General features: G+C 37.1%; 1 protein-coding gene across 7 annotated transcripts; it reads left to right on the plus strand.

Annotated features, from left to right (window-relative positions):
* The first annotated feature begins 219 nt into the window (after positions 1 to 219).
* On the plus strand, positions 220 to 28,792 carry SOCS6 (suppressor of cytokine signaling 6). 7 transcript variants are annotated; one of them, XM_021530870.3, is made up of 4 exons: positions 220 to 414; positions 2,472 to 2,548; positions 21,683 to 21,798; positions 22,775 to 28,792. In XM_021530870.3, exon 4 carries the CDS (start codon positions 22,900 to 22,902, stop codon positions 24,502 to 24,504), a length of 1,605 nt encoding a protein of 534 aa, XP_021386545.2. In that variant the 5' UTR covers positions 220 to 414; positions 2,472 to 2,548; positions 21,683 to 21,798; positions 22,775 to 22,899; the 3' UTR covers positions 24,505 to 28,792. The 7 variants fall into 7 exon arrangements, with proteins under 7 accessions (XP_021386545.2, XP_021386544.2, XP_021386548.2 ...); XM_021530869.3 differs by lacking the exon at positions 2,472 to 2,548; XM_021530872.3 differs by lacking the exons at positions 220 to 414; positions 2,472 to 2,548 and adding an exon at positions 483 to 544.
* The last annotated feature ends 43,297 nt before the right edge of the window (positions 28,793 to 72,089 follow it).

Here is a 72,089-nt window from a genome sequence, read left to right on the forward strand (position 1 = left end):
GCGGCTCCCGGCTGCCCCCCGCGGGTTTCCCGCGGCCGCTAAGCGGGAACGAGCCCGGGCGAGGCGCCCAGACCCGAGCAAGGGAAGGGCCGCCGAGGGCTGGTGGAGCCGGCCGGGCGGCAGGGGCGGCCGGGCAGGCGAGGACGGAGCGGGGATGCCTGCGGCCCTCCCGCCGCCGCCGGGCCGTGCGCGGGCGCCGCAGCCGTAGCCGTGCCTGCGGCAGGCGGCGGCCATCGCGGGCTCGCCGCCCCCGTGCGCCCCTCCGAGGACGGAGGGGTGGGGGCAGAGGAGGCGGAGGAAGCGGCGGCGGCGCCAGGAACAGGGAGGCGGCGGCACGGCGAGGGAGGGAGCCGGAGCCGGGCCGGGCCCCGCGAAAGCAACAGCAGAGCCAGCTCCTCCTTCTCCTCCCCCTCGGTGAGTGCCGCTCCGCCACCCCCGGAGGTTGCTCCCCGCCGAGCCCGGGAGCCGGCGCAGGCCGGGCCGCGCCGCCGAGGTGCCCGGGGCGAGGCCCGCGCCGGGAGCGGGACACCGCGGCCTCCGCCGGGTGAGCGTCCCCGGGGCAGCGGGCGCTCCGCGGCCCGGCGCCCCCTCCCCGCGCCGCGGGGCGCGGAGGGCCGGCGCGGTGGAGGGGGAGCCGTGGATTGGGCCGGCGCGGTTCGTCACTTGCCCGCCGCCCTCTTCCCGGGCCGCGGCCCCGGCCTCGGCTCCCTTTGTTTGCTGGGCTCCCCGAGCCCGCGGCGGTGCCAGGCCCTGCGGAGCCACCGGGGCCGCGGCGCGGCCTGCGAGGCGGCCGGGCGGGCGGGAGGGAAGCAGCGCCGGGCCCGGGCCGGCGAGGCGCTGCCCGGCCCCCGCCGTGACAGGAGGGGTCCCGGCCAGCCTCTCGTCCCCGCCAGTCGCCGCAGCGGGGCCCGCCGGGCTCCCGTGCTCCTGCCCTGGGCCGCTGCCCGAATGCACCCCGCGCCTCCTGGTGCCATTGTGGGGGACGGCGGAATTGGGCTGATTTTCCTTCAGCCCGCCGTGAAATCCGCCTTCACTTGAGGCTGGTGTGTCCCCGTCTCCGGCAGGGCGGGTGCCCGGAGGTGGCGATTTGGGCAGCCGGTGTCGGGATTTGTGCGGTGGAGGAGCCCCGGGTTGTTGCGAGGTGAGGGTGCGCCGAGAGCTCCCGAAGGGGCGAGCGAGAGAGGCTCCTTTTTATGACAGACAGCGCTTAAGAACTTGCCTTCAACAAAAGCATTACCAGATCCGCAAAGTTTATTCGCTTTCATTGTTCTTACTCTCTTTCTGTCATGATGCCACTTCTCTTAGAAAACAACTAGTCCATGCCAGCCCGTTTGCTTATGAAAAAAGCCTTTGCAAAACAACGGGGTTTTGAGAAATGCAGAGGATGATGCTTCTGTGATGTGAGGGTACTTTGGCTACGTCTTTCTGTCCTCTTTATTTTTGTCTCCCTATGTTTTCAAAATCATCTTGGTTTGGAACGCAATGTTTTTTTTTCGTGTGGAGTAGGGCACTGCATTACAGTAGTTGCTCATAGAATATGCTTTAGACAGGGAAACTGACTTCCCCTTAAAAAATTCTTGTACCCTTTCACTGTGAGGTCTTAACCACTCTTTCCTACAGGCCAGGAATGTTTATGCCGTGTCTATCCTCTCAATACACCTGTAGTTAAAAAATGCCTGCTGCAGGCCTCCTGTCTTGGAGTGCTGCTGTCTGCACAAGTACTCCAGGAATAATGCATCTGCATTTCTTCTATGGGTGGAATAAAGTAGAACTGGTTCTGTTTCTAGTTTCTGTTTGTGCTAATAGACACATCTTTGGATTGTAGAAAATAGGGAAGCTTTGGTGCGATTATGAAACAAATTACTTAGCTTGGCTGGAAGACCCTAAACAGCTAGAGAATGTGTAGGTATTTTTTGAGTCTTCTGCAATAAGATAGTAGTCATAATGCACAGTTTTATGTGTAACTTAAGAAAGACAATTTCAGCTTTTGCAAAATGCAGTTTTTTGATGTGTTAAACCCCCATCAAGTACTGTTTTCACTTCCTATTTGATATTTCTTGGGTTTCTGGCATTACACTGTGTTTGGAACTGAGCTTTTACTTGAAACCAGGTTCACTTCTTGTATGCTTAATTAGGGATGTATTCCCTATATCCCAAGTTTTGAGATTTAAATAAATTTTTTAAAAGATAAAATTAAATTAAATAAGTGATAACAGTGTATTGTTATACAGACATACCCATATTAGCTAACTTCTTGGATTAGCTGCAAGGGTATGGAGTATTTAGCAAGAAGCTCTGTGTTGTTTCCAGGGGCTTCATGAGCATCACTTTAATGCACTGCATGTATTGCAGCATCCAAGTGTTTGCATAGATTCAGGAGACTTGGTAGCTTCATAAAAACTTGACGTACTGAAATCTAAAAAACATTTGTGTATTAATTTATAATATGCTGTTAACTTCTTTGATCCTAGATTGTGAAGTTGGTCAGTAACCCTGGGTTACTCTTGGAGAGGGATGGTTTGAAGAAATGGTAACTGGTTCTTATTCTGTGAGTAGATTATGATTTCTGACTCTCCTTGGCATAGTGAATTGGTGGAATGGGAGAGTGTAATCTTAACTAGAAGTTGTTCATACAAAGCAAGTTAATTATTTCTGCTCTTTCTTATGATTTTTTTTATAGTCTTAGAGTAATTTGAACATGAACACTTGCAGGACTTCATTTGGTAGGGCTGCCATGAGTACACTATATACTTGCTATGCTATTGTTGGCAGAAGTGGGGCCATAGTCCAGGGTAATCCCTAGCTCGAGTGCCTTTTTTTCCTCTTTCTTTATGGCTCTCTTGGGCCTACGCAGCACTAGTTTGATAGTGTTTGGGTAGTACAATGCAATAACATAAAATAGATAGGAAGGAGACTGTTCTCAGCTGGTGTGTGCCTCAGTGTTTTGTTGATGGGGCTTTAATGTGTGTTAGCAACAAATTAAAAGAGGGTAGCTCAAGCAGTTCTGATGCTCCAAGGAAGAAAATAAGATGCCAATAGCATAAAAGGGAATATAATGCAGATGCTAAAATGTCTTGAGTATAAATTGGATAGGATGAAAAACAGAATAGAGATATCCTATGCCATGTAGCTGTATATTTTGTACTGTAAAGTATTAAACTGAGAGCAAATACAGAACTTTGAGTTTACCCTTTTTTTATGTTTTTTATTTTTCAGAAGAGAAATAATTACATCTGTAATGTTCCTTGTCCTTATGTTTATTCCAAAATTTGTTTGCATTCTGTTTTGTTGCATGTTTATTTTTCTGGAAGTAAATATGAGTTTTCAGAAGACAAAGGTCCCAAGTTCTTGCCGCTTCTGTCCTCCCAATAAATTTGTAGTGTCCTCCCAATAAATTTGTAGAGAAGGAAATATCCTTTAAGAAAAATGTTCTTAAATATAATTCTTGACAATTTCAGATGTCACGTTACATACAACAGTATGTTTTTGTAGAAAAGAAGATTATTGTTTTTGTAATGGGATATTTATTGTCCAGGATTAAAAAGCAGCTTCATACCACTCAAATATATTTTTGATACAGCAGAATATAAAGATTCATGGTACAAAGTACATTCCTTCTTTTATTATTGTTTTACATTTTCCTCTTGAAATAATTGATTTCTGAATTAAAACACTGTACTGTGCAAGTTGAATAAATTTCTGTGTTAAAAATAGTTACATTACTTTTGAAAGAAACATTTAGAAACTCATAGCTTTGGGGGTTTTTGTTGCAAAAAGTTTTTTCCCCATAGCTGCATTGAAAAAGCTATTGAAACAAAAACCTGTCACCTACTTCAGCCTCTCCTGGTAAATAAAACCAAACTGAAAGCAAACTGGCCTATAATTATTGTCCTGGTTTGAAAATGGAAAGCTGATTGTATGTAAAGTGTTGACTGATACATCAAGGTTAGGCAAAAGGGTACACAAACTTTGCTGGAGTCTATACTGAATTTGAATAGGTAGCATGAAGCAAAATCTGGCTTAGTCTACTTACTGTGAGAATTACATTTTTCAGATCAAAGCATTAGAAATTTAGCTCTTCGAGTCCTTAAGCTCACTTCAGTATACGTTGCTCTAGATATAGTTACTCTGGATACGCACAGTGGTAGTTTTTGTGGTCTTTTTTTGTCATGTACAGGCATGCAAACAATAAGTGTCTGGAACTCCAGATAATTTCAGAAGGTTTTGAGGTATATGGCTTTGCAAATCTAGCTGCTCTTCATTAGTCTGTAATGTGGATTTGAGAACCTATCTTTACATATTTTTAATTTTTAAAATGTTAATTAAACTGTTATCTCTCTTGAATTTTTTTTTCCTGGAAAATATTAAAATACTTTGGAAACTCTTGGTCCTTTTCTGTCTCCTTAACCATTCACATAACACTTTGGACTCTGAGGAACTCAGTTGCCTCATTTATGACAAGGATGTAAACCACATGTTACCTAAAAAATTCTTTCTTGGTTGCTGCATCACCAAGAAAACTATGCAAGTTAAACATAAATGTTTGTTTAGCATGGATGTCAATAAAGTGGCTGACTTGTTCTGCCCCTGACTTTAAACTCCATTGAAAGAATATGAAAAATATCTTTCTTGCATGTAAAGCCAAACATAGAATGTTGCATATAGACATTTCTGTCCAGGTGCTGCTCTCCTAACATTGCTTCCTTTTGTATATATGTAGGGCACATAGCCTCTTATTCTCTGTCTTCCAGGAAACAGTCTTTTTGTAATCTGCCAAGTGCAATAGGTTTGCAATTTAAAAAAATCTTAGGTTTGTAAAGTGTGTGAGTTTTTTTTTGTAAGCACCAAATAATCTTGCTGTAAACTGCTGTAAAATAATTTTGGATGAGAGCCATTTTCTCTGTCAGTGAAGGTATAGATAGTAGATATTAGTAATTTTTTTGAGACTTTAAGTGTTCCAAAGTTAAAAATTTAAACCATGAAAATGAACCTGTGCATATTGTTAAATAAATCACACAGGTATATGGTATTGTTCTTTGCTTCTTAGTGCGCTGTATAATCAGCAGCTGCACTTGTGTCATTTAACTTGGATGTACATGATACTGACCTGTAAGAGCAGTTGTGTTAGGTTTTGATGGTCTTGAGTTCATGCGGTGAATACAGCTAACAGATAAAATGACTAATTTTAGCATTTGAGATTACCAAAGTTATTAAATCTGCATTTTTCCTCAAGGATATTGTGTATTGCTTAAAACAGTACATAGAGTGCTGCTTTTGAAAACATTGTTGGAAATGAGATTCCAGTCAGACATGGTTTTACAATGTGTGATCTCTTGTTTTTTCTTGAGTAGTTTTATTCTTAATTAATCTTGACATTTTCTGGTAAATGTGCTAAAACAGTGGCTTGTAGGAGTCTTGAGTAGGTGATTGTTTTTCCTTCTCCAAAGCAGTCTGCATTCCTCAAATAGGTTGAGAACATAGGCTACTCCAAATGTTTCTGAAGCATGTTTGGTCCCATGATATCTCCAATACGGTGGTCAATCTTGCCTTCTTTTTTTGTTCTTTCTGATTTAAGGAGTTTTGTCTCTCGTGGCTTTACCTCAGTTAAGTGCTTCAGGACTGGGCAGTTACAAGCTGTAATTTTGACTGGTTTTGACATCAGTAATGGGTTTTAATACCCTTGGAATCCCTTTGGGTTAGTAATCACGTATCAGATTAAGAGTTCTAATAATATAGAGAAACAGAGACAAGTGTCAGCAGGGCAAAGGTTTTTGATTACAGAAGGTGTGCCTTCTAGGATGAGCTGTGTGGAAACTGTACTCTAAAAACAGGGTAGGCAGCTTTTCAGATGGATGCTTTTCAGTTCCCACCAGGAGCTGGTGGGAACTGAGTAAGTAAGGAATTCTTGCTGGATTCACTAACAGAAGCTGTTTGTGCAGGGATACTGGTTTGGGTGAAACATGTGCTGGAGTTTTCCAAGCTGGAATTTTGGTCAGCCTGAGGAGACTGACTCTAGAATAGTTGGTTTGTGCATTCAGAGGTAGGAGTCACTAAGTTATGTGTAAGAGCTTAAGTCTCAGTCTGTTTAAGGTAAGTGCCTGGTGGCTTTTTTTCATTCCTTCCCCTCCCTGTTCTCTCTTCAGCAGAAAAGAGGCAAAACCAGTGCTGATCAATGCATGCTGAAATATTGATTTTTGTTCCTCTTTTTGGCTTTTGAAAGGAAAAGAGTTGCTGGTTAGTAGGAAGTAATGCTGAGAAGTAATAAAATACTAGCCATTAGCCTTTGGCATTATTTTGTGCAAAAAATCCAGTTATTAGGGAAGATAGTTGCTGTTAATATTCTGTGGTCCCTTACTGCAGGGATAAAAAGCTCTGTTCCCCCAACAGCACTTATCTGAGCTGTTGTCTAATCAGTGATGATCAGAAGAAAACAGTGAAGTTGTTATATCAGTACTGACTCATATGTCCTGTGTATTACAAAAATAAGTGCTTTTGGAATCTACATTTTTAAATGTTGTTTTAAATGTTGTTTGACAGGGGGGAAAAATGAACTTAAGTTCTATGTATCAGCATTGAAAAGTATGTATCCCCTTGATTGTTTTTTTCTTAAATTGGGCTAATAATTTTTTTTCCTTCATTTTATTTATAGCATGTCTTTAAATTTAGTGTCAGAATGGGAGAAAAGAAAGTCAGTGTGCATGTACATGACTTATTCGTGGTTGGACTTTGAAGCTTAGCTAGCTTCTGCAGCCAGGCTTTGATACTCCTGGCTCTGCAGAAATTTGACCTTGCTCTGGAGATAGCTATCTTAAGGGCTTTGAGTTTGTGTAAATCTGATAGAGCACATTACTTCACACAGACAGTGAAAATTTTATCTTTGATCATGTCTGTGTATAACAATTTATATCCTGATGTAAAGTTGCTCAGTGTTAGGCCCAATTTTTTCATGTGCAATCTGAATACAGTGTACAGTGAGGACTCCCATTGAGTTAAGTGTCTGCTCACAGTTAATTAATCTTTGTTGGGTTAGGACAGAGTAGTAGCAAAATCAGATCGTTTAGGACTAAATGTAAGATTATTTTCTGCTACTGGCAACATTGTTTTAAAAAAAACCCATGACAACCCCAAACCAACCATTTTCCATGTGCATAAGGACAAAACAGTGTGTCTAAAAACCACCATTAATATATTTACCATCAGATTCGTTGGTTGGGGTAGTGAGCCATTTCTGTCTGCAGGTGATGAGAATGCAGGTGTAGGAGAAAAAAAGAATTTCCTGATCTTAATCATGAATAATTAAGAGTCTCTCTTGTTTTGACCCAAAATGAGAAAATTTGCATGTAGAATAAGTTTTGTCAGAACTGGTCTAGTCCTGCAAAAAAGGTTTTGCACTGACAAGTCAGAACTTTATGAAAAAGACAGCTAAACGGCTTTGCCTCTGCAGTCAGAATTCTTCCTATTCTGGTCAGTGTGCAAGTTATGCAGTGTTATGGTATGTACCTTCTTAAAAGCACCCTTGGACTTAAAAGGGTGAATTTAGAAATTTATTTAATGTTTCACCTTCTTTTTTAGGGGAAACAAAGTGTTAAAGTAATTTTGTAAGATTAGCTGTAGTTTATACTCTCTTGTCAGGTGTGTTTACCCAGTGTATTTGACAGTACTTTAAGCACAGCCATGTCTCCTTTTTCCCATGTGTGGATAGACATAAAGAAGATAACTCATTTACTCTGTTCTTATTGGGCCTCCTGCCAGGGAAATTGGGAAGGGAAATATTTTAAATAAGCTGTGTTTTGCATTCTCATTTTCTGAAATGCAGAGCTTGGATTACTCTGCAGTGGGTCCTGAGGCCTCGGAAGAGCAGCCAGGCCAAACACATGGGGGATCAGTGGCACATGGTGCATGACTGATACAGATTCTGTTCCTGGAGTGTATTTCAGGAGAGACTGCTGAACTAGAGGTAGTCAGGATGACTGCCCCTTGGGCACCACCTGACTCAAGTTCCCCCCAGTTTTTAAACAAGGAGAAGGAAGTTCTATTCCTGCCCCTTCACCCCCTGCCTTCTGGTTTGTTGTGTTGTGCTGGCTTGTCTGTAAAATAAACCTTACTTTCTGTTTCGCTGATTGGATCTCTTTTCCTGGCCCTGAAAGATGGAAAGGCTGATACTGTTTGACAATCTCAGTCGAATTGTATCTCATTAAATAGTATGTGTGTTCCAGAATAGAATTGAGGTGCAACTATGTAAGAGTAGGTTCTTATGCTTGATGTACTGAATACTCCTTTGCCTTTAAAATGGATTCCCAAGTGTGTGTAAATGGATTGTTGTCACTGTTATTTATTTAGGACCAAAAATAATAGGTGGATATTTGGCCTGTCATCTATAAGAAGGACAAAATTTGCAGTGAAATATGAAATTAAATACAAAGGTATGTAGCTAAAAATTTCCTTGTCATTTGCATGTATAGGTTTCACAGACTGCAAGCAGTACAGCATTTCCCAGTAAAAATGTAAAAATATAGGCTATAACAGCTTGCTAGGTAAAGCCCTCGTTCAGAATGTAAGATAGCCACAGTAATTTTCCACTTCTGTACTTTCTGTATGAGGACTACCCTAAACACCAGCCTTTTGTCTGCTCTGTAGTGTGAAAAGATTTCTATTCCTTCTTCTAAAGCCATTCTGAAGAAGATGAACAGAGCTGAAAATGATCTAGATAGTGTGCTTTTTCTCATCCTGGTAGAGTAAGCAACTGATCTGGAGAGAAAACTTTAATCTGACTTTGTCTCCCAATTAATCCTGCATCTGAAACTGTTACTGAACAGTAAGGATATATTAAGTGAGAATCTCCTTTCATGGTGTCTAGGACCACTGCCTAAGTAATTGGTCTTTGTAGTTTGATTTCCATTTGTGCAAGTTCTTTATGTGATCCAAAGGGATTCTATGATCATGCTTCTGCTTCTCATGATGCCCATAAAAAGAAGTGGTTGCCACTGAATTTTATGTGGCATGATTGTGTGTGATGATAGACAGTATTAAACATGTAGATAAATATGTTAATCACATGGTAGCCACTGATACTATTCTTTTAACACTAAGTACTTGTACTTTTATATACAAAAAATAAGACTAAAGGCTACTGTGAGGAGCTTTTAGTTAAAAGAAAAAAAAATCTCTGAAATTCTGATACTTCCTCAGTTAAGCTGCTCCCCGTATGTGAAGGATTTTCAAGAACAACAAAGATCCACATGTCTGTGAAAGTTTTAAGGAACCTGATTGTTGTAGTATGCCTGAAATACTTGGCAGGTCCTGTAGATTTTTAGAGGGACTGCTTATGCTTAGATACTGAAAGAAAATAATCCTAACTTGGACAAAAGCCAGATTTCTTTATTTTAGGTAAGAGTAGTTGCAGTTCTGACCTTTACAGTTTGTCAAAATGTACTTTGCTTTCAATTGTATTTTTGGAAAGCAGGCCATCAACCTCAGTCAGATCTGTTGTTACAAGCAGAATGGGCTGGGGGTTGTGAGAATGCTTTGTGCCATGCTAGTGACACCGGTTTAGCCAAGTCAGTGCTTGTATCATGCAAAACTTAAACTCTGGCCTTTGGCCTTTTTGTTAGTCTGAATTCACTTTCTTTGAGGGTTGTACTTCAAGCACTTTAATTAATGGTTTAGAACTAACCTTGAAAGGTGTTTGGGATTTGGGTTTTGCTGTGTTTTTTTTTCTTTTTCTTTTTTTTTTTTTTTTTTTTTTTAGGGAAGAGGGTATTTGTTGTATTTTTTTTTTTTGTTACCATTCTCCATAACTTTGGTGGTTTGCTTTTATTTTTTTCTGCATCTTTTTAACATCTTTAGCTACATACCACTGATTGATCCTCTGCTCCTCATCCTGCTTCCTGATAAATCTTGATACTGTAACATGGGCTATTCATTTGCTTACTGCTTTGATAAATAAAACAACTGGGCTGAAAGGACTTTGTAAAATATCTGCTGAATTGTGAAGTTTTAAAGGAAGTTGGGAAGTTGAATCATGACTAGAGGACAGCAATAGAAAGTTTACTGAAAGATTTGGTATATCTCAAGTGAATGATAAAACCCAAGCTTGTGTGTTTGACTTACTCCTCCATTGTCACCAAACTCCTGAAATGGGCCACAAGCTTTAAGTGCTCTCTTGGAGCACACAATTTGCTGTTGCAGTTAACTCGTGGCACTGCAGTTGTTTGCTTTTGCTGCCATCTTAGGTGAGGGAGATTTCAGATTCAGGTAGGGTAGGTGTTTCTTCAAAACCCCAGCAGCTCTCACCCCTTTCCCCCATAACTCCACATTAAGTGAATTCAAAATTTAGGTTTCAGAATTAAATTACCTCAGTTTTGCCTGATGGTGCATATTGCTCAGCGTATGAATCCATCTAAAAAAAAAGTGTAAATTAAGCTCTCTATGTTCTGACTCATGAAGTGTTGAATAGAGCATTGAGTGCCTGTGCACTAACATTTAAATACTGGACATAGACACAGCAAAAATGTCCTTAATGAAGCCAATTATTCTGTCTGGAATTTTGAGTTTAATTCGTGTCCTGTAAGTAAATTATAGGACTATACATTTTAAAGGATGTCAGAGGGCAGCATTAATGTAAACATTTTTGTCCCACGTGTTAAAGAAAAAAAAAGAATTTGTTAGGAAACTCTTCTGGCTTTTCTCAACTTCTGGGTTCTTGGACTTAGAACCTTAATGAAATTGTCGACTCTGTTTCTTATATAAATGGTTCAGATAAAGGATATAAAATTACTTTTCTCACTATGCTATTCAAGAGGGAAAACACAGAGGATTTTACTTGCTGAGAGAAGATGACTATGATTATTTTGGTGATAATGTTTTAAATTTTCAAGAAAGTAAAATTGTCAGTGGAACTTAGAGATCATTTTTTAAAAGGTTTAATATTTTGTAATACTGGTTTCTTAATGTAGTGATATAAAAAGCATCTCCTAAGCCTTTAGCTTTTTAATAGTTGATCAGAATTGAAAAACAGGTCACAGTAACAAAACACTTTTACTTCTAGTGAACGTGGGTAGTGTCTTTAAGGTCAGAGGTAAACATTTTTATGTTACAATGAAACAGTTTTTGTGAACATCATCTCTCTGAGAAATTGAGTTCTTTCAAGTCACTTTTCTCCTTGGTTTTCAAAATACTTTTGAGTTCCAGAGAAAGCTTTTATTGTATTTAGAAATGCCCTTGGATTTTTGTATATGTAAGAATATATGAATTTTTGCTATGAGGCTGCTACACTGCCTATCTGCTTATTTGATAAAACTTGGTTGGGCAGCCCTCGAGGGGCTGCAGGGCATACACAGAAGCCTTGCATGGTTGAGTTTTCTTTCAATGGGAAGTAATGCTAAAACAAACAATAGTCTCTGAATGTGAGTTTAACTCTTGAACTTTTTTATATTTCTTGAACTTTTGATAAGTTACTAAGGAACTTGGCTTATAGAAATACTCTATTATAATAGAAATACTTATATATATAGAAATAGAATAATAATAGAAATACTCTATAATAATAATAATAATAGAAATACTACTAATAATTATTTAATTAATCAATAATAATAATTAATAATTAATAATAATTAATAATAATAGAAATACTCTATTGCAGTACACTCTATGTGTTATAATAGAAATACTCTATTCCAGTATATTATGTATTTGTTATTGCAGGGATTATAATGACCTTGATTGACTAAATATAATTATTGTTTAAATATAGGCAATGCCTTTTCATCCTAGGTCTTTCATAGTTCACTGAATATCTATTTCTCTTTTCAATGAATTTTACTTAAAGGACGCATACACTTTCAAATTATGTGTATATTATGTATGCATTGTAGTAACACACTTGGTTATTGCTTTGGAAAAATATTGCTGTGTTTAGTTTAAAAAATTGTATTAAATCTATGATAATTTCACAAAATTACTTTTCTTTCACAATGCACACATGAATAATATCAGTTGTTGGTATTTGTATTCTGTTAGAATTTCCTACTGTTAAAGCTTAAACATGTGAACTGATCTAATGTGCATAAAAAAGGAAAGCCATAGAGGTAGGAGTCTGCAGGTTGAAAACTTATGAAATCTGAGTTGTATGGCAACCAAATGCCTTTATGCAAGTCAAGGAGTATGTAGTATTGACAGTAAACATTTTTATATGGTCTGGAGGGGAATGGTGGGACCTTTGTGTCATCTGTGTAGCAAATACATTGTATTTTTCTGATAATTTAGTGAAGGAAGTCCCAAAACAGAGGTCAGTCCTTTTTTCTCAGTGATTCTGGGGATTGTGCTTATTAGCTGCTTCCTCCTCAGCATGCTTGGAGATTTCTCTGCATGTGTGAACTCTGTACAGATGTTGTGGAAGATCTTTCCACTTTTATTTCTCTTTAATCAAGGCACTGTGTTCTTTCCCCTCAGACCATAAATGAGTTCATTTAATCCTTCCACTTATGTAGAGGGTTAACTATCTCTTAAAGAATTGCTGCATCATAGCTTGAATTGAGAGGATAGTGTTATCTTCTAAGGAAAGAAGGTTTTTATTCTTATGGAAATGACCTGATGGAAGGAGGTGGGGGTAATAGAAGTAAAGACAGTAAAAACATTGGAGAGTTTGCCTGGTTGTACAAGTTCAAAGGGTCATTCAGTCTTAGTGAAAAACTGTACTGGGGAGGTTAATTTGGAGTCAGCCTCAGCCATGAGATACAAGGCAGAATGGTACAAGACAGTGTAAGGCTGCAGTGTATTTATATTTGTTCAGGCCTTCTAGAAGAGCTGAAAAATTGGGAAATGAGTCTTCCTGCAATTATATATTCTCCAACTGCAGAACATGACGCTGTTGCATATGCCAGAAAAATGGAATCCTCTTTTTCTGTTTAGTGAATGATAAAGCCAGTCACTATCTTGAAAACTTGTTTCAGGTGCCTTTGATTCAGCTTGTGTATTTGGTAGATAGATCTCTATAAAATATATTTATCTTTTAGCATTTAAAAATGTTTATTTTGTTCCTGCTGGAATACATTAGATAACTAAATTTGAATTATTGCTTGAAGAATTTAATTACTATGGTTTTGACATACTTTTTAAAAGGTTTTTTTTTTTTTTTTTTTTTTTTCATCTGGATATTTTAAAAGGAATTGTATTACCTGGAGCTAATTTGTGCAGATTTTTTTTTTTTTTTAAGATATATATTTGATGCCAGGTGGATGTTATTTGTAGGAATAAAAGCCAATTGCATATGGTCCTGGTTGTCTGTCAGATAAGTATAAATGACAAATGTAAGTGGAAAAGTGAGCAGTTTACCACTTACTGGTGAAGATACTTGTTTTACAAACATGGGCTATGAAGCCACCTGTTGGTTAGATAGTATGGCAAGTGAAGTGTTTAAAAGTTAGGTTTAACTTAGTTTTGGGGCTTATTTGTTTTGGGTTTGTTTTTTCCCTTGTGCATGTGACTTGATAGCATTCCTGATATTTTGTTTTCTCATTTTTGCTCCTGAATAAGAGAGTATCCCATATTGCACCTTAAAGAGAGCAGAATTATCAGTCATGGTTCCTTGGTGCTATAGTAATTTAAAACTACTTCCTCTGTCTTTATTTTCATATCAGGTAACTGGGACAGACAGAAGCAAAAACAGATGACTATAACAAATTAACAACTCATAATTTAGAGAGAATGGCAATATTTAAAAATTTTTAGTATAGTTTCATATGTAGTGATGCTGTACAAACCCTTATAATTTTCAGCAGAAACATCAATCACAGAATATTCCAAGTTGGAAGGGAGGTGGAGTGAGGCTGCCCCCAGTGCAGAGCACAGCAGGACAATCCCCTCCCTTGCCTGGTTGGTGATGCTGTGCCTGATGCACCCCAGGACACGCTTGGCCCTCCTGGCTGCCAAGGCACTGCTGACTCAGGACCCCCAGGTCCCTTTCTGTGGCACTGCTTTCCAGCATCTCATTCCCCAGTCTGTCTATACATCCAGGGCTGCCCCACTCCAGGTGCAGAATGGGGAGCTTGCCCTTATTAAAACTTGTATTTTTTGTGATTGCCTAGCCCTCTAACTTGTCAAGGTCTCTCTGCAGGACTTCTCTGCTCCTCCCAGTTTTGTGTCATCTGCGTATCTCTTCCAGTTCTGTGTCCAAGTCATTTATAAAGATGTTGAAAGAAGCACAGGGCTGAGGATGGAGCCCTGCAGAGCCCCTCTAGTGAGAGGTCTCCAGTCAGATGTCACCCTATTCACTAGAACCCTTTGTGCCCGACCTGTGAGCCAGTTGCTCACCAAACCCATGCTGTGTTTACCCAGCTGTGTGCTGGACATTTTGTCCAGATGGATCCTGTGACACACAGTACGAAAAAGTACTGAAATCCAAAAAGATAACTTCAGTTTGCTTCCTTTGATCACCTAGGTGGGTTACCTTATCATAAAGGGAAATCAGGTTTGACAAGCAAGATTTTCCTCTCCTGTGTTCTGGCTGTGACCAATGACTGATTTGTCCTCCAGGTGTTTTTCAATATCTCCCAGAATGATCACCTCTGTAATGGTACCATATGGTATGAGGTTTCTCATTCTATTACTTTTCCTGTCTTTTCCTCTTTCTCCTCACAATGTCTTCCCTTTTTTTTTCTAATGATTTTTTCCCCTTGGAAGCAGGAAACAAACATGTAATGTAGCATTTAGTGTTAACTGAGTGGTGTATTTCTGTATTGCCCATTTGGTATGTGCCTTTTGTACTGTGAGGTTCACTGGTGACAGATTTTTGGCCTGAGAAGTTGAATGTATGTTCTGATAGCACAGTAGGAAAAGATCATTCATTGTACATGTTTAATGTCTTTTTTTTTTTTTTTTTTTTTTTTTTTTTTTTAGCAGCAGCAGGCCCTTTTCAGCTGTCTTGGTTCATGTTCTGGAAGCTGTACACTATTTCTGTCCTTGCTGTAGGAATACCAGCCTGAACTTTGAAAGTGAAACCAAAATCAATATAAGTTAATGTGAAGTGTTGCTCTTTAGCTGTTGCATGTCTGCTGAGTGTTTTCTTTCCCTTTTTGGGAAGAGCTGGAAAACTGTTTCTCACAATTATATTATTTTGTCACTAACATGAAGAGTGGTCAGATTGTTGCTGACCACAAAAAAACACTTCAAGAGAATGGTCTGCTTTATTATTTCTATCTTTCTATCTTTCTGGCATATGCTTTGAATGGATGGATAGCATTTCTAAAATTATGTTTGGAAGTGCATAACTGAGGATTCAGAAACCAAACTGCGTTGGGTTTTAGTACTTGCATCCATACAATTACATATATTATGTTATTTTCAACACACATTCCAGCATTTAGATATTTATGCATACTTCTCAATGAAAATAAGGCAGAAGTGCAGTTTTATTTTGTTTTTACTGTTTTTTCTGTTCTTCCTTTCATTTTCATGATATTAATTTTAAACATTTACCTTGTTCTCAAATATGTAGGTACAGTATCTGTTCCTTGCCATCTTAGAGCGAAAATGTTTTAAAATTGATTCTTTTTACAGAATGTGGTGTTGGTCTGTATTGTAAAATGAAATGCTGGTTTGTAGAGCATTATAGTTTTACAGCTTTTTAGACTCCTAAAATAACTGTGATATGGTTTAAGAGGATTGCATAAATATCTTGGATAAACATAAATCCTCATTATGAAGCTGAGGCTACCCCATACCTTACAATGGAGGGGAAACATCTTGGTGTAATCTTCTGTCAGGATGGAATGGGAGATGGACCCTTAGTTGGAAAGGAATTCTCATGCATTTTCTCCCAGGAAGTCTAACCTTTGCTTATGAAACTACTTAATTTTTGCTGACAGACAGTCTGCTGCAAGGCTGGCTGCTACATTCTTGTAAAATAGTAAAAAATTAAGACGGAGTCTGACTGAGCATTATTCTCACTTTTCATCTGCTTCTGCACAGCTATGTGAAAACTAAAAGCAAAGTTTTATTTGCAGTCAATGGATAGGATTTTCTGCATTGAAACACGTGAACACATCAGGTTTCTTTAGTGACTTCTCCCATTTGATTGAACAAAAATGTTCTTTTCTCTTTTTCAGTGCCTTGGCATGCATAGAACTGCTGGGTTATTTTTGTTTGCCCCTTTTCCCCTTGCTGTTGATCAGGGTCTTAGAGCCAAATCATGGTTTCATTTTTCTGGTAACTTTTCCGCATGTTTGAAACAATTTGTTAGCAGTATGCTTTATTATCATATGTTTGCTTAAAAGAACGTGATGAAAGATGGTACTTGTGCCTGTCTTTTAGTAAATGTATGAAAAGTACAGTCTGCTTGTTTCCCTGTTTGGGTGTTGATTCTCAGTTTGTGAGAGATCTAGCAGGAATGGCTCAAGTGGTTACTGGCTGTCATCCACCCAGCTTCCCTGGAGTTTCGTCCTCCAACAGCAGCTCTGGTATCATGCTGTTATGTGTGTTCTTGAGCCAATACCAGCTGGTGCCAACTTCAGTTTAACACCCTCACATTAGTGTGCCCATGGTAGCTCAGGAGCAGATACGGATCCCAGCCGACCATCCTTGGGTAACAGATATAACCTTGGCTGAGGACTGTTAATATTAGTTACTGGGTTTGGCTATTGTAGTGATGAAATTATTATAGTTACAAGTCTGTATATACACATATGAACCATAATAGAGATGCCATTTAGCACCCTTAAGTTACTCCCCAGAGGAAAATCACCAATCAGATAGAAATATTCCATTCTGCAACCAAATATGGGAAGGAATAGGACTTACTGCAAGCAGTCATGGATTAAATAGTGTTCAAAGAAAGAAAATTAAAAAAAAAAATCAAGGAAATATAAATGTTAAAGGACATTCTTTTTCAACAGCAGGCCAAGGAAAAGCTGTCAAGGTATTTGGACCTTTCCAGTGGCTGTGTTCCTGGTTATGCATACTTTTAATTCCCAAAATCAGAAATGCTAAAGAAAAATTTTACTGTGTCAAGTTTTTAATTAAAAAAATAAATTATTAATTTACCCCACTTTTCTAAGTATTACCAAAGATGTACCTTGGTTATTCTCTGCTAAAGGTTGGTAGTGATTAGGGTTACTTTATCCTGTATTGCAACAGTAGTGTCCATGGACTGTTTTATGTTTAAGTTTCCTAAAAGGAGGGAAAAAATTAGGAGAGATGATATGACTAAATGATATGACTTACTGTTGGTTGGTTGGTTTGTTTTAAATTGTAATCTGTATAAAACCTGTTCAATTATATTACCCTGTAGAGAGTTTGACCATACTTTACTCAGCTGCTCCAATAATAGAGGGTAGAAATATAAATTTTCTGGTGAATAACTCACAGTTCAGGTCTTTGATTGGTTAACTTAAAAACAGGAGGCTTTAAGTACTCTTGATATAAGTGTAATGTACTGTCAGATGAGCTTTCATCTGTTTTTTCCTTGTTCCAATTTTGTGTGAAGTTGTACATCTGAGCCTTGAGCTCACTAGAAAAGCAGGTATGCAAGTCAGAAGGGCTTTTATAAAATTTGTGGTCATATTAGGGGAGTGTTCATCCATTAGCAAGGAAGCCACTACTAAAACAATTTACCTTTTTTTGTTGTTTTCAAGATATAAGAGTATGCAATGGAATTTTGATTACTTCATTTAAAGGCTCTTCTTACTGAAAAGGAGTATAATGTAGGAATTTACTTGAAGATCAGTGAAGGGAAAAACCTCACTGTCTTCAGTGTGCTTGTGGCAGGTATAGAGAAAAAGCCAAAAGTTGCCTGGTAGTGTGTATGTTCTTTTAGAACCTGATGGTGTTTGAAGTCTTAATCTTTCTTTGCTTACTGAGTATTTTGTGTATTGTTTTTGTGCTCATATAACCTGGAACCCTAAGTACATACCAGGAAATACCTCGAGTCATTATTTTATGTACTGGTTTGTAGAAAAACTTCCAGTGATACAGACTTCAGTATTGAAGTAGAGTTGATGCAAATGGATATGGAGAGCAACTTCTTAATAATTCATATTAATAGATTTAGTAACTTTGGAGAAAATGTGGACACTTAGGAATTTCCAAAATGCAGGTCTTGAAATCTGCATTACCTTAGGATGCTATGTTTTTGACATGGTCTTCCAAAAGAATGCATGAATATATTTCAGAGAGAATCTGGGGAAAACAGGGGAGTGGCACCTCATATTTCTGTAGATTAGAATAGGCTTCATTATCTGACAGTAATGAGAACCCAATGCTTGTTATGCCCAGGAATGCAGAAACTTTTCACTTTTGAGTTATTTTTAGTTATTTTCCTAATTATGTTAAAATACAATAAATTGAAATTGTAAATTATATAAGTCTTATGATGATCCAGTATAAGAATAAAGATTATATATTTCTAAGTGAAAGAGAGACTTTTCAGGAATGATGCAGTTTGATGTGGGTTTAAAAAAAATCAAGTTTGATGCTCAACTGTTTCACTTTATGGAAATAAATAAGCAGATTAACATTTATTTTAGAAAAATTATCCAAAGTAACATTGCCTAATAATTTGAAGTAATTTTTGTGATTATTTTTTAAGTAAACTTCTTAAAGACAATTCTTTGTTCAAACATGAGTTGTATTTTGCTGTATGTTTCCAGTATGGTGTTTTCTATCCTAACTCCTTAAAGGTATTCCTGGTTTATTTCTATTGTAGTGCATTTCAGCAGCATTGTTTATAGTGTTTGTCTTGGTAAATGAGTGTGCCTAGCATAAAAGTGTGAAAAAGATCAGAAATTAATAAAGACAGCATAATCAAACTTTTTTGTTGCTGTACTTTTGCAAACACTGCTTTGAGATAGCTATGTGATTCCAATCTACTGAAACAAATCTGAAATGTTGGAATATCCAAACTGGCTTTGCAGAAACTGATATATATATTTAAAACTATTAAAATTTTTCATACATCAGTGCTGGCCATCATAATAATGTACCATTGCATGGCCTTCTTTTCAGGTTTTCAAGAAGTAGCCTTTAAAGTGAACTTTTAGCTCTAATTATCTTCACTAGTAATTTCACATTTGTATGTGATTGATAAATGTTGCTCTTCCTCCAAGTGAAGTGTGCAAATTTAGTTTTCATTACACATATATTTTGCATTTCATTGCACATATTTTTATGTGCAGCAGGGGATATCGGTTTTGCTTGGTAATAATCTGGTAGTTTTTGTCCAGAGACCTGGCCAGTATTTTTTTAACTTGCATAATATTCTGAGATGCAGAATTTGTGATGAAAATTCATAAGTTTGAATTTCATTCATCCACATGATTCTGTGCATTAAGATCTCATTCTCTTTCTGGATTTGATTAATCTCATTTTCAGTCTGTGTGTTCCAGACTGACCGTGTTTCTGCACACAGTCACCAGGCCTTAGGAATACATTGGTAGAGTTCAAATCTGTTTATAGTTGCAAATATCTCCCAGAAGAATTTTTAGAGTTATCTCTTGTTAGGCTGTCTAATTCATCGTACAGCAGATGGCACTGGAAGAGCACATTGGTGGGAGACTTCAGTCACGCCATAATTCATGCAAAATACTAGCGAAGCTGTTGCTGTGCTGAGGGTTGTGAAGAAGTTGCATAATTCATTTTAATATATTCCAGGAAGGGGTGTATGCCCGGCCTCTTCTGCTCCAGCTCTATTAGATGAAGACTGCAATGAATTCTATACTTGCAAGCATACAATTTTATTGAGACCTGTCTATACAGCATTTCTAAACATATTGATATGCAATCCAGAATTAAGTATGTGCAAAGAAAGAGGAATATTTGGATCAGTTTGGGTATTTGAATTCAGGGGGTATTTATTAGTTTTCTCGTGTCCTGGATAAAATATGTATAGGAGGTATCCTAAGGTGGGTGTCATATGGATGACTTGTTTAGAGACTTGCTCTGATGATATGAGTATGTTTGGTTTACTTTGAAGAGCTTCGACCTGGACTGTCTCTAGATTTTTATTGTCTTCTCTTGCATGAATGAACTGGGCTTCTGGATAGATGCATGATGTTTATGTGCTTTACAGTTGATTATCAAACCTTTCTTATATCTTGATGTGACTTTTTGCAAGAATACAACTAATAAACTAACCATTTTATAGAATCCAGAATATACTGAGTTAGAAGGGACCCATCAAGGTAATTGAGTCCAGCTCCTGGGTCTCTGCAGTACACCCCAAGAATCACATCATATGCTTAAGAGCATTGTCCAGACACTTCTTGAACTCTATCAGGCTTTGCGCTCTGACCGCTTCTTTGGAGAGCCTGTTCCAGTACCCAACCACCCTCAATGTGCAAAACCTTTTCCTGGTATCCAACCTAAATACCCCCTGATCCAGCTTCATGCTGCTTCCTTGAGTTCTGGGACTGGTCATAAGAGTGACGAGATTGGTAACTGCAAACAGTACCTTCCACAAGGAGGGGGGAACATTTCTGGAAAAGTGGAAATAATATCAGCTTGTGGATGTCAGAAGCAGTTGGAGAACGTGGTTTTCACAGGTGGAGCTAATATGATAGTTCCCAGGCTTCTGGTGCTTCACACACAAAAGCAGAGTTAATTTTATCACATGAATCAATGCTCTGAGTAAGTTTAGGAGAAGCATGCAATCCTGAAGTTGTAATTTTCACTTATTTTGTAGGTTAATTGAGTTACATATGACAAAAAGTTCTGCAAATTGGAAAGATGGTAAAATCCAAATGATTTAGGATTAGAAAGTCAGTGACATTTTCAGTCTTCTTTTAATTGACATGTAAGTCTCCCTTTATCTGCACTTGTAGGAAAGTAAACATAGTGTTTTAACCTTTGAAAATTCATACTCAGGATTGTGTTCACATTGTGTAACTGGAGGATGGTGTTTTAGGATTTCATGACTCCTGATAGAACAGGTATATTAAAAGTGGAAAATAACTAGTGAACATATCATAAAATACTAGCTCTGCTTTTTTAAGTATTAATATTAATTTATAGCAAATAATTGGTTCTTAGGCTTTTGTCTAAGAAGTGTTTTGGTCATGTTTGTTCTTTGCTGGTAGAAAGTGAATCAGTTTAGATACTGGAGAAACCTTTTAGTTTCTCCCCATTGAAAGAAAGTGTTATTTAGTTTGGTAATTAAGAAAATGAAATGGAAAGATCTGAAAGTGCTCTGAAGATGGACTTGGGAAATATCAGAGGTTATGACAAGGACACAGAACCACTCTTTGAAATATGTTGATGCAGATAGGACTAGGGAACAATCCAAGTAAGTCAATCTTTACTACTTCTGCTTTTTATGGAGCAGTGTCCACCCCTCCAGCAGCAAGGTTTTACTTAAAATTTTTCCAAGTGTTTTGAAGTTAAGAATCTGTAGATGTTTCTTTCACATTACCTTTTAGTTTGCTTTGGATATGATCCTTCAACTTTTGTGTACTTGAGGACCACAGTAGTTAGGCTGGGCAACAGCAATAGGCAGTGGACTGCTTGGTTATATTAATCATGTCCTTCCATGGTTTTAAGCATTCAAAAACTGCATATTTAAGAAAACAACATTGTTTAGTTGATAAAACTTATTTCAGTCCGTTGCACTGTTTTTCTCGGTTTGCTTATATTGTGATACTCTGGGAGAAAAGTGGGAAGTGTGTATATAAGGGCTGTTTTACTTTCCCCTCAGTCCACCAAGGTTGAAGATTTCTTGAAAGATTCTTAGACTACTTCAGCTTGCCATGCTTAGCCTGGAGCCAGGCTTGCTGCTACAGGTTGTGCTGCTAACACCATACGTATTTGGAGGTATGTGGAATAACAGTTACTACTAATTGTAGTACCTACTTCTGTGCGAGTAGAACTTCCCTCTCTTCTCTTTCCCATGCGTTGTCCTTCTCTTTGCAGAGCTGTTTACTTTGGAAGGTCTAGCTAAAATTAAAACAAATCATGCCCCTCCAAAGCCCCTCCAAAAACACAGTCAAATACAAATAAAGAAAAAAAAATTCCAAAAGATCAAATTTGTGAGTACCTCATTCTGCAAGATACCAAGTGGGAGCAGTTGTCTGGAACTTGAGCAGCTGTGTCCACTAGGTCTTGGCAGAAATACTGGAGAAAGAAAAGTTCTAATAATTTTAGGCAGTAAGAGCCTGTGACTTGGTTTTCTGTGGCTATAATAGATTGGAAATCCTTTCTTTCACAGAAATTCAGGAGGACTTGCTGTAAATGTATGTTACTTTGCTGTTAAGGAGAAAATGTATTTTCACTACACTTAGTTTTCCTATAAATATGTAGCCTTCTAAATATTACTCAACTTTCTTGTGTAGAGAAAGTATAACCTTATAAGACCATGTTTTTAGGACCAATCACAGTTTAACCTGCATGTAGGAATTCTGTTGATTAGAATGTTTTCTGTATTTTTATCTTCTGTAGTTACTTGTGTGGGCATTTTTTAGGAGCCTTTGGAAAGAGAGTATTTATATGTTTGAAAATTATTTAGAAATGCATTAAATATATACGCCTGTGAGTGTAGTATAAGGTGTGTGGATGTTCCAAAAATTACCATGCTGAAAGCAGAAAGAAGTTGTGGAAATCTCCAAGGCCGATGTAGGAGTTTCATTTTTTGAGCCTGATTGTTTCAAAGTCAGCTCCTTATTTTTACTTTTATGTGATACTCATTGTTAAAATACTGAAATTTCTGTTTTGCTTGGATAGGGGGAAACCCTCATAGATAATTTTTGAAATATTTCTTTTGTGAATGTAATTGTTTTTTATTTCTTTTCAGGAAATGGCTCTTGAAGTTAAATGAGGCTGGATAGAACACATAAATGAAGCAGAAACTGCTCTTCGTGTGTTAGGGCTATATCACCACAAGCAGTGCTGATCACCCAGATTTGGTAACTTGTCATAATGAAGAAAATTAGTCTCAAAACAATTCGCAAGTCCTTTAACTTAAATAAAAGTAAAGATGAAAGTGACTTTGTAATGGTTCAGCAGCCATCATTAAGTGAATTTGGAAAAGATGACTCTTTGTTTGGCAGCTGCTATGGTAAAGATTTGGCTAGCTGTGAAGTCAATAGTGAAGATGAAAAAGGAGGCAAAAATAGATCAAAAAGTGAAAGTTTAATGGGTACGTTAAAAAGGAGGCTTTCAGCAAAACAAAAACAGAAAGGCAAAGGCAGCACACCCTCTGTAAGCTCTGCAGATGATGACACATTTTCTTCTTCATCTGCTCCAATAACCTTCAAAGATGTGCGAGCTCAAAGACCTCTGAGATCTACTTCCCTCCGTAATCACCATTACAGCCCAACTCCGTGGCCACTTCGACCTACAAATTCAGAAGAGACTTGCATCAAAATGGAAGTGAAAGTCAAGGCCTTGGTCCATTCCTCTAATCCAAGCCCAGCACTGAATGGTGTTCGAAAGGACTTCCATGACTTGCAGTCAGAAAATGTGTTCCAGGAACAAACCAATGCATTAAAAAATACGGAATCTCAGAACGGGGACTTGCATCTTCATATTGATGAACATGTGCCTGTAGTTATTGGATTAATGCCTCAGGACTACATTCAGTATACTGTGCCTTTAGATGAGGGAATGTATCCTTTGGAAGGATCACGTAGTTACTGTCTGGATAGTTCCTCACCCATGGAAGTTTCGACAGTTTCTCCTCAAGTGGGGGGAAATGCTTTCCACGAAGATGAGAGCCAAGTGGATCAGGACGTAGTCGTTGCACCAGATATCTTTGTGGACCAGACGGTGAATGGTTTGTTGATTGGTACCACAGGAGTCATGTTGCAAAGCCCAAGAGTTAATCATAGTGATGTCCCTCCACTCTCACCTTTGCTACCTCCAATGCAGAATAATCAAATCCAAAGGAACTTCAATGGATTAAATGGCACAGATGCCCATGTGGCTGAAAGTATGCGCTGCCATTTGAATTTTGACCCTAACACTGCCCCAGGAGTTGGAAGAGTTTATGACTCTGTACAGAACAGCGGTCCTATGGTTGTGACAAGCCTCACAGAAGAACTGAAAAAACTTGCAAAACAAGGATGGTACTGGGGCCCCATTACACGCTGGGAGGCAGAGGGAAAATTAGCTAATGTGCCTGATGGCTCATTTCTCGTCCGAGATAGTTCTGATGATCGTTATCTTTTAAGTTTGAGTTTTCGTTCCCATGGAAAAACTCTTCACACTAGAATTGAACACTCAAATGGTAGGTTTAGTTTTTATGAACAGCCAGATGTGGAGGGACATACATCTATAGTTGATTTAATTGAACATTCAATCAGGGACTCTGAAAATGGAGCTTTCTGCTATTCGAGATCCCGGCTGCCAGGATCTGCAACTTACCCAGTGAGACTGACAAATCCAGTGTCCCGGTTTATGCAGGTGCGCTCTTTACAGTACCTGTGTCGTTTTGTAATACGTCAGTACACCAGAATAGACCTGATTCAAAAACTGCCTTTGCCAAACAAAATGAAGGATTATTTACAGGAAAAGCACTACTGAAAGCTTACGGGAATCTTGCATCTTGCACTTTGGGAACAACAACAACAAAAAGAGATTGAATTACAGTTTACAGACTTTCATTATTATCAAAATCTTTTGCTGCCATAAGAATATTTCATTTTTGTCTGTAAAAGAAAAGTAATGCATTTGCATTTATGTTTGTTTTGGGGGGTTTTGTGTATTTTGGGAGGCTTTTTTTCTTGTTTTGTTTTGTTGGAAAGAATGATCTCAAGTTTTATTTTTAGAAGTGTGAAATAGCTATCTTTCATCAATGTGCAGATTAATCACAATGTGAATGATCAAATTCTCCTTAATTTCCCCCAAGTCCTTTGCTGCTATCCACTGTGATTTTTATGCATTGAAAGCACATTTCATGTGTATTCAACAATAAGTAAAAGTCAAATGAAACTTGTTGAATGGATTTTTTTTTTCCTTTAAAACAACCTCTAGAAAAAATGATTATGGATAAATGACATATTGGTATTCTAAATTACCGATTTTACATCTAAGTTAAAAACTGTTTCCTAGTGTCGTAATTAGACATTTCTGTAGAGATATGCCCCAATGTATAGACAGAGCTGTGTGATAAGAGCATGGTTATGTGGCATATCTTTGGGAAAAAAAAACCTTCCTCCTAAGCCTTGTACTGTCTGTACACTCTTGTGTTTAAGGAGGTTGGTTCAGCCTTCTTCTCGTCTCAGTGTTTTGTCCTCTAAAAATGGCCTTTGAAAAACAGTCCATGAAAGTTAATGTATAGTACCTAAAAGAAAATTGTGGTATTGGGGTCTTGTAAAATAGTACCTTTTATAATCATGCCATCAGTTAATAAATTAACATCTACCAGGTCCCCTCTTTCTTTCCTTTTCCCTCCTGCTTATTTTTGCAGAGTAAGGGAAGGAAGTTCCTGGATTTGTGGGAAGACTCTAGGAATTGTTATCATGGGAACATAAATTTATAAGCCATTTTGGGGATGGGATAGAACTTCTAATAGGATAATTTCTACCATATTTATGTTCAAGCTACTTGAAATTTTATCATTTCTAGAAGGTTTTTTTACATTTTTCTTTTACTTCAGAAAGTACAGTAATACACTAATGTCTTTTGGATATTTTTCCCCCTTTTTTATATCCTTTGAGGAGGAAGGAACAGGACTGGTAACATTTTATATGGAAGATGTTTAAATGCATCTCTAAAATGCTATTCTCCTAGCCTTTCAAATTATTGGGAAGAGATGTTTGGATATACAGTGACCGCAGAATATGTTTCAGTTTGCTGTCATGAAATATGTTTTGACATATGAAATACTGAATCAATTAAGTAAGTGTTTATGATATCTGTCAAAGATTCTGGCATTTGGAAAGCTTACAGTTATTCTAACCTTCTGTAGGGAAAAAAAGACTTTCAGCGGGGAGTACAGGTTCTACACTGTAATATTTTCATCATGCAGGGTTAATCCATGGCATTTTCTTGTTCTATTTTATTTTGGTTTTCTTTTCTCCCATGTTTTTATCACTTTTATGAGTTACTTGCTACAGGGGTAGTAGCTGGCTTGGGAGGGACGCCTGCCTCTGCCTTGCTGAGAGGCCTTGCTTTGTATGCCTCTGCCCCTCCCTGTTTTGTCTTTCAAAATGTCATATTCCCGTCTCTGGTAGAAGTGGCTAATGAGTAAAGATCACCTTAGGAAAAAAGTCCATCTTTGATACATCTTTCTTGTTTGGGTCATTTTCTTCTTCTCATTTAATCTAGCATTTCTGTCCCCTAAAATGAGTCTTTAGAAGTGAATACAGTATTGCTGCAAGGTGGTGCAGTAGCACTACATCTTGGGTTGCCTGAATTGATAGACAAAATTTATATTTTTTTAATTTATTTTTTGACCATAATGTTTAACTAAAAAATAAAAAAAAGAAAATCAAAGGTAGATAAAGACTGCCTTTGCTTTTAAGGGAGGGTGAATAAGGATTTCCTCTTTAGTCTGATAAAGTTTTAAACTTTAAAAAGAAAATAATCTAGAGCAGTCTATACATGTGATTTGTTGGCTCTGCCATGGAAATATATGTATGAAAGGGAGTATTCCATTTTCTTTTTTTTTCTCTGCTAACTTCTCCCCCTACCCAGTCATGTCCCATTCCCCCTACCCTGAATCAGGATTACTAACTTTATTCAAAAAGGCACAATAACCTATTGTATGGTACAGTGTTCTGATTCTGTCTGTGGAGAGGAAAAAGAAAATCATTTTAATGGATTTCGGATGCATACTTTTGGAAGAAAACCTCTGGCATTTTCTTCACTTTAAAAATTCTTTCCCCATACTAGAGGGCCTATGCATTCTACAGAATCTTTGAAAGATTATAGTATATAAAATATTTTCATTGCCATTTAATACCACTATTGAATACATTAAACATATGTTTATACTATACCACATGCATTAATTTAGCAGTCATTGCATTGAAACCTAAATATTTGAAGCTATAATATGCTGGTCTTATTGTGGAATTGAAAAAGTGCAAGAACACACATGATAAAATTCTTGCCCATACCTTTATAAATTTCAGTTGTTCACTCATAAATGATGCTTTTTAAAATAAAAAAAAACGTTTTAAAGCAGCTATCCTGTTTTTGAATTGCCTTCCTTGCTGTGTTGTTCATCTGTGAACTTAATCAGGTCAAGTTAACTTTGTCATTTCCTCTGCCATAAAGCTACCACAAAAGGAACACTTAAAAGTGGTTGAGGTCTAGGATGTAAGAACCATAGAGCACTTGCTTCCAAATAGAAAATGGTGGTGATATTTCTACTAAGCTCCAAATGCTTTAAATAAGTAGTAAATAGACACAGATAGTTATTTTTACAGGTCTCTTTAATCAGAACCTCACAGTACTTTTTCATACTGAGGTATCTGGCCAGCCAGGAGAATGAACTTAGCAAAAATACTTTGAAAATATTAAAGATACTTGCAATTTCTTATTATAAAGATTAATATAAAAGAAACACATTAGCATTTAGTTATGAGTCAATTTAGAAGCACTCAGAATAACCACAAAACTTGTGTTGACTTCTGCTTTGTGAAAATTAGAGGAACAAAGTGTCTTTGACAAATAAAAGAAAGATGATGGAGGATATTTTGGAGACCTTTGGAAGTAAATACACTAGGAACAAAAGCTAACAGACTATTGCTCTTATAGAATAGAAATATGGCTATTTATTCAGCACAACAGTTTAAGGGTTCAAAAGGTATGCTTTTTATGCAATTGAATTGAGGAAAAATAGTTTTGAAAATGAAACTTTAAAATAAAATTCCTTTCAGTGTCTGAAATTATTGACATTACTGATAACTTTGCTTTACCATTTTGAAGAGTAAAACAACACCTTGTATTTGGAAATAATAAATCTGCACACACAAAATTTCCTCTGTTTTTTTAAGTTTTGTTTTGTAAGCCAGTGTTATAAAAAACTGAAAGTGATATGTATACTTTGATCTGTTTGAAGGATATAGCACTTATCCTGCTGTTGACATAGTGAATGCCATCTTTTACCAAAATTTAATTCTGTCAGAAGGATCAGAAATGCAATTATTAATTAGACTTTTTGTTCTCAGATGAGCTGACTTTACATTTTGTTAAAGCCAATTTCTTTCTGTGAATATTGACTACTGGGCTAAGTAAAATCTGTGCAGTTTTTGTTTTGATGCATTTCATCTGTGTGAATACTGGAATTAAATATTTAAAACAGCATACCAGCAATATATGGGCTATGATGAGAAGTATTTCTCTGTTACTGAACTTTCAAATTCTGAGCTAAGCTATAGGTGAATCAATGATTGCCAATTTAACTTCTTTAAATCTTTCTATGACTGCAAAGAAGAAAAATTACAGACATTCTTTATAAATAAAAAATGGCCTAGATTGTAGTTCATAATGTGAAAAATATGACATTGTTGTATCTGGTAAGTGGTCTAAATTCTACACAGATAATGAAAAATTCAAAATGAATTTTTTATGAATACCTGTTGGGTTAAAGAATTTTTATAGTGATGATGGAGTGCCATGAAGTTAATACTTGCAATCCAGATTGCTGTGGTTTACACTTTTCTCTTTTTCAGACCTGGTGTGCACTGTTTGTACTAAGCACGCCACGGAGTGAATTATCCAAAGTCCATTGATTTTAATGTGTTTTGGTTTGTAAACAAAATTATAGTAATTTCTTGCACATTTTTGAAAAATAATTGTATAAGGAATTATGTATCTGCTTCTGGATACAGTGTGTAAATAAAAATTTCATTCACAAAAAGGTTTATGGAGTCTTCTCTACATTAATGACATTCTAAAACAGAACAGAAAATCCTGAAAGACGCTGTAAAATTTGGGTATCTGACTAACATTTAAATTTTAATGGTTACTGTTTTAACTATTTTGTATTTTTTAACCCTTGCTAGTTGACTTTCAAAATATTTCTGTATAGCAATTATTTTAATTTTTAGTTTACAAAGCAAAGAACAAATTTCCAGGATATAACTATAAAATAATTTTTAATTTTTATACAAATAAATACTATATTAAGTTAACTTTTTGATCATTTCAGTTGGGTTTTTTTCCATTAAAAATTTACAGAATTTGTAATGAAAGTCTCCATTTCATCCAGATGTACCTCAAAGGTATTATATTGCCTCTTGCCTTTCAAGCAACCAGATATTTCGTATGTAGCTGCAAAATAAAAATGTAAGTATTGTATTGTTCATCATATATTCACTGACGCTGAGAAGTCACACAAATAAAACAGAAGATAGAAGATAAACAGTGTCCGTGTTGCAGAAAATATGCACAATTGTTCAGATGTTTTCATGTAGTTCAGACTTGGATTCACTCCTTAAATTCAAGTGAGTGCCAGCAGCTCCTTAGGTCTTGGTTTGTAACCAGGTGTGGTGGTGGTGGTGTTTGTTTGGTTTGGGTTTCTTTTTTAAGCAAACAAAGTCCAGCCTTGGTAGCAAGTAATTAGTGCTCATATTGTCCACAGTGATATGTACTTTTCTATAAATCCTCAAACAGTAACCAGGAAGGATTCATAGCTTTTGCTGTTTAAGAGAAAAGCACATGCTTTTATTTCGTACTGCTGGGGCTGGTATTGCTTTATGCTCAGTACACTGTGTCATTTGTAGGGGTTTTGTTACTCGTTCTGCATGATGTTCTTCTTTATGTTTTTTTCTATTTACTCCAGAAATTCTGTGAAAAATAAACCTACCCTCAAACATTTCCATGGTAAGTGGTGAAAGGTGAGTAAAAAGTAATTTTTCAGCCACCTGTAAAATTTGCATGATTCAGACAGAGCTGGATATTTTATGCCTACAGTACTATTTCTACCCCACATTCAATCTTCATAGTTGTGGTGGAAGAGAAGGAATGAGACACTGCCTGATGCCAAAATCTTGCTATATGTCTAATAATGCAACCCTGGGACCAAAGCAGGGCTTGGTATCCGGGATCTGAATTAAGTCACCTTCTGCAATTAAAACCTCAAAACTTACAAAGCTGCAAGATCTAGTGGAAGTTTTTGATACTTTGGAAACAATATTCCAATATTCTGTTATTTTCCCCCAGCACATGCAATTTGCTTGCAGTCCATCTTTTTGTTTTGGTTTGGTTTTGGATTTTTGTTTTTCCTTTTCAAAGGCTAAGGTTCAGCCAATTTTGGCAAATTTTGCACCATTAGTATGCACTTTGATTTTTTTTGTTGTTGTTTTATAAGGTAATAACTATTTGTTCCTGTCAATGTCATGTGAGGTAGAAATAGGATATTGTAGGAATTGGAGACCATGGAAAGGACTTAAAAGATTGTCTAGTTCAACACCCCTGCCATGGGAGACACACCTTCCACTAGACCAGTTTGCTCAGAGCCTCATCCAACTTGGCTTTAAACACTTTAAGGGACACAGCTTCTCTGAGCAACCTGTTTCAGTGCCTTGCCACCCTCAAAGGAAAAAACAAATTCTCTACTTTCCTTCAGTTTAAAGTAATTCCTTTTCATCCTGTCACTACACACCCTGGTAAAAAGTCTCCCACCTTTCTCTTATGCTCTCTTCAGGTACTGGAAGGCCAGAATTAGGTCAGTCTTGTCCAGGCTGGCCAATCCCTATTCTCTTATTCTGTCCTCATAAGAGAGATGCTACAGCCCTTTGAAAAATAGGACATCTATTATCATGTGGTCATTGTATCTATTTCTTAATTCATGTGGCTTTTCAGTTATACACCTTTCAACTAAGGAAGAAAGGAAAACAGCTTGAATTTCTTAAACTGTTACTGGGTGCTTCTGTGTTTGACCACACCACAGGAACCAAGGGGCTGTCTGGGCTGAAGAAATTTTTGGCAGTGCTGCTTCCCAATAAATTATCTTCCTTCTTTTTCTGGCCCAGCTCTCTGATTCCATCAGGAGACAGCAGCAGTCTTGTTCAGGTTCTGGTTGGAGTTTTTGTTTGTCAAAAGTTTTCTGTGCCCACTAATACAAACTCCTGTTTCCCCTGAAAAGCATACTTTACTTTTTTCCAGAGCCCCTTTCTTCCTTGGCTGTCTGCCCTGTATCACTCTGAGAAGAAAATAAGTCTGTGAGTTTTTGAGCCTTCCTCAAACCTGATCTTTTCTGAAGCAAAGCTCTTTCAAAAGTCCTATTTTGACTTAATGGAAAAGCTACCTGAACTGTTTTAGTCAAGCTCTGTTTTCTGTCAGACTGATGATGCTGAAATCTCCAAAAGTCTCAGTTTCAAGACTTCATTGTGCAACAAATTCAAAGATACTCCATAGTTCTTATGAGCATGAAATTCAGAAATGCAGTGTTCTGAGAAACTTGTCTTTCTGGGCTATAGTTAAGGTAGGAAATAATAAAGTTCAGGTCCCTGGCAGACTTGTTCCTTTTTGTTACTCATCTGTGACAATCAATCAATCTAAAGTTTTCTAACTACTTCCCCTTATGTTTTCTTTCTCTTCACATATATTTTTAGTTTTAGTGGATAAATCCAAATTTAAAAATTACAGAATGATGGACATTGTTACTGTTGCTGTATTTTCAGGGAGAATTTTTTTCACTGATTACAAGCTGTTACATAAACTTCAATATTGACATTGTTAACATCTTCATGCCAGTTAACTATTAGGATGTGTTCATCAAAGAACACATGCACATGCACTCATGTCAGTTAATATAATACTGAAAGTGAAGATAACCTCACTGTCATCTTTTGGTACTTAATTTACTGTATACCTAGGTTTCTTATGAAGATAATTTATTGCTATATTGAAAGCCATAGCCTCTCATAATTAGATTGTTACCTTTTCTTCAGCAGTGGTATTTAAGGAAAAAAAAAATCCTTACATGTAAAAAAAAGAAATTGGCACGGTCAAATTTTCAAATTAACATTGACCTAAATAAATTTTCAAGTTTAATTAATTTTGAATTGAATCCTAGAACAGTTTTCTGTGGATAGCCAAGAAGCAGAATGTTAGCCTGAGTGGTTTCAGAAACAGTAATTGCTGTTGTAATCATTAAAGACTAATTGTCTCAACATCCAGTAATGTATGAATTTAATATGTTATTCTAATATAATAAAAGGACCTCAAATTGTAATACATACAAGAAAGAACAAAATATTTCTTTCACTGATGTTACCCTACTGTACTGCTGAGATGATCTGGTAACATTCCTAAGGTCAGCTAACCTCTTTGTCCAATGGCAAAAACATGTCTGTCTCAAGAGAATGAAGTAATCCCTGCCCCAAAATCCCAATTTATTTTATACATTGTGGCTGTGCACAATTGTGAATGAAAAAGGATTATGAAAGAACAACAAAATAATAAACCCTTGAGATTTGTTCATATATAGCTAATTTAGTTCAGTAGCATATACTACATACAAATAGATCAGTGCTCAAGAGAAGTCTTAGCGCGTAGTTGTTAAATATACAAATGATGCTGTCACTTAAAAGAGAGATGTTTTAAAAATGGAAACAATTTTAAAGACACTGAGAAAAGCATACAACACACAAAAAAATTTGTTTCAAGTAACTTTCAGTGAATTAGTTGTTCATCTGAGTTTCAGTTTCATTCAACAGAGACTGACTTTTAGATGTCATGCCTCCTAGATAATACCAAATTACTTGGTTACTTTACATAAATTTACTTGTATCAGAATTAAACTTGTGATGGTACCTAAGAGGGTTTTCTGTAGAGGTAGAGGTATACTTTTTTCCAGTGTTGTCAGCTCTGCAGTTTCAGGAAGGTTGAAGATCTGTTTTGCACAAGTTGAGATAGGGAACTACTTAGTCTCATAGAGATTAGCTTTTCTTAAAATGTAGGTAATACATTGTGTTCAGCCATTGGAAGGCTATTGTCCTTGTAAAATTATCAATCTTTTATAGTGTAGAATATGTGATGTACAGTGAAATGCAAGGGAACAAAACAGTTATAAAAATAATAGCTTTGAGCTCTAGAACAAAAATGTGAAGAAAGGTTTTTATAGTTTGCCTTTAAAACAGAGATTGTAGTGTTATGTATTTTTGTTTTCTGTCATAAAATACATGTTTTAAGGAAATCTACTTGAATATTAAAATTAATGTTTTAAAAATTAAGATTTTTTTTAAAGAAAGAATTATACCTTACAATGCTGACACTTCTTCATATTCATACATATCTATGTACCTTAGGGCATACCACTGTGTACAGACAGCAGTTCTCTTCAGCACTGTGGCTCAGTTCTTCTCCCCACAATTTGCCCAGCCTGATCACTCACAGCTCAATCTCTCCTGTAGCTTCTATCACTTGTTTTGGTGCCATTTCCCCCTTGTGGCATCTCTGCCATATGCACTGTGGGTTATTCCTATTCAAACTTGCAGTGTGACTTAGAGATAACCTCTGTCCCTTCATAAGGCAGAGAGGAGGGAGCACAACACAAACATCATCCATTTGCCTGGTGTTGTCCATGCTGTCAGCTGCTCCAAGGTCTATGCAGCCCTGGGAAGGGGCTCCAGGCAAGGCTGCTGGCTTAAATCCATGTCTGGTTCCAGCAACGTGGTAATGGTTGTTGCTTGACAACCTGAAGGAAGTTATCCTAAAGTTAGAACTGATTACATATTAGCTTAGAATTCTCTATCAAAAACAATTAATGCTTAAAGCTTTTAGCAGTCTAAGACAAGCATTTTCAAGGTTTGTCATAACAAGATTGGTGCTGCTAATCACAGTTTCCCTGCCCTGAGTAATGACCTGCAGCTACTCAGGGTCACCACAACCATTACATCCACACCACTGTGGATGTAATGTGCAGGTTGCTGGCCAAGGATAAAGGAATCATTTCAGGTGGCTAATGAACTGTGTGTGAATTGTGATCAATGATTCATTGCCTTTCCCAAAAGAAGATCTAAAGGGGAAAAAGGAAAATAAGAGGAAGAGGTTCAAAAGAAGGAAGTATGTGCTTCATGCAGCTGGTCTTGAGGTATGAAGCTCCTTTCCATGGGCCTTTTTAGGTGCTAAAAATGTGTGTGGGCAAGTTCATATGTTAGAAATACTTTTGTTTTTTTGATAACACAGTGATGGCACAGGATGGCTAGAAGGGCATCTGAAGGGCAGATTGTTTATGCAAGGCAAGACTAAATCCCTGTAATTTAGTGTTAATCTTTACCCAAGATGTCTCCATCCCCTCTAGTAGTATTTATTCTCTTTATTATTTGCTTTTATTTACTTTTACTTCCTGTGTTGGTCATCTTTTCAAGAATTGGCTTCTAACTGGACAAATATAGTGCTGAGCTGTGCAGGTCTGTAGTCTGACTCTACACTTGTGCTTACGTTTTTACATGGAGTGAGAAATTTTAAATCTTGAAATACTATCTAAGAATTCCTGTTTCTGTTTTGGAGTTAGAGGGAATTTTAAGGATGAGTACCTTCTTGATCATTGTGAAAAGTGTTACATTTTATTTTAAGGAAACATTAATCAGAATAATAAATAATTTGGCCTTTGTAAGGTAAAGAATTGTCCCCAACTGGAGCATCTAACAGATTTTTCATAAAGCCCTTCTGTATTATTTTAGTGCAAAGCCAGTGTTAAAATTAATTCAGAATCTGCTTCAGATTCATTCTAGCACTGAAAGCTTTGAAAAGTATCATATCAGAGAGAGACATTTTTTTTGAGCCAACACAGAATCTGTGTGGCATAAATATTTCAGCACACAAGATGATCAAGAGCAAATCTGTAATTACGTTCTTCCTTCTGTGTTTGACACAGCATAAGCATATTTAACTACACAGAAAATGGTAGAAATCTTTGTGTATCTGTTAGTATCAGAAGAAAATCTGACCTGTTTATCCTTAAAATTGATTTGAAACACAATGACGTAGTTATTTTATCTTGTATTTTATTTTTACATTGGAGGTTAGTTTGTTTTAAGTTGCTTAGGCAATGAAATAGATAGGGGGAAATGAAAAAAAAATGAGGAGGAGGGAAATGAGGAAAATATCTTTCCTCCTATTTTTATATGAAAGTTAAAAATAGAAGAAATACTATTATAGGGGTTGGGGACATCTTGTGTAAAGATTAACACTACATTACAGGGATTCAGTATTTTTTTTTTTGTTTGGTTGTGCTACCCCTGTACAATGTCTGAGCTTCATAATTTGGCACCTGTATATATTTCTTCTCAAAGGCATTTTGCAGCAGGCTTGCAGAGAGTTTCAGAGATTATGTTTTCAAACACCTATCAGAAAACAGCTTTGTGGTTTGGATTATTTTCATTAAAGATTATATTGCTGTAGAAGAAAAATATTGGAGCCTATTTTTTTTTGTCCTGAATAGTCTTTGAAAAGATCAAATGCTCAGCTAATGAATGGATTAGTGCTTTTTCTCATTGCTTTATAAGTCTCAGATATTTCCCAATGGAAATATATAAATAGATTTTGATAACGAACAAAGGAAAGATGTATTTTATTCCAAAAGTTCTAATGCTGAAGGGCATGTCAAATACTGCAGGTTTTTTTTTTTTTTTTTTTTTTTTTTGTTTGTTTGTTGTTGTTTTGTTTTTGTTTTTTTTTTTTCTCTCTTGAGGAGAAAACTGAAAATCACCAAGCATTGTGACCAAAGATTTTTTTTTTAAGTAGTGGGAAGTAATTAAAAGTAATGAGTGATTTCCAAATTCTAAAAGGATATTAGAAAAATCTGAAGTACTGGAACATATAAGAAAATCTGGTGCTTCATGCATGCAGAACCATAAATGCCTATGTATCACCTATTTCATTTCAAGGTCAAGGAAAATGAAAATGTTCCATATTAGGAACTGAGCTACTCAATAGTACTGCAGGAAGAAAATTCATATATCATTTATATAGTAAAAGAAGTAATTTTTATTGCCTTTTTTCCCCCCCTAATCTCAGGTTCTAATTTGAGAGGGTGGATATTGTGAAAATCTGGCAATTAACTGAAATTCTTGCCTTTCTCTAGGAATCTCTTGGGACCAGAAAACCTTATGGTCTTGATAGAAGGTGATAGTCAGTGTTTGATTTTAAACACAAATTACTTTGCAGAGCTGTGGAATTACAAAAGAAATTATGGGTGAGCACAATTTTTTTCTCCTCAGAAGACCTTTTACAAGTTTCAAATCTTAGACTTACAAACATGCGTTAAATAATCAGGAGGCAGTTGGCATGACAATATATCACCTCTCCATATTCTATGTTTTACTTCCTGACATCTTCTTGGGAAGATGTCAGGAAGTAAAATATAAAATATAGAAAGGTGATATATTATTAAAATCTCATCTATCCTTAGTATTAATATAGGATAATGTTATATCTTCATATATTCTTAATAGTAATGCATGCTTTATTGTGGAACTATATCTGAACAACTTTTGAGCCAAACTGAAGTTTGTCCATGCCTCACACAGATCCTCCTTGAATTTCTTTTTCAAATCTACTACTTCTTTTCTTAGGCACACAGTAATATTAATACAGAAAACATTTTATTACCTCTTAAAATCCTTTTTCTTGTTATTATACATCTCACAATTCTCTTAAATGCGGTTATTTACAGGCCTAAAGCAGGAAGGTTTAAAAATTAGGACAGAAAAAGAGGCTAATTTTCTTCATGTTAGTGAACTACTGTACTGTTTTTCACTCAGCATCCAAGAAAGGTTACAATAAATTGTGTGTCTCTGTTGTTTAGCAGAGAGTTTAATATAGATACCAACAACCACAAATGTCTTTCATTTTTTAAAAGTTGGATACAGCACTGTTAATTTCTACAACTTGTCCTTCTGAGGTAGTACAAGAAGAGGAAAACTGTTACGATCTTTGCTACTTCTGAGAAAGGAGATGGTTCTATGGCACAATCAAAGTTCTACCAGGAAAAAGGGGAGATAAGAACCTCTTCTTGATAGGATGACAATTTGCCTAAGCTTATCTGTAGAAAAAAAACAAACCAAACTCAACAGCCCTCGAAGTGACAAGGTTTCACATTTTTCTTCCTATTTTGTATGCAGTTATATGTCTGTTTTTAAAACTCGATGCTAATTTTGGCTGAGCTGACACATATGTGACCCTGCACTAGTTGTTTAATTTCCCTGAGCCTCAGAAAGCTTGGCAGAACAACCAGACAAGAACATAAAACCACTGGATAACACAGATGGAAAAGGAAAATAAATTTTACACAAAGCACTATGTTTTGAGATGGGTTATTCAAGGGGAGGATGTGAAGCAAGCAATGGGCTGGATAAGACTCCGAAGAGATCACCTAAACTATCCAGGTAAGTCAATGTACTCAAAGGAATAATCCCACTGAGTTTTTGATCTGAAGTGTAATCTGTCCATCCATTTTTGTACATGTATGGTTGTGCACATTAATGTCTGTGTGGGAGAGGATGCTGAAGAAATTCAGACAGGTCAAAGGAGCATTTCAGACCTTGTGATTACAGTTGTGAATTACTCTCATGCCTCATAAACAGCATGATAACATGCAGACAAATATTTACTTTTCATGGCGTATTCTGTAATCACCTATGTGAATGAATAGTTTGAAAGCATAAAAAGATAGCTTAAAAGTAAAATAAAGTACATTTCTGCATTGCATGTACCTCGTGGGGGTTTCCTTGGGATTTTTGGTTTTTGTTGGGTTTTTTTTGTTCTTTTTTTTTTGTGGGGTGGTTGTTTTTTAATTTTTTGGGGTTTTTTATTTAGTTTTGGGGTTTGGGTGTTTGTTTGTTTTGGGTTATTTTATTTGGTTTGGTCTTTTTCTAAGCTGCAAAGGATCTCTCTTATATTAAGTAGACTTAGCTTAAGAAACTGCATCTGGAGAAGGAAGGAAGGCAGCTTACTACTAAAGTTAAAGTTTTGGCTAAATGATATGAAATGCATATTGCTTAAAAGATGACTCCTAGAACTCTGGAAACTAGTAAACTTCTTTTGGTTTTCTTTGTAAACTAAATTACTGAATAAGTGTCTTCTGAGCCTGTGTTTCTTATTATGACTTAAGAAAAAATGTATTAATGACTTAATGACTGGTGGCTGAGGCATACTCTTTTTTTTTTTTTTTTGCATTCTGTAAACACAATTAAAATGTATTTGAATCAAAATATAGACAAGTAGTTCCATTTGATCTTTCTGGTTAGAAAATCAGGAACAATTCATATAATGACAAATGTTCTTATGACAAACTACAAATTACTTTAAAGCAGAGTGTAAGCTGACAAACATTGATGGGGCACTACAGAATTCAGAGGCTGTTGGTAGTCAGGATTTTGGGGGCAGTTACATTTCTGTGAGTGTCAATAGTAACTCATCTCTGTTCTATTCAAGGGAGAAATTTGTTCAGCCACAGGCATCAAACTGTAATGGTTATACTTCTAGGAAATTAGTCAAGCCAATTGTTTGTGCCAGCTTAACAGAAGTGCTAATTTGTCAGACAGTATGAGAAACTACTTGTATAAGTGTAGTGAGGGTTTTTTTTCAAATAATATTCCAATGCCAATAGATATTGACTTACTCTGTGGGACCTGAATTTGCTAAGAACTTAAAATATTAAATTACCCTTTATATTGCTCAGCTATCTTAGTGTGTCTTAGGTTCTGTCAACTGTGATTTCTCTAAGTACATTGATAATTATTTTAGTGATGTTATGGAGGTGACAAGAAAAGCAATAAACAATGTGCTCTCTTGTATATTTTAAACAATGGAATTTATGTCTATCATTTTAGCTTTTCTAGATTGCTGAACAGAAGAAATTAAGAGTGGTCAGACCCCATAAAAGTATGAGACAACCTTGTCCCTAATTAGAGCTTTCAAAAAGTAAAGTTAGTAAAGGAGAAATAGTTTAGAGATTTGAAGCTGAATAAATTACTTCGCCAAGTCATAACTTTTGTTGTGGGAATCCAGAGCTTCCCTTTGGCTGCCTTGGAAGGCCTGGGACCCTGGCAGGGGGTCAGGAACCCCCCTGGACAGAGCCTCAAGAGACACTGATCTCTGTCCATGGAAAAGAGTTTTCAATCTTAGAGGATGAATTACAAGCTCTGAGTGTTTGATATGAGTAATAATTATGTGTGGCACGGGTGCAAAAGTAAAATTTTAGGATTCTAGATTAGGGGTTCAAAGGGGACAAGATGGAGGAAATTGGGTGTGTTTTGTTATTTTTCTCCTTCATGCCCTCCATGTTTCACTGTAGTGTTGGCATTTTTCTATTGGTTTAGGCTGGGGATGCACTGTTCAACGTAGATGATAGATATTGGCACGTTATTGTAAATATAGCACACGTAGTTTCTGGTGTATAATGTTTGTAACATCCCACTGAGGGCAGAGCCTCAACGCTGCCCTGCAGGACAGAGCTGCGGCAGGGCAGCAGAACATGTTAGAGATAAGCAAGAATAAACAACCTTGAAACCAGCACAGACCAATTATGGCTTCTTCTTTGGCAACGGGGCTGAAAGACAGAGACTTTCTACAATCTTGGAATCATCAATACTACAGATTCTGACATTTTGTATGTTTTTGGAAAGCAATATGGAGAGAATTCATGTTCCATTCATATTGAAATCAAAAGCATTTTGTCTTCAGAGGTGTTAGAATATCACTGAGAATTTTTTCAAATTTCACAGCACAGTTTATTTTATTTTTTATGGAGTTTAGCAGCTGGAATGTGTCTGCATGGGCAGGTACTTGGAAAGATTATCCAATCACTATTGATCAGTAGATACATAGATACTTTGAATTTGAAACTAAACTATTCATACATAAGGGCCTCCAATGGATGTCAGTAATTTACGTGTCTGTGGAGTGCTCTATACAGCCTTCGTAGTGTACCAAGAGAAATCTCTGTTCAATAGCATGTCATTGCTTTATTTATATATCTAGATGTTAATTTTATTAAAGAAACACAATCAAAAATTACAGCTCTGGCTTCTGGTTCTTTGATAAAGGTGATATAAGGATTCTTCCAATCCTAGGAGAAGCTACACACCAGTGGGCCTGCTTTGTGAAGCCGTCCAACAGTTGGACAAGTACTGATTCCACAGGTTAGGATGCTAAAAATAATATATTTTAAAAGCAAAACCGTTCCCTCAACTTTGGCTGCTCTTTGGAGGAAGTTAGGGGCATACTTAAATTTTTAAAGTATGCTAACCATTAACAGCTGCTGGCTGAGGAGTCTGGGTTTTGCTACTGACGCTTGGATTTGGTGTAGCTAATATCCAAGGGGTATCTCTGAATTCCCAAGAAGAAGGTTGAGCAGGTTTCTCCAACAAGACAAAGGTGCTGTGGGGTGTCTTTTGTTCATCTCTGGATGAAAGAGGTGACCCAAAGCCTTGAGGCTGGTCACTGTAGGTGGTAATTGTTGGGGTAGGAATATTTATATAACCATCATTTCACTATGATAAGGAATTTATCAGATATCCACTTCAATTTTAGTAATATTGTTAAAATGTTAGCAATTTAAAAATCTTGATGTAATAAGCTTTTTCAGATATTGCAGAGCCTGACAGCAGTGTAAAATTACCTGTAGAAAGGGCAAAAAAAGAGTATCCAGTTAAATATATTAAGGATTATCACAAGATAATAGAATAGTTTGTGTTGGAAAGCACCTTTAAAGACCATCTAGTCCAATGCCCCTGCAATGACCAGGAACACCTTTAACTAGATTAGGCTCCTCAGAGCCTTATCCAACCTGACCTTGACTGTTTTCAATCATCAGGAATTCTTTCCTGGAAACCTGCTACACTGTTTCACTACCCTCAGTGTAAAAAAAATATCTTTATTGTATCTAATCTAAACTGACATTCCTTCCATTTAAAACCCTTACCCTGTGTGCCATCACGAGAGGCCCTGCTGAAAGGTTTGTCTTTCTAACATTCCCCCTTAAGGTTTTGGAAGGTGCTGTAAGGTCTTCTCAAAGCCTTCTCATCTTTGCACTGGACAACCCCAGCTCTCCAAGCCTGCCTTCACAGGAGAGGTGTTGCAGCCCTCTGATGAATTTTGTGGACTCCTCTGAACCCACTGTCTTTGTCGTGCTGACAGCTCCACTATAGATGTTTTTAGTAGCATAATCAGATTTTGTTGATACATGCTCAGTAGATTGCCATTTGTCATGTCTCCTTGTGAGAATGTGATATCCCCACCTTCCCCATTTGAGTTATTCATTTTGTAGCTTTCAAATGAGCACTGTCAGGCCTGCTCTCTTTTTTACATTAGCTGAGTCGTGAGTTTTCAGAAGGATTAATATATACCCCTTCAGCTTTCATGCCTTTGTGCTGTCCCGAGACTCATAAAACAAGAGGGATTGATAGGTTCAGCATTTTACCAATGTAACATGGAGAAATCATTTAGAAAAGTGATTTATGGTGTTGCAGTGATATGGTTCATAAAGGATAATGCCTTTCTACTTTAAATTCACATTCTATTACATAGGAAAGGCTTTGGCATTTGAAAGAAAAGTCAGCTGTGCTATCATCAATTTATAACAGGCTCTTTGAATATGAAATAGAGGGAAACACCCCATGAAACACTTTATTCCTGGTAATGTTAGCTTCCCTGATAGTTAATTAGTCATGGAGGGAGCCATTTGACAATTAGCTGTAGATCTGTGATTGTGATGAAGAATGGTTGGAAGAGAAAATGAGGGAGACAATAGCCTATCCAGCCTTTCTGTATGTGTAGAAGAGGTAATTTATTCAAGGACGAGCCTTTAATTCTTCAGTCTTTTACGTGTTAAGATGACACAAAATGGGAAGGTTGAGACAGGCTTACCTAGCTTATTTCTACTTCAATATTCAGCAGCAATAATGAGATTAGAATATATTTTCTTGTTATCAGCTGACCTGATACTTTTCCATACACAGTAGAATGAAAGCTATTATAGCAGTCCCCAGATATTTGAGTCTATTCCCAGTCCCCTTTCTTCTTCCATATTTTTATTACTAGTTCTGATTTAAATCACAGCTCAGTTCTTTACTCTCAGTTTAAATCCAGATACTACCCATCAGCTTGGCTGATTGTTGATTTTGGGAGCTACTCTGCCTGTGGCCACTGCTTCTTGCCTAGTGATCACAGGAAGCAAGCAAGAACCTGCTGATGCAGCAATAACACAAGCAGTGCTCTCTGGGGATTTTTTTTTTCCTTTTGAAAGTACACAAACATAACTGAAAAAGCATAGTTTTGGTACTCCACTGGCATGGGCTGTGGAAGGAAGAGAAGTATCATCAGGCAGGAAGTTGGTTGAATGACAGCAAAGAAGGATTTGTTGAATTTTTAATGACCTATATGTCAGTTCTTCACACCCTGTGCTCAGAAGCAGAGTAACAGGCTTAGGGGAGAGACACTTATATAATTGCAAAGGGTAATTGGGACCAGTTCCTGCATAAAGTGGCTGAACGAGACAACATCTCTCTTTATATGTACAAGGAAAAATCAGAATTAAACTTCCTTTATGTAAAAGAGAAGATTAACCCTGCCTTCTTTATTCTTCTTCCCTTAATTATTATCTTCTCTGAATGCTACAGGGTGAAGTATGGCACTTTTCTGACTATTTATTGGCATCATATGGAAAAGGTTTGTCAAAAACTTAGCATAAACTTCTGTGTATTCTTAAATTTTCCCCATAAATTTTAGTGAAAAATGTGACTATATGCAAATATCAAAACTTAGGAGAAACAAACAGAAAGAAAGTAGGAACTTTGGTAAAGTCTTTTAAGGAAGAGTATGAAGTTAGGACAGTAGCTGTTTGACTTGTTAAGGTTCAAATCAGGAAAGGGGCATAGAAAGTTTTGGTAACTTTTATATTTGCTCAGAAGAAGTGATTCTCACTTAAAAAATGTAATTTTTACTGTTTGGATCACTTTTTCTAGATGTTTTCACAAGTGGGCCTTTAGCTAACCCTGAATTTATGTGGTTTGCTCTCTTCCCCTGAATTCTTTAATAAAAACATCAAATTACATAGGGTCTTAGTAATGACCTTGCTGGTAGCCTGAAGTGATTGTGTACATAAAATGTTCATATCTATACTGCCTCATAATTATTCATTATAATTCATAACTGCAATCATCAGAGACTGTGGTTGGCGTTTCTCAGGGGCCTTATATAGGCTTTATTCACAGGGAGTATGGAAAGGTCAGAGAACTGCAAAACTAGAAGAAAAATAGTTACTATTAATTACTTTAGCTTTGTTTGCTTCTGCTACTTTTTTTCCTAAGCAAAGAAATTAAATTCCAAGAAAGAAAAGTGTTTCAGTTCCATCTCTTTTGAATATTGCTTCCATAGCTGCATTTTTGTTCTTTCTTCCCTTTGCCTTTTCTTACCTGTCCCTTCAACCAGCAGCAAGTGCTGCCATAAACCTGCCTTCTGTTACTGGTGACATGAGAACAGAGAATGTCTTCATGTGGCAGGAGTCTTGGTAGTTACAGCAAACCACTTTATCTTTTTAATAAAAAGCATATTTTTTATGCTTTCTATTAGTAACTGCAGTGATATTCAGTACTCTGCAAAATGACTTATTTCTTTCAGTTACTTTCAGAGTTGCCTCAAACCTGTGGTATCCAGATCTTGGGGTCACTCAGGCCTTGTCTGTGCTTCTAGGGGCATGATGCACCACAGCTATGAAATTCCTCAAAAATAATCAGAACTGTGAAAGGATTTCAATGTGTCAGAATCTGCAGCATTGAGATCAAATTTATAATTTGCTTTTGGATTAAAATGTTGTTGCTCAGTTTGGGTCCCTGGGATGCAAAGGTCAGAGGAGATGAAGGCTCTGGGAGATGAAGGCAGTGCTCTGCCATTCCTGTGCCTGTGAGTTTGAAAACCAAATCTCCTTTGAAAATCAACTGTAATTAACACTCAGTTTTCTGGGTAATGGAGGACTTTGGTGCCCAAGAGAAAAACACAGATAATACAAACCTATGTAAATGAAGTCTAGAAATACAGGATCTGTGCAAAGCCCATGCAGCCCACTGTCTTGTACATAAAATGTTACAGCTTTCACTCCTGAGATGATTTGTGTTAAATTTAACCTGGATCACTGAGAATGTCTGCTTCCAGAGATATAAACATGGGCAGGTTTCCATTGCAGCAAGGTGGATCTGAGAGGCATTCGAAAATTTTTCAAACATGTGATATGATGGCATTACTGGATGCTAGTAAAAATCCTGTTAAGTGTCCAGAGTCCTCAAATCCCATATGGAAAAAGGAGAGGACACATCCAAGGAAAGCAAGTGGGTAGAAGTAGCCTTGTATCTTCTGAATTAAATAGAAAATAATGAAATTTCATTGTAAGTATGGCCTCATAATTGAATGCAGGAATTTGTTCAGATGGTTTAAGAAAGTTAAACCACTTGAAGGCTCCAGTCCCATACTTATTACACTTTTTGAGTCTTAAACTTATGAGCAAAGTGTCCATGCATGAAAATTAACAACTAAGTGCTCAGTAAAATTAAAATGAAACCTTATAATCTTTCATTCAAAAAATGGTGCTGAACAGGGTGATACTTTCAGGTGTCCTCCAAGCAGAAATTCAATTTCAAGTGCCTTCTTTTTGATCCCATTGTGTTATGGATTACTGAGCCTAAATCTTGAATTATAAAATAAATCACCTATTAATTACTTCTGCGAAGCATGTTACACATAGTTCACATTAAATCATGGAGCCTTAAGACAAGAAATACTTATGTGTCTGGTGAGAAGGCCTAGAGAGAATAGTTTTCAGTAATAGCCATTTTTCTGAATTCATGAGCAATTGGTAGAAAAACCTAGAGTTTATTTTTTAATGTAAAATATATCTAAGGCAAAAGCATGGCTAACTTTTTTGTATGTACTTAACTAAAGGTTGTTTTACTAAAAAAATATTTTTATCCTCTGTTTTTTTTCCTCTCCTGCAATTACTCTTTGGAAGCCTTATTTATAGAAGGAAATATACAGTTCAGAAAATGATATGCCTAACACCCAGTCAGTGAAATTTCATAATGTTGCCCCAGATGGATATTGCCATACTAGTCCTTTTATATTTGTATGGAGACTTCAAATTCAACCCAAATTCAACTTACTCCTCCAAACTTAAATTTTTCTCTTATAAGTAAGTCTTTTAAAGATTAGCCTCTCTGAAAAATTAGCTGTTATATTTTTCAGCATATGTCTTAATATAATCTTTGCTGACATAAATTTGCAGAAAGGATGTTACCTCAGCAGAGGGGCAGAAAACAGATGGTACAAGAGTTCTTGTTATATTTTCAGGAATTTTGAATCTGGCACACAGTTTTATCTGAAAAACAGTGTGGCAGAGGGGAAAAAATTCAGAACATAAAAATATTTTATGTCATTCTTCTCCAAATGAAAATTTTCACTGTCTTTGAAACTTAGTTTGGCACTGTTTTGAAAATAGGGTGAATGGCGTATTTGATGAAATACTTAGGGAAGAATTATTTTTTTCCATCATGCTGAAGTAATAAGGATGAACAGGTGCTTTGGATTAATGTGAAATGAAATGGAGTCATCAATAATATTAATTTTTGATGAATAATGATTACTCTTGCTCTATAAATAATTGGTATTTTCAGAAAACTTCTGGCTAAGTTGTTAGGTAATTAAGAATAGAATCCAAAGACAGAGGTAACTTCTTTTGCTACCTCTTCTTCTACTTTTATTGGATGACCCCTCCAGAATTATTGAGCTTTGTTTTGAAGGTTACTAACACAGAAGAATTATAACTGATGTAGCTATGTATCTCATATTTTTGCTTTTTGTCATGGATCTGTATAAATACTTTATTGCTCTATGCCTTACTGGGTCTACCTTGGATATAATGGTTTTCATATTAATTGCTGTATCTACTAATTAAGTGTTGTAGAGCTTACAAAACTCTTATCATAGCTAACCTATCTCTCTTTTAATATTCATCTATACAGAGTATGTTTTCAGTAGTTCTTCACACATTATTTTGAATACTTGATATTTAGAAAATGTCCTACCTCACTTCAACAATTGGTTCTCTATTTTTCAGGTGCAAAAGAAAGTTTTGGAATCTTCAAGGATGCAGGGGCTCATTTGTCTACACAGTTCACTGCTACACCTATTCTCATGCTTCTATTTATAATGTGATAAAGTCAGTCATTGTCACTGAAAATGCAGTGATAGAGTAGTAATGGATCACTAATTCTATAGCTTTCATGCCATTAAACTGTGTGTAACTGAGCAGTGCAGAGAGTTAGGGGTGGAGTAGAACCTGGCACATATTCAGGAAAATGCATTTCCTTTTCAAAGTGAAATGCTGAATGGCTTCACTCATATTATTGCTGAGGGGACCCGCCTAGCTGATGGGAGCACTGCAAGCCCTGCACCATCAGGGGAAGAGCTGGGGTGTGGAGGAAGTTGGTTTGGAGATTTGTCAATGCCTTGATCTAAATAGCCCATGAAATAATTGTCACAGTACTTGATTAAGAAACAATGGTACCACTTCATATTTTCCACCAAATGTCTCAAACCCTTTGCAAATACCATTAGACTAAAATGTTCACTAATAAGAATAAATAGCATTTAATAAAAGGGGAACATGCATTGAACAAAGTACCCCTATTTTCTATTATTAAGTCGCTTTCTGGATTTCTCACTAAAGTTGTGATAGCATCTTTGCATAGATTTTTTAACCAAGTAAATGGCTCAAGAGAGCCCTGGTTAATATTATATAGGAAATCTACTGTAAAACTGGGAACAGAATCCAGATCAGAGATAAACACACTTTTGACTACCAGGGAGATGATAAGAGCTTGCAGAAAGTTTGACTGCTTCGGCTGTGTCTAGTTTTGTGGAATGAATAGTGTGGCATCACATAATGATTAGCGTGGGTCTCATTATTCTTGGATGATTCATTCCCTCACACAGCTGGGGAATTGGACAGTCCAGCAGCTCCTGCCCTGGGACAGCCTGTGCCAATGCAATCATATGCTCTCACCAGTTGCAGGCAGAGGAAGAGCCATAATTGCCCCTTTTTTCATTTGGCCATGTCATTCTAGTCTCAGAGGGATCGATAGGACAAAATCTGACAGCTGCTTACTGGTCATGTCCTTTGGGGGTCAATTCTGAGGCTGATTCTGTGTAATATGGTCTTAATGAACTGGATGATGAGGCAGAGAAGATATTCACTGTGCTCTCAGCAGATGATAGTGGCAGGGCGCTCTTCAGAAGGATCTTTGTGGCCTGGGAAAATGCAGGTGCTGCAAGGAGTCAAACATGGCCAGGTACAGTCATGCATGTGAGATGGAGTAGCCCTGTGCACAGATACAGTTTGCTGATGACTAGCTGTAATCCAGCTTCAGAGAAAAGTCCCTGGGAATCATGGTGAACAACAAACTGACAATCAGCCAGCAGTGTTCCTTTATATTGAAGAAGGCTGTTTGCACCCTGGGCTGTACCAGCATGACTGTAGCCAGCAAACAAAGGGAGGTGTCTCTCCCCCTCTGCAGAGTGCTTGTGAAATCAATTCTGAAGTACTGCATCCCATTTTGGACTCAGCAGTGAGACACTTGAGGGTCTGGAGCACAAAGTGTAAGATAAAAAGCTGAGAGGATTTGGCTTGAATAAATCCAGCTTTTAGCTGAAAGCTCTGAGAAGAAAACACTGAGTCAGAATATTGTTATTGCTGTCCAGAGCTGCCTAGAGGGAGACTGTATAGAAGATGGAGTGAGACTCCTCTTGAGACACATGGTTTTGAGATGAGAGATATGAGTTGGTAGGTGAGAATTTTCTTCTAGATGTGATGATTGTCACATATTATTTTATGTAAGAAATAGATATTTATTTTTAATCTTTAGGATGGTCAGACACTGGAACAAGCATCTTTGGGAGTTCCATTATTTCAGAGATTGATTCAGCTAGACAAGAACATGAGTGACCTACTTGAAGCAGACCTTTTTAGAGCAAGAATCTGAACTAGATGACTTTGAGAGGTCCCTTTCAGACTGAATTCTGTGAATCTTTCTAGGTTTGTGTAGTCTGATGTGTGATGAACACCACTGTACCATTACAAGGTTTACCACAGTATGTAGGAAGCTGCTTATCCCATAAGTTATTGGTTTGAACCTTGAAAATGAGAGTTATATGGTAACTGAGCAATTATGACCACAGAGTACAGCTCTATTTTCTGTAAGGCTGTCAGACCTTCTGTGGTTATTTTAAATTGCAATCCATTGAAAAAAAAATTGTAAAAACAAATTATTGATTATACTGCAGAGCTGACTGATGGCAGATGACACCAATCCCATTTACTTTCCTCCCTCCCTGATGTAATTTGGACTATATCAGTTTTCATTACAGGAGTTCCTATTTTTACAGTTATGACGACTTTCCTGAAAGGTTTCTCATGCTCGTTTGATTCTGTCCTCTTGAACTGATGAAATGACCTCAGTGCCCCAAAGCACATCATTCTTCTGTTCACATCAGTGGATTTTCTTCCTGTCTCCACCCATTCATGCTTTTGTGGCTGTCTTCTATAAATGACTGGCTTTGTGGTACTCACTCCAGGATGCTGCAGCTTCCCAGCTTCATTTGTCATTTGCGTTCAAGATATATAAAGCAGGCTACACTTCAAATCTTACAGTTTAACACTTGTACCTGCCACTTCCTAGCTCCCTGAATGTGAATCACATATATTGAAAATAAATCCTTGCACATTTGGGTTTCTTCATTGTTTCAAAAATGTTTGATCTGTGTTATCAGAGGAGACACAGCTCTCTGCCTTTACAAGGCAGGAAGCAAGAAATATTAAACAAATGAGAGGGACAAAAGTAGCAGCTCCTCTGAGGCAGCAGGGCACTTTGCAGCAGAAACGACAAGATGGACTACCAGGCTCAGTGTATTAATCAAAAAGCTGATAGGTTTATGCCCAGCTCCCCAGTGCATGGGAGATGTGCCTGCAAGAACTGGCACAATTAATTCACGTCTATCTAAGTCCAAACAGAACACTCCTCTGTGAAAACATGTTCCAGCTGCACTCATGCCACAGAGAATGAGAGGCTGAAAGTAACCAGTGGGAAAGTAAAGTCTTTTGAATGTTTCACAGTTTATTTTTGACTTCTCTGTAGTTAGCAAAATTAAAATTTCTTCTTGAGCTACATTTAATATTTTCACAGTAAAATAAAGCCAGGCTTGGGTCTAGTTAGGTGTTCTTCGGCTGTGAGTTTGTCTAGGCAGGGAGAACAATGTTTTCCACTGTGGTCGGTAAATGGTGCACTGATGTGTAACAACATGATAGCTTGGGGGTAGATAACCTTAGGGCTGGCTAGAAGAAAACAGCTCTAAAGCTAGAGTTGTATTCAGTGTGGTGACACACTTCTTAAATACAACCTATATTTTCACCCAATAAGGGTAGTAAATGGACATAGAAAACCTGCAAATCTGTTCAGTGTGGAAATACAGCACCAGGACTGTGTATAGGATTAGGAGAAGGGTGTGTCCTTTCTTTGTTCTATTATGCAAACCAGACAATACATTCAGTAATTCAATCTAATCAGGTTTTCACAATCAGGTGCTGGCATAGAACTATAGCAAATATTTCCTGAATCCTTAGCCAGCCACATTTACAGCAATTGGGAAAAAATATGACATGGTAACCCCTTAATTGCCTGTGTCCATCACCTAAGTAGCAGCAGTCTGATGGACTCACTTTGATCTGATAGGCCATAGCTACTCACCATGGCAGAAGAGAAATTGCTGCTTATTTTTAATTCTGTCAAGGTTTCCCCACAGCCTCCCAGGAGCAGGTCTGTTCCCACACTGCAGCCTGGTGAGATGCATGCTAGGTCATCATCAGAGCCCTCCGAATGTCCCTTTTTAAGGTTCGTTGATAATGGATCTTCCTCTGGGAGCCATGAGGATGTTTATTAGGCATTTAAAGGTACCTGATCTGTCTTGTTGTCAGCTGCAAATCAGTCTTCTAAATTACAAGCAAATCAAGGCTTTTAGCAAATGTATTCAAAAATTAACAGAAGATTCATGTGAGTTTTCTACAACTGCTAGGAATATCATCCAATAATCTAATATCACAGCTTTGCAGAACAGGCTGTTAAAATGCCATGGCATGGGCAGAGACTAATTAATTAATAAATGAACAAAACCACTTGCAATGTAGAAAGTTCTACTAATGTTAAAAATACTCTCAAAATGTAACTGTGAAATGTAACAGCATTGTTTGATTCACTTTTTAAATGATTAAAGACAGCATTCAGGAACACAAAAAAATTCTTGTTTCGGTGAATGATAGACATTACAGTATCTGTGCAAAGAATGATGAGAACACCAAAATGGTCCCTGTGCTAGAGCCTTCAAACAGTAGAGGTCAAAAATTTTCATGATTGTTACATGGAAAATCCATTTCAGAAATTAAGTTCTGGATGTAGCTATATATGCATGCCATCTTAAAATGGATTCTGTTTCCTAGGAGGGTCTTTACTACCCTTGAATCACTCAGAGATGTAAATTTACTACCATTCCCTAGTACTGTTTTTCTATTCCTGAGAGATTCCCAGTCCCAGCTGCTTCCCTGAACACTTTGATGACTGGAGCCAGTTAAAGGGGATAAACAATATTCATGACCCTGTGCAAGTAAAAAGATCTCAGGTTTCTGACATGAAATCTAAAATTCTTGCAGGAAAGCGTGTGTGGGCGTGCAGCCTAGAGATTAAATGAAATAATTCTTGCCAGCTTCTGTTGAGCGAATGAAAGTAATAAATAAATTTAATTAAATGAGTATGTTCAAGGATATTAACTGCTTGCAGAAAATGTATTGAAAAAAGCAGGTTAAATTCATTATTGGAAATACTTCTATATTTTCTTATTACTCTCTGTGAAAAGCTAGCACAATAGGGACCAAAAAAAAAAAAAAAAAAAAGGATTTAATATGGTACTTCTACTTCCAGTCCTTGACTGCTGGGAAAATTCTCCATTAATTTCAAGAGCATTTAATCAGAGAGCAATTTATGCCTTTGCATAAATGTTGCAATTTTTCTTAATTTTCAGTTTCAACATGTCTCTTTCTGGGTGAACATGTCATCTGTTTTCACCAGTTTATCCATGCTACTAAAGCTGTTGGAGCCCCTGCTGCTAAGATGCAGTCTGAACTGGTGGCTGAGGACATTGTTTCACACTTGAGAACACTCTTTATATAACTGCCTCGCTGCCTCTGGCAGGGTAGAGCCACAAGGAATAAAAATGTTCCATATTGCAAGTGGTTTTTATTCTCTTAAATCTCCAGATGTGATGGTCTAATAAGATACCTGAATTTGGGGTTCATTTAGGAAGTTGGAGGAGGATGAAAGTTGCACTGGAATAGGTATAATTTAGGTGTAGTAAGCTGAAGCTGTGAGACAGTCAAAGCAAAAGTTCTTTGATTCAAAAATCAAACAACTCCTTAAAGACCATCATGTGTGAACAGTAGTTCAAGCGAAAGAGGTTACCTTCTAGGTAAGATGTACTGATCTTGTGGAATCCTGTCTTTTCTGCAAGGTCTGGCAGCTTATTGCTGGTAAAGGTTTTCCAATTGTTTCATTTTCTCTTCATTTCTGTTAGGATCCTTAGGTTTCACGCATGTGATCTTTCCCTCTTTAATTATTTTTCATCTTTTGTTTTGCAAATCTAAAATGCTCCCTAATTATTTAATGAGGTTTACATTAATAATTTCAATTGCAAGCTTCTCACAAGATTTTTTTCTTTTTGGTCTGGCAGACAGTCAAGGATTATGCTCCCCAGTCATTAAGACTGACTACCAAACCTGGTTCTAATCAGAAGGATCTAAAAGTACTTCTGAGACTGGGGCTACACAGACACATTGACTCCTAGTTTTTATGAGAATGAATTAGGTTTCAGAATCTTGAGGGGTCTGTAGTGCACAGGCATGACTGGGGGAATGTGTATGAACCCAAATGTGCCCACTTATACCACACTGCTCACAACTGAAGTTTCAGTCAAGATTGTCTTGGGCTGGTTTTATTGTTGAAGTTATTTTTGGGGAATGGAGTGGGTGTATTTCTCTTTGGTTGGCTGGTTTTTTTTCGGTTTGGTGGTTTTTGAGGTCTTTTTAATAGAAGTTTCTCTTTCAGGTTAACTGACTTAGTTTTCTCAAGGTATCTTTCTCTAATTTTTCTTTGAGGCAGCTATGAGTAACTCATGTGGGCTGGATCAGGATGATCCTGTGGATTGTAAGTGTTTTCAGTGATCTGGCTCACCTGTGACAGAGTTTATTGGTGGAGATCCAGCAGATAATTTCTGGCCAAATTTTAGTTTAAAAAGCAGGATGAAATTAATGAATCTTGCTGCTTTCACCATGCTTTAGAGATAAAAGGTTTTGACAAACTGGATGAGATCCATATAATTATTTTGCTTAGCATGGCCAGAACTGTATGTGTTACTAAACAGGTAAGGACAATTATCCTTGTTGCTGTGTCACTTGCATATCGCTCTTATGCATATATCCAGCCCTGGAAGGAATAATCAGATAAATACATATAGATATGCATCCTGGAAACAAAATTATGTAACTTACTATTTAATGTAATAGACCTGTATAATAAATTTTTTGCATCTGGGATAAAAAAGCTTGGGTTTATTTTACTTTCAATTGAATTACAGAAATAATATAACTTATGCTTTTATTTCATCCTACAAACTTAAAAAAAATCAAAGAATGAACAGAATATTGAATAAGTTGAAAATTTACTGTTTGAGATTGAACTGAGATATAGATGGGAAAAACTGGTAAGGTAACTGCTAAGGCAAGCAGCCTAAAGGGATGGTGCATTGCAACCTTCTTTAGCAGGCTTATGTAGATATTGACAAACAGAAATGGAATAGAGGGATCTGTTTGGAATCCCACTTCTTTTTGACATGGAGCAAAAGAAATGATGGTTACAGTCAGGCCTACTACATATGGAGAGTTCATTCTCTCTTTCAGTTTTGCAGTTTTCCCCTTTAAGGGGAAATTACCTTCTCAAGCTACAGAAGTGCATAGAGCATGCATATTATCGATGGAAATGTATTGGAATGAGAAAAAAGGGTGATTCAAATTTCTGGATTTCCTCATGTGTGGATGTATGTGTAGGTGTACACAACTACATTATTCTGTTGATGCTCAGAATATATATATTTTCACTCTTCCCAATGCAGATTATAGTGAGGAGGTGCCCGCAATATTAATGTTGATTTTACCAGTACTACTCAACTCAGCATTGCAAACCCCAAATGCTTTTGCTTCTGTGAAGCATCCCTTTCTTCCCTTTTCTCCACCATCAATTGCTGCTGGAGTAGCAGCTTGGAGGAGGGAATTGTGTTTGTTCCCTCCTTGGTTAGTCCACTCCTATGGCTTCCTAAGAAAACCCTGGAGCAGGGAGAAGCAGAACCACAGCACATGTGAGGCTATTGGGAGCCTGCAAATCCTGTTGTGGGACTGGGCAATAGAAAGGACTGTGACAGGGTAAGAGGTCCCAAAAACTTTAAACAGTAAAGGAGAAAATCTGTCTTTTTAAAGTCCTGGCTAATGGGGGCAGAATGGGAAGGGTAGATTGGAAGAGGAGACAAAGAAATATATAAGACCGATGTTCTCACAAACATCAGCTGTGAAAAGATAGGTAAAGTATCATTATACTTTTCTGTTATCAGTATTATGAGAAACAGGTGAGGTTTTGCAATAAATGCATCTTACTGCCAGACTATGCTTAGTATTGAAGCACACAGTGGACATATATCCTGTATCTTTCTGCATATGAGAAATATCAGATTTCATTACTTGTTCCTGTCTAGCTTGGTGACACCAAAATTTTGTGACTTTGTTTTGAGCAGACTGAAATGATGACTGAGTTGTGAATAGCAACTTTCCAGCCATTGCTGGTCTCTCTGGGCTTCAATCAGTTTGATTGACTTCAAATGAGAAAACCAGTCTGACACAAATCTACGTGGATTTGACATGCATGTAAGAATATGATACAAACACCAGTATGTAATGGTAACTTTAGAAATGCAGAATATTTTAGATAAAGCTTTAGAGACCTAAGTTCTCTTTCCACAGGAAGCTGCAAACCTACAGAAGACTAGTCTAATCTAACTTGAATGCCTTTATTCTTAAAAGCAACTGTCAAGGAACTCCCGACAGAGACTTTAGTTCCACAAGACTTATGGAACTGGACTCTTTCTTCATACAGTGAATTGGCCAGATATTCTTGCAAGTGTGTGACTGTACCCCTCAGGATCTGACCTATAGACTATAAATGTCACTTCCAAACTTTATTGCAGAAGGGAAGAGAAATGACTTCAATATTTTAAAAAGGCTTCTTAGTGAATTCCATCTGCTGCTATCAAATCATGATAAAAATGGCCAGAACAGCCAAAGTAGTCTACTTCCACACACCCAGAGAATTTAGATCATACATATTCATATAACCCTCATGCCAATTATTAGCAACTCCAACCTATCTCTCTCCTTTCCTCAGGAAAGCATTGCTCCCATTTCAACGGGTGTGCCAAGTGGAACAGGTTAGATGACAAAGTGGTAAATCCTAAACCACTATGGTGCTGTCCTTACCTGTCTCTGAAGGGGCTTGTACGTGATCTGAATTTTGGCCAGCTTGTGGTTCTTATATAGCTTTGAGATAGATTTGTCTGTTAATAATTTCATTTTTTTCTTTCTCTATTCCAGCACCAGACCAGAGAGCTACTCCACAGCTCAGCTGTGAGCCCTGCTTTCACAGTACCACATGGTGCCCATTCAATTTCAATGGACAGTTTTCATATTTGCTGGGTGAAAGCACTAGTTTACAGTTAGAAGTTTATTTTTCTCTCCTCTTTTTAAGAAGCCATGTAAACTGGCCAAATCATGAGGACTTGCTAGGGTCAAGTCAGTGGCTCCAAAGACTATAAACTCCAAGTGAAAAAAGTGTTGTAGCAAAAAAGATAAGTGACTCTAAGATAATTGAGACATAGATTATTTTTTTAATGCCAGGAAAAAGATCTTTACATTACCATTAAAAAAAAATAAAGAAAAAAAGACCAGAAAAAAAAAAACCATATTGGCCTCTTTCACAAGAAATTGTGTTTTGAAATATTTATCTTTTTCAGAACACCTCATTAATGTGCAATCTATAAAAACACGTTAGTGATTAGACAGGAATTATTTAGATATTTGATAGTCATTTTACCATTTGATTCTTGTGAATGAGTTTTTAGGTTAACAGTAAAACAGTATATTAACTTTGTGTTCTTCAGTTACAGCAGTTTAGGCTTTCACGTAATTTTAGTATTAAAGAGCTTCCAAAACTATAATTTCTGGGAGAAATAAAAGCTCTATTTTAATTTCTCCCCCCACAAACTCTTTCTACATTTTTCTTCCTCCTCTGTACATCCTACTCACTAAGAGCCTAGAACTAATAAAAGACCTTTTTTTTTTTTTTTTTTAAGCTGACCTCATAAATGTAAATGTGCATTTATGAGAAACAGTGCTAAATGCATTACAATATACCAGCACTTGAGAAACTTGTGGGCCATTACTTACATAGCATCCTTGTTCTCTTAAATATAAATGTGTAGAATATTATCTTTTTTTTTTTTTTTTTTTTTTTATTTTTATTTTTTTTTAAATTCAGGGTTTCGCTGACCAGATTTGACCAAACATGTCCGGCCTGTTGTGTTTTGGGATGAAATTCTACTGTGAACCTGAAGTTTTCACACAGAAAATCGGATGAGCTCGCTGGTATCAGGCAGAACAGTTCTGTTGGTTTGCCATCAGCACCCTCTCGCGGTGACATGTATTATTTTCTTATCGGAAGTCGGTCGATTTGCTCGCACGGATTAGAAGATCAAAATTCTGGTAATGCCTTATAACATCTACAATCTGTGGTAAAAAAAATATTTACAGGCCCTGTCTGCTAAATTTTAAAAATTAGTTTTGGTATGAAAAAGACGAGGGGAGGGACACCCCCCCCCCTCCCCCCCCCCATTTCTTGAATCAAGAATACTTGTATCAAAATTAAAATATAAAGAAGAGAAGTTTAAAACAGTTTTTCATTCTCTGACATGAAGCCCTTTTTATTATTTTTTTCTTCCTGGAATTGAAGCTGGGAGTTACATACAAAAGGGCTTAAACTGAAAATCTGTGTTGAACGTGATCTTTTTAAAAAGTATGTTGAGATTGTGCTGCTATCCATTTATGTTTTACTTCATTTAAATTTTAGAATAATTAAACATTGTGTCTAACACAATTGATAATTAAATATTGTTAGACAACACATAAAAGCACTTAAAAAGCAGACTTGCTTGATACAAGAGGCTGAATTCCACCATTTTTCACTGATATTCAGGCTTCTCTGCTGAACTTAGTTACTTTTAATCAGAATGGATTTGTATATTGAAAGCAGACAGTACATACTTAATGCTACTGCTTAGGCAGTCCAAAATAACAACCATTTTGTATGAATCTCTGTTTCTTTACTCTGATAAAGTGAATATGTCAAAAGCAAGATAATTCTATTAATTAGGGGAAATGAAAACAGGGTTACAGCACCTAAGTTTCTATTGCTACAGTTTATGTCATGTTATGGTTTGGAAGAGTGTATACAACCTACCATTTCTCTTTTTCACTCCACTAAAAGAGCTGTGGTTGTCTGTAGTGGCTTTGGTGGTCACCAGAGTACCTGTGTTCCCTGACACATCCAAGCTTCATGTATGTGATGGTTTTGTAGATCTCCCACAGAGAATTAGGGGCATATAGGGGCAAAAACTACCCATAGTTTTTGGTGTCCCATGAAGTCTCATATATGACATATGGTAAATCTCAAAAGAACAGTCAAATGTCAGCAAGGTGTGCCCTGCAGTCTCATTATAGTCTCAAAGTTCTGCATTTCTCACCTCATTCCACCTGTTTCCCTTCTCTACTTACTATGAGAAAACTATTTTAAACTTATTTTAAATTGCTAAAATGATGGGCAGAGCTGAAATGGTGTATATAAGAGGTTTCAAACTAGTGTAGAAGAGAGTGAATTTGCAAATGCTGTGTTTCTGGTTCTGTGTCTAGGATTCTGGACAGCTTCTGTTTCTTCCCTCTTTGCTGACATCTCCTCCGGGAATGAAATCTTCAAATTTTGTCAGTTTCAGTATGGTGTGGCACACCCAAACATTTCCTGACAATTTGGAGTTGAGAAATTGCCAATCCCTTCTACTAACAACTATTTCTGGGTTAAGATAGATTGACAATTTTACTTAGTGCTATTGTAATTTTTAAAATATTTTTAAAGATGTTTTTATTTCCCTTTTTATTAGTAGTAGATCAAAATCTACCAGCCCTAAAGTAGTCAAGAAGGCATTTCAGAGCATGTGTAACCAGTGTGAAAATGGAGGCAGATGTCACTAAAGAGTTAATGAAGAATAGGAATGACATAGGGAGGAGGAATTTGTATTACAACTTTTGACAGATATCTCATCTGTTAATTGATTATTACTGTGCAATCTACATTTAAGACACTAATAGATTGGCTATATCTCATATTTCTTCTACTTTGGGCAGCACAAGGCAGACTCAGTTTGTCATGTTTAGCATTCACTCCCATTTTACTTGCCCAGAACTCCCAATCATTTTTTTAGGAATGTTAGATGCTACATCCCTAACCTCTCTTAGTTTAGTCTGGTATTGTGGTCCATGAATTAGTCTATCTCTTTTTTGTGTGTGTGATAATATAATTTCCTTACCACGTCTTCCTGTCTTTCAGAAGTTTAATAATGCCCATTGGGTGAAGAAGTATTTTACTTGTCTTCAGTAAGCTTCTGACTAGTGTTTCAAAAAGCACTTCCTAGCTCTCTAATTGCAGGATTTTGCAAATAACAGTTTTATCTTCAGACCTTCTATTGCCTTCACGATTCCTTAAGACATATTTAGCCCCATACTGAAGACTCACAGACTTCCACATCTCTTCTCATAAGGCAGCTCTCTGGCCCCTTGGCTGTCTAGCCGCCCTTTTCTGTATCTTCTCTAGCTCCATCTCCTTCCTCAGCTGCAGAAACCATGGCCAACATTTATTAAAATGACACAGTCATGTCCTGCTCTGAACACCTTTTTGTTGATGTCCAAGATTTTATTGGCTTTTTTAGGTTATTGCTGTACGATGATTTCAGAGAAATGCAAGAGATTAATAAAATTGTCCTAAATTACAACTGAGTTTTTATGAATGCGACATGGTGTATGCAAAATTTAGGGTAGTTTTTCCTTATTGCACCTTTTCCTGTTAACTAATCTGCCACCTTTTTACCCACTGAGAAAAGGGTAAGTTTGTCAAGAATTTTATTGGTACCTGGGCCAATGACTTTGCTTTGGGCCTCCTTGAAGAGTGGAAGTGGCTTCAGGCTTGCAAGATTCACAGTGCAGCGATTTCTTCAGCTCATTGGTAAAGAAAATAAATGAAGCTGTAACCAGCATAATTCCCTGGGGAACTTGACAGCTGACTCCTCTTGATCCCGAAAAGTGCTCATTATGCCTTATCTTTTGATTCCTATTAAGCTGTGAAATATGTCTCCCTCCTCCAGTTCTGTGGCAACTATATTATTTAATAATAGAAGTATTTTAAAAAATCACTTAGATGGAATCTTGATTTCTTTTACCTACATGTCTACTTGATATACTCAGAGAACTCCAGAAGGCCAAGAAGCCAGTGCTTGCCTGCAATAAGTCCATGCTGGCTGCACTGTTCCACTTGGAGCACTGACTGGCCCCATTGCGGTGGTTTCACCTTGGCTGGGTCCCAGATGCCCTCTAAGCTGCCCTATCACTCCCCTTCCCAGCGGGACAGGGGAGAAAATAAGATGGAAAACAACCAGTGCGTTGAGATGAGGCAGTTTATTAAAGTGAAAGAAAGAAACAAGCAAAAGTTTGTGCAGGTGTAAGTGAAGGAAAAAAATGAATCTCTACCTCTCACCAGCAAACGATGTTTGGACACTTCCCGGGAAGCAGGGCCTCAGCATGAGTAGTGGTTGTTCTGGAAGGCAAACATTGAGGAATAGCAAATGCACCCCTATTCCTCCTCCCTCCCTTAGCTGCTATATCTGAGCTGCCATCCATGGAATGTCCCTCTGGCTCATTTGGGTCAGCTGCCCTGGCTTTGTGCCCTGCTGGGATCTTGCCCACTCTCAGGCCTTTGATGGGAGGACAGAAAGTTGGGGGGACAGCGCTGCTCAGCAGTAGCCAAAGCACTGGGGTGTTGTCAATCCCCTGCCAGCTACCAATGCAAAGCACAGCACTGTGAGGGCTGCCAAGGGAAAAAATTAACTCTACCTCAGTCAGACCCAATACACCTCTGTTCTTCTGCAGTTTTTTTGTTTGGGATGGGTGCATTGACATGTTGAACTCACATTGGTCTTCAATGTCTCTGATGACCTACCCATTGACACACCTCAGCTGGCCTGATGTCTTTATCCTAATGCTTCCACCCTTTGCTGTTTTCCATTATTTTATTCATCCCCATCCAGGAATAGTTGTAGATACAGCCTGTAGGCCACTTTTCCCCCTCATCCCACTCTACTACTACCTGCATAGCTCTGGCTTCTGCAAAGTGGCTGGCTGCTTCTCTTTCAATCAATTTGGCTATGCAGTGAATGAGGGGCCTCTGCAATGTTGCTTTCCACAGCCTCTGTCCCCTTGGAGTCTGCAGGAACTGTCAGTGCAGTGGGTGCACTTTTGGTTATTATGTGAGTCTATCATGGTGTGCTGTTATGGTGGCTGTGTTTTGTCTGGGGGTTTGTTTCATAGTTTGTCTTCCTCAAGACAATGGATAGTTTATTCTACCAGTGCTGAGTGTACTTTCCAGAAGAATTCACTGGGCCACCAGTGCAGTCCAGTTGCTCTATGTAGGTGTGGTGGTGCAATGACTGCTTTCACCTTTCTCTGGATACCTGGAGTAATATTGGCATGAGGCAGCCAACACAAACATCTGAAATGTCCCTGGTATTTCAGGTTCTGCCTGAACTCCTCCCTAGGTAGTAAGTATCAGTTTCTCATGGGAAATGGGATCAGATGTGCTGGGGCAGTGCACCCAAACTGTGTGATCAATAAGGGAACTGTTATCCCAGAGAGACAGAGAAATCCCAATTTCCTACAGCAGTTCACTGTTTACCAGTACAGAGCTGGAGGAATTATGTACCAGTCTTCACTTACTTTAGCTGTAATAGTCCATGGAGTACTCCCTTCTTATCATCCAAAAAATGAAGGAGAAATATCAATTTATTCAAGAATAGAGAACCCTTGACAGTGTGACTTTGACAGGTGCTGCTAGAGAAGAGTGGGCCAAGTTGGGAAAAGCAGCACATGAAAACACTAAGACAGAAGGGCATCCCAAAATATGTCAGTTATCATTCTTGATTACTTTTGATTGACAGTGACTAAAAGAAGCTCATAGCTCTGGGCAAGAAAATACTGGAGTGATGTCTGCCATATTTCAGATGGCAGGCTATTGTAATTTTCTGAGTTGTGGAAGAAGGAAGTCCAAATGTTGCTTTCTGTATCTAACATCAATTTCTCTTTTGAATTGAAATTAACTACAAGATTCTAAATTTTGTCTAGCTATGTAGAAGCATCTGATACTCAGGCAGAAAAAGAATAAAAAAAGCTATAAAACAGAGCAGAAGAGAGAAAATGAAAGCCTAAAGTTAAAATAGAAAAAAAAAACCAAAAGAAGGAAGTTGTTTCTGGAATCCTTTTCCAAAACACCTGAAATCAGGAAAATGGAAATTGCTGCAAATTTAGCTAGTGGTATGGTGAAGGAATGTATCTCACATCTAGGTGTTATCAAGTGTTTGACTCTTTGCCATAGCCAGGTGAAAGCTAGACTTCTCAGCTGATCATTCTCAGGCAGCTGTGAAAAAGGAAACAAGATTTGCATTACTCCCCATCACATTTACCTTCATTTTCCCATGCTGTACTGCCTAGCTGGACTACTTCATCCACTGCTATGTAAAGAATAATTGTGGACATCTTAGAATAGAACTGGCTTTTTAATTAGGATTTTGTTTCTATGTGACTATGGAGAGCTACTGTCACCAGATTGTTCTGTGTGAAAACACATCTCTCCATCTGGTTGTCAATCAGGAAATAAAGTGAAACAAACACTGGTTTAGATTAGTTTGCTTTGAACTGGATTTAAAATTGCTTTATCTTCATGAAAAAAAAATGCTTGCATTTATTTCATGCAAAATATTCCATGCTAATCTAAGAATTTATTTTGCTGCTGTTATGTCTGAGGAATTGACTTCAGCATGATCTCAGATAGGATGCAGAGAGGTAAAAATACAGAGCATGAAAACCTTTGCTTACATAGTTAGCAAATGCCAGAGAAGGTTTTAATGCTTCTCTCTGAAAAAAGTGCCAAAGGATCACCATTATCTACCCTTCTTTTCTTATTTTACTTACATATTCTTATCCATGGAATTTCTCAAATTAATTCAAAAATATTTGTTATGTAAGCCCATCAAATTTGTTTGCTTTCTAAATTATTAGAAATGGTGCCAGTCCTATATTGAGTAATAGGTTACCCTTTTATTACCCTTTTTAACTGAAACTAGTAGCTTTCTAAAAATATCTGTTTAAAATCCAGTTCTAGGTCTATACATTGATGTCAAACATGTTAACACATTTCTTCCCTATTTCTCAATTAACCAAATCTTTCTCCTAACAAAGAAATGTTAGCATAATGCAGTCAATTTTATGCCTTTTAATTAAGTGGACCTCTCAAGGGTCTAATTTCCTGCAAAATTAAAAACCACATTTATGTGAATACAATGAAAGAGGGTGAACAGCAGGAATGGAAAACATTTTATTTCAGAGTACTTCATAACATGGACATTTCTGCATTTCCCTGTAATGTAGTTTAAGACTCTCTAGTGAAGATGAGATTCAGCTGGGGTTCCCTTGTGTAAGGAATGATTCAGATGCTGCATCTTTCTTCCAGGAGATTATTTCTTCCAGCCTTAAATGAAACCCTCAAAAATGTCCTCAAATTAAACTATTTTTTTGAATTTCCAAATAATTCTGAAATAACCACAGCTTCATTTTTCAACAAGAGTTGTTACTTCCCTTGAACCCAATTAAAACACATGTTGAAATCCTGGCTTCAGGCATGAGGAACTTTTGAAAAACCCCTCCTTTGGGTGACACCAGTGCAAACTTGTTCTCTGTACCAGGATTATTTACCTTGCCCCAGAGATACCATGTTAGTTGTGCTTACTCACGAAAACTGTAGGACTGGCAACTTTCAGATGCAAATAACTGCAGTGAATTCTAAAGACTCAACACTCTCATCTTTTCCTGTAATACAAAGTAGTTTCAAAGGCCCTTAGTCTATCATAAGGAAGCCTGGGGATCATGGTAAATGGGGGTTGTGGAGGAGCCGCATGATTCCCTGATATTGCAAGGCAACCATCGGTCACTTTTAATCTAAACAAACTCTCAGTTTCTTCAAGTTCTCAAGTCAAACTTCCATAAAACTTTCCAAACTTGATCTTATCATAAAGTAAAAAAGCAGTCAACAGTGGTGTTTGTAGCACAATTTCATTGAAAGAGTGCCACAGGTAATGTGATGGAGAGAGGCATGTACAAAGTGTCTTTTAGCAAGTGATGATTGCAGTTTGTTAAAATCCTTGTCAAATATTTTAAAATAATGCCATTACTGCAGGCAAATTCAAATTCTGAACTTTACTTGGAAATACAGGAAATACAGGAAATAGAGCTGGTAAACTGATGGTTTTTAGTTCTGTCATGAAAGTGCTCAAACCTCAAATTTTGAATTTAAATCAATATAACCTTAACCTGCAGAAAGCGAAAACTGTAAGGAACAAGCACTGTGCTAACTTTGAAAGTAGGACAGGAACTAAATGTAGAATTCAGCATGATATGATGCTTCTTAAAGGTAAAATTGTGGTCATGCTGAGAGTATGATTGACAGTGGAAAATATCTTTCGACTACTCAAAGATCAATTTTAATTGGAATTTAGGTCAGATGTAGGAAAGTAACTTTTAGTAACCAAAAATTTATGCCTGAAACTAACTCAAAATAATGATCAAAATCACAGGATTCTAAGCTCTAAGGTGACCTTAAAAAGTCTTACAATCCATTTTATTACTCTTAGGCAGGATTAACTATATCTAACCTACTTTTGATATGTCTAACCTGTTCTTGGGCTTTCAGTGCCAGAAAACTAAGTTTGCCATTACTAACTACTTTCCAAACATTATTATTCTGAACTTTAGAAAGCTATGACATTCTTTTTTTCCTGTACTTGAATATGGAATGTACTTGTTCTGTCCTTTCCAGATAGGGACAATAATTCTTCCTATTTCTTTTCAGTTACATTATTAAGGATTTAAGAACCAGCTTGCTTCTCTTTCCTTCAACAAATCTGAACAATTTCAATTTATTATCTTTGTTTTCTTATAAGAAATGCTTTCCAGACCATGCTGTTAGACTTTTTATAACAATATTGTACTTTGAACTGAACCCAGTACCTCAGGAGATGTTTGTTTATTTATGAATAAAACAGAAACTTTACTACCTGTGTATTATATATATTTTGTTGCTGTTGTTGTTTTGGTTAAGAGATTGGTATTCGTTATACTTAGATATAGTGCTTGAGAAAATTACCTACTACATTTGAGCCAGGAAACCTATAGCAACTGAAATGCTGAGAGAGTCTCTCAGCTGAGGTGACACAAGTTTTGTAACTAATTCCTTGCTCTTACAGGGTTTTCAGACAAGCCCACTGTCCACAGCCCCCCTCTTTCATGAGTTGTCTAAAAATCAAGACACAAAGGAAATGAAACATGAATTGTTAGACATAGAATGGTCTTTCAGAAGCTGCAGAGTTGCTGAGCATAACTTCTATTGAAAGGTCCTCCAAAACCTCAAACCTGTGACTACCAGTCTTTGCTAGAGCAAAACTAAGAGCAGTTTATATTTTTCTCTTTTCCAGTTAGTGACAATATCTTCCTTATGAAACTGAGGTATTCAGGTGTGACTTAATGACTTATATATAAATGGATCAGCTGTCTCAAAGCTTCTGAATTAGTGACCACCCCATCTATTACTTACCCACTGCCCTCCCAACTGAGTCCTGACTTTAGACCAGCTGGTCTAAACGGAAGGGCCTTTTTGTACTAGTATGGGCAAATATGCTATGAAACAGGAAAAATCTATCAAAGAGGTAAATTTTGGAAAATAGAGAAAATTTAAGAGACTCCAAGTATACACTTAGGAAAATAATTCAGATTCTAGAATAAGGAATATTTCATTACTGGTCTTCTTCTTATTATTTTTTTAATATTCTTCAAAGATTTCTGGAATTCTTGAAAGAATAACCTTGCCTGTGAGAAGGGCACTTTATAAACCTGTGCAAAGCAGCAAAACATTGTCCTTGCTCAAATCTCTTGAAACAACTTAAGGATATATTGATGAGTAAAAAGACTTGCCAGCAGGTCAAGCTCCTATCTGCTGTGATTTATACCTGTCATGCTGGCCAAGCTTGTTTCACTGTTGTTCCCTAATCTGTCCATATTGATCTGCAGTGTCTTGTATGTATGTATATGTCAGTCTCTGTGGGACAGAAATTAAATTTTTATACTATGGTTTTGCTTAGGATGTCCAGTGAAGAATCAACTACAGAAATCCTGCTGCTGTTTTCTTCAGTTCTGTTATGTACCCAATGTCCGTACAAATCCATCTCATCAGAAATGCTTTCAGAATAAGAGATTCATTCAGTTATATTGCATATAATCTTCTACTTTTATCTTGCCTGCATCTACTGTAGTTTGTTTCAAGTAAACAAGCCAATTTATTACCAAGGCCCTGAGCAGCTCAGTTTAATGTTGAGTTTAGCCCTGTTTCAGTTGAAAGAAGGACCACGAAACCTAAAGAGAATCTTTCCACTCCAAATTATTAATGGTCTATGTTTATCTTTTTGCTTTTAAAATAATTTTTCCTTTTTGTTACAATAAACTTTAGTCAGTCAATTGATTTATTTTCATTTTTTGGGGAAAGATGCTGTGCTGGTGGTTGGATGAGTTGCTTCACTATTTTGTCTCTTTTCTGTTAAAGGAAGTGTCACAGTGGTTTAATGTTCTGGTTTCAAGGATATAAGGCTCCCTAATGCCAAATCCTCAGATTCTTTCATGGCTGCTTCAGACCTTCATTCTTTTTAGAAAAATAAACTGCAGTTTCTGTGTATGAATTTTTCAGCTGCCAGATTAAAACTCCAGTGCCTTACGTGTTGGGACACTGCACAGTTTTTTCACTCCATCCTGCTGCATGCCTTTTTGTATACAGAAAGTTAAGTCACTGTTAAAAGTCTCAGCACTGGTACAGCAATATATGCTTCTCAAAACATGTAGGAAAAACCCCTCTCTTGAAAGAATAAATTTGACATTGTGTTTTAGTAAGTGGGATAAGTAAAAAAAGCTAGTATATTATTGGAAGCTTTAGAAGAAAGGTAAGAAGCAACACTGACGAATCTTAAAATAATCAATTTTTTAAAAATAATTTATCAGATAAAATTACAGAGAAGATTAAAATAAAGAACTTTGAGTCTTCTGCATAGGATTTTTTAGACTCTTAAATTCCATGCTTATTCTGCCTGTCAGGAGCACAACTAATGAAGGGCTTTCTGAGGACTTTTACTGTGATCCTTTGGTTTATAAAAGAAGAGTGAAAAAGGAATATCTGCTTGCTCCAATAGTGATCTTCAGCTATTCCTACAATGCCTTGGCTCAAGCTGCTTTGCAGCTGCTGCACAAATTTGACTTGGCATGACTATTAATGATTTGACCTTCATCCCAAGTTTACTTTGTGCTCACAAGAGCAGTGGGTAGTGATGAGGAATATGATTTTGTTCCTAGTGGCAATTAGGTTGCTTGGTAGCCATAGTGCTGCTTACAAGGGGGAAGTCTTTTCTAACCATCAGTAAACTTTGCTCAGAACATTTACAGCATTTATGGACTGTCATTCTTTCTCCCTCTGTGATCCTCCTTTTGTTCTCAGCAAGAGATTTAAGTGCTCCAAACTACCACTGGATCAAAAAATGTCCATAATTTGTACCAGTAAATAGCAAATCTAACATACTCCTTGTGAAAATTAAGGATAGTTTTATGCAGGTAAAATAAGTTTGTCTATACTGCAGGATGTAGAAAAGTGATATAGTCATCTCATGGAAGCATAATTATCCTTTAAAAGAATGTGTGTATTCTACCGAATCCCTTAGGACTTGCTGCTGAGAAAGAAGAAATGAAAAATAATGCAAAACAGAATAAACAGACTGGTGTTTTAGAATTGCTTGGCAATTTCTCATTCTCAAAACATTACAAAGATCTCTCAAAGTGAGAAAATGTTACCCTGTGTTTCTGCACGCCAGAAGAAAAGACACAGGAAGAGGCAGAACATCTCAGCTGAGTTACTATAAAAGAATCTATGGCCGACATTTTCATTGTTTTGTATAATACAATGTAAAAAAAAATAATTCCTAGTGTCTGTTACTTACAGCTGATTAGCTTGCCCTGGTAGCATCTGGACAAATGCAATCAGTTACTCTGGGGAATATTTATGTGTATTGAGCTTTAGTCCAGCTGGACACCCTCTTTCAACCTGTGTCTTATCAATGTGCGGCATTACTGCATGACGATGTTTTGAAATTTCAGTTCCTTCAAGGTGCAGAACTTAGTGGTTAAATATTTAATTCTTCTCTTTGCTTTAAAATATGTGTATGCACACACACCTCTATTTATAGCCATTTCCATATCTGTATTGACATAATGATACCAGCATCTGCATATATATATATATATATATATATGTGTGTGTGTGTGTAGGTACATAGGTACATTTGTGTGTATTTGTACACTTACCATGCAGATGCAGACACACATGTACTGTTAAAGGTTTTAGAGGTTAATATTCTTTGGCCATTTTGTATCCTATTGTAGAGATCTATCTTGTTTTGAAAATTCTTCCATAATATTGTTGTGCTTTGAAAATAATAGTATGTGACCACATTTCAGAACTTAAAGAAAATGGACTCCGAAATACAAAGTCAGGAGAGGTGGATGGAATTTTGATCTGCATGCCTATGTTTCAGCTGAGAAAAATAATTTGGTTTTCCTGTGCTGATGTCTTTCTTTCAAACAAGAGGGTTTTAATGATTTCTTTTTTGCTTTATGTAAGCCTGGTCCATGGTTAAAATTTAAAGTTCCTCTGCTGTATTGAATATATACCTCAGTCCTTTGCTGTATTTGGAGCACTGTGCGAAAGTACTCAGGATAACTTTCAGGGACCTCCAATATTCTGCCTTAGAGTTTCTTACTCAGCCTTTCTAGAAGCTGTTTTCAAATCACTTCCTTATTTTGAAAAGGTGATTATTCTTTAATTTTGAATAGCTCTCCCTGTGTTCAAATTAAACCCTTTAATTTGATCTTAGTTTTATAGCGATTTAGTGTTTACATTTACATTTTCTGAGTGGCACAGTGGAAGAGACACGACTACTACCATTTATATAACTGAAAATAATATACTGTGGGCACTGGGGAATATCTAATGCAGATAGTGCAGGATATAACTGCAGATGTAATAGTGTAACTATTTTTTTTTAGTGTAGATGGAAAGGCTTAGTTCAGATGAATTTCATTTCCTTAACTTAGGTTTTTCAAGGAGAGGTCACAAATCTGAGAACAAATGTGATACATGGGGGAAAACGTCTGTTTCTCATCTTAACAACTTTAGAATTATCTAACTTCTGCTTTATGAGACACCAGGCGTGTGTGTTGTGATGACTTCCAATAGGTCCCTGTCAGGCAGTGGGGGAGTTCATTCCCAGTACAGCCCTGTCCTGACTGGGACCTCCACAGGAGCACCCTGCAGCTATGCTGCAGCTGCTGGGACTGCAGTCCAAGAGAGTGGATTGCCCATCTCCTTAGAAAGGGCTTCTTGGATCATGCCTGTTTCCTTTCCTGCTTACATGCTCCCCCACTGTCCTCTGTTGCCCCCTTTGCCTCTCCTGAGCCTGGCTCCCAGCTCCAGCCATGACAGCCCTGCAGGTGGTATCACTCCTCCATGGAGAGGCACATCTGCCAGCAGCTGCACTTGAGCCACAGAGGTTTCTTTCCATCAGGCTTGAGGTTTTGTAGGGAACATTTAATTTAATGTTCCCATGGAAGTGAATAGTGAGAGAGAAAGCAGAGAAATGCTCTGAGGAGTGAGGTACAGATGCTTGGATGAGGAAGGATGTGGTGGAGGCCACATTGGGGCAGGAAATTGAAATATGCCAGATATTCTTGGCAGTACCATCTTGGAAGATTTTTCTTTTCATCTTAACAAAAAATTATCTACATTATTGATAAATGATTTCTAGTAATCTGTTAGGCAATTTGTATGTTTGAGAGAGAATGTGGACCCCTCCTCACACCCAAAAACCCCATGTCCTGAAGAAAAAGCCTGCAGATGTGATCAACATATGTGCAAAGAGGGAAAGGAGACCACTCCACCCTCTGTGGCATACTTTTCTGACAAGTACATTTTTTTGCTGTTTCCAAAACTTTTCTTGATATTTTATTCTGTGTTTGAATTACAAGGCCAAATGAAATGTAGGAGGAGGCATCTCAGAAAATTTTGTAGACCAATCCTGTCCTTAAAAAAGCATGTATATACCACATGTCATTGTTGAGATCCAGAGCAAGATATTCTATACCTGGAAAGGTCTCCCTCTTCATGTTTGGTACTTCCAAGTACCAAAACTTCCATCAATTTTCTCCTAACATTTGCACCTTTACCTGCTTGTCAAAAGTTTTCAGGCATGTTTTTTGCTGAAAGACTGCAAAAGTTTAGTGAGAAAAAAAATCCAAAGTAACAGCTGAAATCTATCATAAATATAGCTACAATGTCATATCCATATATCAAATATTGCTGCATACTGCATCTGCCTCAACACATTGGAAAACTAGTTCTGAGAACAAGGCAGCCAAAGTTGTGACTTATGTGCCTATCCTTAGTAATTAAACATATTTACAATACTCATTTCAAATACAGAACATTAGCAAGAGATTGGTCATGAATGTTTCTCACATGAAGATACTACAGTAAAATAATTTAACCTGTGAAAACAAAGAAAAATAAAATACAACTTTTAAAGCAAATTTGAGAAATTTCATACAATGAAAAAAATTGCTCCATTTTTCTCCTTTTCAATTCTAAAAATGTTATAGTTGTATCTGTTTTTTTTTTTCTCTAATGGAAGTTTGTGTTATTAAACAAGTTAGGCATCATAGCAACTTGATCTGAACTTGTTTCTTGTTAATGATTTGGTGAATTCCACTATATGAGCTCTGTAGAGTTGTTCTAATGAATATATATTTTTCTATGGAATGGCACAGAATTTACTTAAATTAATTGGGAAATTTTTGCTTGCTGCTACTAAATAAAATTTATTTTAATGAATAGACATAGTTGTCTGCAGTTAGTAAACAATGTCTGTATTACATATTTTCCCCTCTTAAAAAGAATAAAGTTTTGAAAATGGAAAATACCAAGAAAATAGGACTCTCTTTTTTTTTATTTTTTTCTCATAAATATAAGCTTCTAGACCTTTTAGGATGTAATTAGACTATACAGATCACTTGACCCCTGATATTTTTCAGTGACAGTTTTTCTTGGGATCAGAATGTGAAAGATCAAATTTTAATGAGTTTGTATTTGTAAAAGTCTGCACACACACAAAAAATCTCCAACTGTCACAAGAGCCAGTAATTGGCAGAGAAATGCTTTGATAAAAATGGGAAGACATCCCTGCTGGTTCAAGACAGGTGGACATCAACTTGAATCCAATTTACATCTTAAAATGTGCAATAGAAAGGATTTGCATTACACTGCCTAGATGAAAGGGAACTCTTAGTCTGAGAGCCTCATTTGCTTTCCCCTCTTCCTTTTCTTTTGTTGCCCAAACACTCAAACTCTCTGTAGAGAAGTTTTAATGAAGATAGCTTGTTCAGCTCCTGTTTGAGGCAGCTATTTACTCAACTAAGGCTCAAATCTGAACTCATGCTGGGCTAAAAAAGAAAGCCCAAACAGATAATTGGGCAAACCCGAAATTGGATAACCTGCTTTAACCTCTGCTTGAATCAAATGAACCCATCTTCTATATGAAGTTATTTTTATTTGGTTATCTGGTCAAGGTCCTTTGCAACACTTAACTGAGAACTAGCAAGTGACCTCCAAGTGGAATGTGCCTGCTCTGAAAGGTACAAGAAATGGCTCCTGATGGACAGCTTTGGACTATCTGGGTGTTCCTAGCTACGTGTTTAGGTGCATGATCCATATTCAAATTGTTCAGAGACAAACTTTTACTCCATCATAAAGTTTTTGGAGTAAGAGTCCAACACTGTATTAAGTGATGGGAAAGTAGCTTTATTCTTTTCCAAAATGGATGGCAAAGAAAAGCAGGTAGGGAGTAGGTGGGCAGTCTGAATTTTTGTTCCCATGCAGTTCTTCTCCATTTGTTTGTGCCAGGACTGATGGAAAAGAAAAGCTTGATTACAGAAGTTTATAATATTCTGTGTGTATATATTCAGGTACAAATTCCAATCTTGCAATCAGCAGTGTGAAGTCTGTAAAGACTACTCCAAGTTTATATGTGCACCTCACACTGACATTTCACTATTTGTTAAATATTTGATTCTGAGTTGGCATTCCTTTTTTTTAAATAACCTTTCTATTACAGATAAGACTCTGTCTCTGAAAAAACAGAGAGATTTGTCACTAATATAAACATGGTCCATTGTTTTAAAATGTAGCTCTCCTTCCATGAAGCATGCATTTTTCTATTTTGTGGAGTTCCTTAAAAGTGTGTCTAATAATCTGTATCACTGCATGCTTTATCGGTTTCTAATTTTGGGTAACTTTAATCTAACTTCAACAGGCATGTGAAATGGAGAATTGAAATGAATGGGGCTACTGAGTACTTTGGGGTGAAATACTCAGCAGCTGAGGTACCTAAGTGGCATTGGCTCTGTTGGACATGGGGGAAGTGTCTGGCAATTCTCACAGAAGGCACCTCTCATATCCCCTCCTAGACCAAAATTTTGCCATGCAAACCCAATACACTTACCTTGACCTTGGGCTCTGTTGCACTTCCCATATGTTCTTTCACAGTGTTTGCATAATTATTTGTGTAAACACAAATGGGGAAACGTTAAAGACTAAGAAAAGCAAAATCGCATTTTGTTGTTAATGCTTTATATTTTGTTTAGTCTTTAAAATTTACCTGTGAGTGTTTGAGTAACAGGCTGTGCCTTTCTGCATTGGCTAGAAATGTAGACCACTAAGAAAAGAAACAAAACATTTTCTGCTACCTTAGTTGTGCCTCTGCATGGTAATATGTCTATATCTGCATTACTCCTTGTTCTGGAATATAATCTCTGGTTTCTTTTGGAGTCTGAACTGAAAAAAGGGAGGGAAAGAAAAGGCTTACTGCTGTAATTTCTGATGTTATAAGGTTACAGGCTACAACCTTGGGAGATCTTACACTAAATTTGATTTTTATTGTTTCGCAAAATGGGACCTGTTTTCTGACAGTCAATAAAACTGCAAGTGATACTGCTCTTATAATAGATGTGAATGGACTATTACTGTTTGCTATAGCAGTTTAACTGCAGGGCAATCTTATAAAGTTTTTTCTTTAGAAAAAATATGCCATCTTTTTTTAGCCACAGGACTATTTCTTTATTTTCATCAAGTTTTCTGGTAATATTGGTGTATACCCACCTGAACATCTGAAATAAGCAGAACATTCTCTGCCTCTGTAGTTCAAAAGAAACTGTATATTGAAAATCAGTATTGGTGGGCTAAAATAAAAGTGGTTTTAACACAGTATGAAAATAGGTAATCTCAAGATTTAAAATAGTTTATCAAGGCAAATATTTTGTATTATACAGTACTGGCAATGTAGAAGTCAGCTTAATCTCTTGGTGCTTTCTTCTAAGTCATATTTTCTATTTCTGAAAATCTGAAATACTGGTATGTGGATTTGTACTTCGAATCACAGAGAGTTTTGGGCATGGT

This window comes from Lonchura striata, chromosome 1 (assembly GCF_046129695.1).
Source record: "Lonchura striata isolate bLonStr1 chromosome 1, bLonStr1.mat, whole genome shotgun sequence".
NCBI classification, from domain to species: Eukaryota; Metazoa; Chordata; class Aves; order Passeriformes; family Estrildidae; genus Lonchura; species Lonchura striata.

Coding starts and splice junctions, on each gene's coding strand:
- SOCS6 (XM_021530870.3), top strand. CDS start 22,900: ATGAAGAAAATTAGTCTCAAAACAATTCGCAAGTCCTTTAACTTAAAT.